At 39.6% G+C, this 68,000-nt stretch overlaps 2 protein-coding genes across 2 annotated transcripts; one reads left to right on the top strand and one right to left on the bottom strand.

Moving 5' to 3' along the window:
• Positions 1 to 22,801: 22,801 nt before the first annotated feature.
• LOC114308729 (uncharacterized) lies at positions 22,802 to 38,859 on the top strand. Its single transcript, XM_028254393.2, has 4 exons — positions 22,802 to 23,189; positions 25,131 to 25,262; positions 25,343 to 25,533; positions 38,591 to 38,859. The coding sequence occupies exons 1-3, from the start codon at positions 22,995 to 22,997 to the stop codon at positions 25,529 to 25,531; spliced, it is 516 nt and encodes a 171-aa protein (XP_028110194.2). The 5' UTR covers positions 22,802 to 22,994; the 3' UTR covers positions 25,532 to 25,533; positions 38,591 to 38,859.
• LOC145798940 (DNA replication licensing factor MCM4-like) lies at positions 27,731 to 29,364 on the bottom strand. Its single transcript, XM_082888351.1, has one exon. It carries the CDS (start codon positions 28,700 to 28,702, stop codon positions 27,884 to 27,886), a length of 819 nt encoding a protein of 272 aa, XP_082744477.1. The 5' UTR covers positions 28,703 to 29,364; the 3' UTR covers positions 27,731 to 27,883.
• Positions 38,860 to 68,000: the final 29,141 nt, after the last annotated feature.

Here is a 68,000-nt window from a genome sequence, read left to right as displayed (position 1 = left end):
TTTTTACTGGGCTGTGGCTCACTCTATATGGGAACATCATTTTCAGGTACAGGTAGCATGCCACCTCCAAGGACATAGCTTGGGAGGCTAGAGGCGGACATACTTTTGGTCGTTTCGTTTTTGATGTATTACATGTAAATTCAAGCCAATGGCTTAATGTGTAGATGAGTTAGTACTCTTTTGTTGTAACCAAGTGTTAACTTGGAAAGCTGTAAGCCCATAAGGCATTTGCTTTTGTTGTTAACATGTAATACTTTTGTAATGGAACTCTGATGAATGGAAGAATATGGTTATTTCACATATCAATGAATGTCTTATTGGATGGGTTTAATGTTATTATTTGAGGGCGTTACAGTGTGTTTAGTGCAATGTTATTAAAACCAGTCTGGACCAACCGGTTCAACCAATTGACGTGTCAATGGGTCTAGGTACACCTTTAAACCTGTTTCAATTGAAAAAATCGAACACACTTCATGCGTGAGGAGGCTGTGCATTTGTGCATTTCCACCAGACCAACATAATTCCTTTGATATAAATAGAGAATGCATATTTTTTATTGTATTCAACAAGTTTTCTCTCAAATACTATTATAATTAATATTTTTATAAATAATATTAATATAAAAATAAATCTATAAATATATATTTGGTAAATATATTTATATAAATTACATAATTTATTTGGTTAGATTACACTTTACTCTATTTAATTTTTATGATTCTTTTGCTTTTATTAATTTTAACATTTGATTTTTGTTCTAATTTACTCTGAAAACAAACTTTCTATAATATGATTGGATTTGATTTGTCAAATAGTATTTTGTTATTTGTGAATGTGGTTCCTTGATTTTGATTATTTTGATATTTTGCTGCTAAATTTGACAGCTAAGTTTGTGCTAATCCTTTGTACTCTCTCCCTCTAAAACTCATTAATGCTTTTATGTGGGTTTTTTTTTTTCCCTCTAAACTTTACTGTGAACCTTTGAGAGTTATCTTTGTTTGTTATAACATTATTTTCTAATTGCGATAATATAAGTTATTTTACTTGAAAGAGTAATTGGGTCTTTAATTCACTGAATATTAAAGGAGAAATTTAGTAAAAGCCCCCTCATAATAAAATTTTAATGCATTAAGGACTGATGATACAGTTATGGTATCACGGGTCCCAGGCGGGATGGGTCAGACTAATCCACGTTTCTCCAACCGGTAACTGAGTGTTCAAACCCACCAGAGAACCTGCACACAAGTTCAACAGGGAACAGGGAGTCCTCCAGCGAACCCTTCGACGAGCAAGTTAGAAAGAGAAGTAGAGTGTAGAGAGAGATTGGAGATAAAAAGCTTAACCTTCTTCTTGTCTTCAACGTGTGCTTATATCCTTTGGTAATCATTTTGTCGTCCCTTCCGACCTGCCACATTGGCCGAAAGTCTATGCTGTAGCTTACCTTGTTTAGGGTGAGGGGGTGCTGTTCCGACGGAGAGGTGTTGTCGTAATAAATGTTGTGATGGGCTGCATTAATGGCGATGTGCAGTGGCAATAACTTTGCAGATCTTTGTTTGCTGATGTGGCTTGTCCTTTATCTGCCACATGTCTGAATATCATTGGTTCTTCGTGCCATGTTGGCTTCCAGCTGTTCAAGATCTCATCAGTTGGGTTATGCATTGGGCTCTAAGTGATGGGTTTGGGTTGTTCATAGTGGGCTATGACCTTTGTGGGCCTAACCACGTCAGTAGTCCCCCATTCCCAAGTGCAGCTTTAGCCCAACGAAGGGAATACTAATGGAGAAGATGAGGAGGACCGATCGCGAAGGGTGGCCGAGTGGAAGGGCCGGCCATGAGGAGGGCTGACCGCAAAGGGTGGCCGAGTGGAAGGGCCGACCATGAGGAGGACCGACCGCGAAGGGTGGCCGAGTGAGGGGCAGACCATGAGGAGGACCGACCGCGACGGGTGGCCGAGTGGGAGGGTCGACCATGAGGAGGACCGATCGCGAAGGTTGAGGTGGGGGCGCGGGACTCAAGAGGCGGTGTGTCACGTGGTGACTTGAAATGGAAAAGACAGGGTAAGAGGAGGTGGTAGTGAATCGTGATTGTACACGTGGCAGCATCTCGTGGGGAGGGAGATTAGGCGTTGGGCCAGAAATGAAACGATAGGTCATGATGGGTGTTGAAAAGACAGTGTTGGCGGATGTTTTGAAAAGTTTTCAAACTGGCGAAAATTAAATGTGACCCTTGGAATACGGGCAAGCCTTGGGCTTTTGGTATTATTCGATTTACCTACTTCTTTGCAAGAAATCAAAACATTCCAACTGTTAACTCCTTTGTTGCTGACGATACACCTCTGCGACATTTTTTGAATTTCCTTGCACCCGCATTCGAAGCGATTCGCAGGCATACCACAGAGATGGCCCAAGAAGAAGCTAGAGCCGCTATGGTTGATCCGTTTGGGGATGATGACGTAGTGGAGCTGGCGGAGTAATACCGGACGGAGAGACAAGTGGGGATGGTAGAGGAGCCGGTGGTACAATCTCATTCTTCCACCATGATGGCGGCTCCGAAGCCAATCAGCCAGGTGGAACCAGATCACTGGCATACAAAGGCTGATAAATCAATGGTTACTGCGGCGGATTTGGAGGGTATGCGCGAAAAAAACTAGGTTCCCACTGAAATAGAGTTACTGTTGCCGTCGTCAACGGAGAGGCCATCCGACGCCCGGCCGGGGGAGTTTGCCCTTTACGAGGAGGCATTGAAGGGAGGACTGAAGCTGCCGTTTCCGCAAGTGGTGGTTGATGTCCTAAACCCGTTAGAGGTGGCACTGGGGCAACTAATGCCCAACGCGTGGAAGATTGTGGTGGCTTGTGCAAGCGCGTAGCCGAAGGCGACTAAAGGGGCGGCTATGACGGTGGATGAATTTTTCACGTGTTATAAGGCCTCAAGACAGCAAGAGACTTGGGTGACGTTGCAGGCGGCGGCAGGAAGGGGTCTGGTGACGGGGCTGCCGTCATCCATTAAGGGTTGGAGGCCGCGGTGGTTTTACGTGTCCGCGAATGGAGGGGTTGGGGTGCGCACGGTGTGGAGAGTGCCCACTAAATTTGTGGAGCCAAAACTGGGGGCGGCAGCAGAGGAGAGAATAAAGAAGGTGAAGGCATGGAAGGAGAATGAGGGAGTCAGGTGGGACGAACTCGTTCAACCTTCAGTCTTGTTTGCAACAGAATTGGGTCTTCAGTCGAGCGGTGGAGATCTGGGACGGGCTGAATTAGAGGCGAGGAGGAAAGCGCAATAGGCTGAGGATATGACCATCCTCGCCAAAGCCAATAAGTTCAAAGAGTTCCAGGCAGACCGACCGCCAAAACGATCGCGAGGGAGAGGATCCGACCTTGCCCCAAACCCTTGGGAGGAAAAGACTTAGGTGGATTTAAGCCATGACCGCCCCCAGTTGATCCCTTGAAAGAGAGGGCCTACAAGGAGATGGAGGTGGAGGGTGTGTTAAAGAAAAAGAGGAGAGTGAGGAGGAGTGAAGAAGAGCCTGCCTTGAAGAGGAGGAAGGAGATGACGGCAGAGGAGACCCCTATGGCCCAGGAGGCAGGGGAGGAGGGGGTGAGGGAGATCCTAGGAAGGGTGGTTGCCCCAGAAATGGTGGAGGTTGCCTCACAGGTCATGGAAGTCGTCCCAGTAGTGGCGGCGATCGCCAAAGAAATTCAAGTAGAAGGTGGGGCAACTGGCCCTGAGCCAAGGGGAGAGGAACAGCCCCAGGGGGGTCTTGCGCCCCAAGGAGAAGGGGGGTCAGGTTGACGACTGCGATTTACCACGCCCGCGCGGTGTTTGGGCGACTGGAAGGAGAAGAAGGCCCAGCCAGGGCAGCTGCAGATCGCCTTGTGGGGATAGTGGATGATGCAGCCGTCCGCTCGGTAGCCAGGTTCAATGAGGCTGAGCTGCTAAGGGGGTTGTGCTTACCCAAATGGAGGTAACCACCTTAGCTGGGGCTCTGCTGAGAAATGCGGCGGCTGCAAAGGTTAAGTCGGATGAGGCCAATGCTCAACTTGCAAACTTCAAAAGGGAGAGTGCATGGTGGAAGAAGGCTGCACGAAGCGCGTGCTCCAGGGGTTGGCAGAAAGCTGAAAAAGCTAAAAAGATGCAAGTGTTGGCCATTGTGCACCGCAATGTTGCCGACCGAGCCCAAGTTGAGCTGATCGCGGTCAAGTTGGAGCTAGAAGACGAACGCCGCTAGGTTGTGTCGCTCGAGTTCCAGCTGGCTGGCGAGTAGAAAAAGCTGGAGGATGCTCAAAGGGCTTGCGCGGTCGCCATTGAGCGGCATGAAGAGGCTATGACCAGCAATGAAGATCTGCGCGCCCAGCAGATCAAAGAAAAGGATGAAGCAGATGCGAAGATTACTGGGCTGCAGAAGGAGCTGGAAGACGAGCGTGCTAAGGCAGTGGAGGAGAGGGCGAGCCTGCAGAAGGAGTTGGAGGAAGAGAGGGCCAAGGCAGTCGCTGAAAGGGCGAGCCTGCAGAAGGAGTTGGAGGAAAAGAGGGCCAAAGTAGCCTCTGAAAGGGCAGCATACCCCGATCTGTGTGTTGCAGCGGTGGATCAGTTCAAGGGGTCTGCTGAATTTCAGATGGCGATCGATGCTGCAGTCGTCAGCAACTAGGCTAGGGAGGTGTCTGGTGGGGCGGGCCCGTCGGGAACGACCGCTGGGGGCAGGACTGAGGTAGAAGTTATTGAGAACTTTCAGCGGTCAGACTTCTATAAGCATGAAATGGCTGAGTTTCTGGGACAGTGGTTGGAAGATGTTCAAGCGTAAAGCTGAAGAGCTGTTCCCAGACTTAGACCTCAGTAGTGTAAATATTGACGAAGACGATGTGGCCCAGACCCTCCTGGATGAGGGGATTAAAGAAGAAGACCTCGTTTCCAGTGAGGAGGAATAATTGAAGAAGAAGAAGAAAATCGTGGACTTAGAGTTGTTTTTGTGTGTTTGTTTTTGCTGTTTTTTTATTTTTGAATTGCTGTAATGAACTCATGTACAAGTTTGTGAATAAATAAAATTTCAGTTGTGTTTTCATTCGATTATTTTTGCTTGTGCATCTGAAATGAATGAGAATGGTGGCTTGTGAGTGAAGCTTGTGTACAAATCGTTGTGAAAATCTCAGTGTAAATTGGAGTCGAACTTGTATTAAAAACTCAATGCGGAGTACTGTTGAAGTGAGACTTGACTTGTAAAAAAAAAGGCTGACTTGCACATGTGGATAAATAAGAAAATAATCTGACTTGTAAAGGAAACATATGAGAATGTTAAAGATTTGAAGTTTCAAATTATGCCCAAAAATGGAGTTGTAAATCGTGTGGCAAGAGTGTTGGTAAATGAAAGATTAGCTTGAAAGTTGACTAAGTAAAGAGTGGTGTAAAAACATCGACCTGGAATTTTGGCCAAGTGAGTCTACTAATGCCACAAGCATGAAGTTTGCTTAAATGGCTTTGACCGAGCTCTGCATGTGTGCTCAGTTGGGGTTAAGCTATGGTTCACTGGCTTTGCAAATATTTCAGTAGCTTGAAATAACTCAGTCTTGCTCTGATCGAGGTGTTTCATGCTCAGTCTGGACGAACCTTTCCTGGTTGGTCAGGCTGAGGCTGTAAGCTTTTCGTCGCTTGGTCTGGACGGGGCTTTTGGCGCTCAGTCTGGCTGAGGCTTTTTGTCGCTCGGTTTGGACGAGGCTTTTGGTGCTCAGTCTGGCTGAGGTTTTTTGTGCTCGGTCTGGCCGAGACTTTTGGTGCTCAGTTTGGCTGAGGATTTTTGTGCTCGGTCTGGCCGAGGCTTTTGGTGCTCAGTCTGGCTGAGGCTTTTTGTTGCTCGGTCTGGGCGAGGCTTTTTGGTGCTCAGTCTGGCTGAGGCTTTTGTCGCTCGGTTTGGGCGAGGCTTTTTTGTGCTTAGTCTGGCTGAGGCTTTTGTCGCTCGGTCTGGACGAGGCTTTTAGTGCTCAGTCTGGCTGAGGCTTTTTGTGCTCGGTCTGGCCGAGGCTTTTGGTGCTCAGTCTGGCTGAGGCTTTTTGTCGCTCGATCTGGCCGAGGCTTTTGGTGCTCAGTCTGGCTGAGGCTTTTTGTGCTCGGTCTGGCCGAGACTTTTGGTGCTCAGTCTAGCTGAGGCTTTTTGTGCTCGATCTGGCCGAGGCTTTTAGTGCTCAGTCTGGCTGAGGCTTTTTGTGCTCGGTCTGGCTGAGGCTTTTTGTGCTCGGTCTGGCCGAGGCTTTTGGTGCTCAGTCTGGCTGAGGCTTTTTGTGCTCGGTCTGGCCGAGGCTTTTGGTGCTCAGTCTGGCTGAGGCTTTTTGTCGCTCGGTCTGGCCGAGGCTTTTGGTGCTCAGTCTGGCTGAGGCTTTTTGTGCTCGGTCTGGCCGAGGCTTTTGGTGCTCAGTCTGGCTGAGGCTTTTTGTCGCTCGGTCTGGCCGAGGCTTTTGGTGCTTAGTCTGGCTGAGGCTTTTTGTGCTCAATCTGGCCGAGGCTTTTTATGGGTGCTGCAATCAAAATGTTATGGAGACACCATATAAATAACTGAGACATAAAATTATTGTCATGGAGAGTGTAGCCCAGTTGATCAAAGATTTACATGATGTGAGGGGAGAACAAGGATGTTCAAGTGTGTAAATTTGCCGAAAAGAAAATACAATAACTAAGCAATACAAAAGTAGAAATTTATTGAAAGTAACGTTTCAAGTGTTCGGCGTTCCACAGGTAGGGGAGATCTCGACCTTCCATGTCCTGAAGTCGGTAAGTGCCTGGTTGTGGTCGGGCTTTCACAACGTAAGGTCCCTCCCACTTGGCTGCTAGTTTGCCCTCAGTCGGATTTTTGGTGGCAAGGGTTACTTCGCGCAAGACAAGGTCCCCCACAGCGAACTCCCTTGATCGGACTTTGCGGTTGTAGTGTGTTCTCATTTTCTATTGGAATGAGGCCAGTCTAACAGCAGTGATTTCTCTGAGTTCTTCGATTAGGTCAAGGTCTGCCGATGAAGTTCTTCGGTTAGTTCTGGATTCGGATGTAAAACCCTTGGGGTGGGCAGACCGACATCCACTGGGATGACCGCCTCAGCGCCGTATGTTAAGCGAAGGGGGGTCTCCCCAATGGGAGTCCGAGCGGTAGTATGGTAAGCCCAGAGTACATTTGGCAATTCCTCAGCCCAAAGTCCCTTAGCAGCTTCTAGCTTAGTTTTGATGATCTTCAGTAGGGAACGGTTAGTAACCTCGACTTGGCCATTGGCTTGGAGATGACCTGGGGAGGAGAAACATGGTTGGATTTGGAGGTCTGCATAGAACTTCGTGTACTTGGCGTTGTCGAATTGTTTGCCGTTGTTGGAGACGATGGCTTGAGGGATGCCAAACCTGCATACGATCGATTGACAGATGAATTTGGTTGTGTTTCGCTCGGTAATGGTGGCAAGGGGTTCTGCCTCTACCCACTTGGTGAAGTAATCAATGGCGACAATTGCGAACTTGGTCTGGCCTCGGCCGGTGGGCAGTGGACCAACTAAGTCGATCTCCCATTTGGTGAATGGATGGGGTCTACAAAGTGTGATCAACTCTGTAGGAGGAGCATGGGGGATGTTGGCAAAACGCTGACACTTATTACATTTGAGCACGAAGTCAGATGCATCCTGATTGAGAGTAGGCCAGAAATATCTAGTGCGAAGTATTTTGTGGGCTAGGGATCTGCCGCCCGAATGATTACCACAAATACCCTCGTGGATGTCCCGCATCACATAGGTTGCTTGAGCTGGATTGAGACATCGCAGATACGGGCGTGAAAAACCACGTTTGTACAAGACGCCACTGACGAGGATGTAATTGGACGACCGGGCCCTGATTTTAGCGGCCTGTTGTTGGTCATCTGGAAGGTTTCCCGTTGTCAAAAATAGGAAGATGTCGGACGCCCAAGGGATAGGTTCGTTTTGGAGGAACTGCACTTCTTGCTGGTCGGGGGAGATGGCAGGGTGGGCTAGGTATTCGAGGCGGACACCATGGCTGAGGTCGGATTGGTCTGCAGAAGCTAGCTGAGCCATCTCATCTGCCGTAGAGTTTTCTGCCCGAGGGATGTGCTTGATGTGGAAGGTATTGAAGAGGCGAACGAGGGGGAGTGTAATATCCCTGTAAGCCCGCATTGTATCATCATTGGCATCGAATTCCCCTGTAATTTGTCCGATAATGAGCTGAGAGTCGCTGAACACTCGGATGTGGCTGACACCGATGTCCCGGGCTAAGCGGAGACCTGCTATCAATGCCTCATATTCGGCCTCATTGTTACTGGCCTCGAACAAGAAATAGAGAGCACATTTGAAATAACCACCCTCGGGGGCGGTGAGGATGAGACCAGCCCCACTACCTTCTCTGCGGGATGATCTGTCGACGTTGAGGGTCCAAGAGTGGGGGTCCTCTCGCTTGGCGGGGATTGGCGGGAGTGGAGGGGCTGTGGTTGGGGTAGGGTTAGTGAATTCCAGGATAAAATCGGCAACAGCCTGCCCCTTAATTGCTGTTCGATGTCAGTAGGAGATGTCAAACTGGCTGAGTTCTACTGACCACTGCATGAGTCTACCGAAAAGTTCTGGTTGCTGCATGACCTTCTTCAAAGGTTGGTCGGTGAGGACCACTATGGAATGGGCTTGGAAATAAGAACGGAGTCGTCTGGAGGCGGTGACCAGGGCCAATGACAGTTTTTCTAACAGTGGGTAATTCTGCTCCTCTCCCTTGAGATCCCGATGGATGTAGTAGACCGGCTGCTGGACAGAGCCGTCTTCCTTGATAAGAGCTGCACAGACTGCGGTGCTTGAAACAACTAAGTAGAGGAAGAGGGGTTCGCCCGTGATTGCCTGAGAAATGAGGGGGGGTTGGCCATACACTGCTTCAACTGCTGAAAGGCCTCTTCGGATTCAGTCGTCCATTAAAAAGTTTGTCGAAGAACTTTGAAGAAGGGAAGGCACTTATCCGTTGCGCGGGAAATGAAGCGGTTGAGGGTGGCTACTCGGCCAGTGAGTCTTTGAACCTCCTTAACTATTCTGGGTGACTGCATTTCAATCAAGGCCTTGATCTTTTCAGGGTTAGCTTCAATGCCGCGCTGACTGACCATGAAACCCAAAAACTTTCCAGATCCTATGCCGAAGGCACACTTCTCTGGGTTGAGCTTCATTTGGTACTTACGTAGGGTGACGAAGGTCTCTCGCAGGTCGGCCAGATGGTCCGTAGAGAGTTTGCTCTTGACGAGCATGTCATCGACATATACTTCCATATTCCGACCTATCTGATGATAGAAAACAGCATTGACCAACCGTTGGTAAGTGGCCCTAGCATTTTTCAGTCCAAATGGCATCACACGGTAGTGGTAGGTACCTCGGTCGGTAATGAAGGAGGTGTGTTCTCGATCAGACGGGTGCATCAGAATTTGGTTGTACCCAGAGAAAGCATCCATGCAGCTGAGCATTTGATGACCGGCCGTGGCGTCGACCAGCAGGTCTATGCGGGGAAGAGGATAGCTATCTTTGGGGCAGGCTCGGTTGAGATCGGAGTAGTCGACGCAGAGTCGCCATTTACCATTGTTCTTGCGGACTAGGACCACATTTGATAACCATCTAGGGTAGTCCACGTTTTTGATGAATTGGGCCTCTAGGAGCTTATCAACCTCTGCAGCAATAAGAGTATTGCGCTCTGGATGAAAGATGCGCTGCTTCTGGCGGTAAGGTCAGAAATGGGGTTCAATGCTGAGGCGATGGGTTATGAAGGAGGGGTCAATACTCGGCATGTTTGAATGGGTCCAGGCAAATACATCATTGTGCTTGGTCAGGAGGGCAGTAAGGTCGACCTTGGCTTGGGGGGATAGTTGGCTGCCGATTTTGGCAGTTTTGGTTGGGTTGGTGGGGTTGATGGGAACCTCAATGAGCTCCTCCACGGGTTCCCCTCTGACCAGCTCGTCCTCATCCCGGACGTCAAGTCCTTCAATGATCATGGTCTCCTTCAGCTTGACTTCTTTGAGTGAGGCGACATAGCATTCCCTGGCCACGGTCTACTCTCCCCTTACAGTCCCGACCCCCAGATCGGTGGGAAACTTAATGGCAAGGTGATAAGTTGATGTGATGGCTTGAAAGGCATTTAAGGCGGTGCGGCCAAGGATGATGTTGTAGGTGGACGGGTAGCCGACAACAAGGAAGGTGAGCAACTTTGTAGTCTGCCGTGGGTACTCGCCGATTGTAATGGGGAGATCGATGGAGCCGATGGAGGTCACCCGGTCGCCAGTGAAACTGACCAAAGGGGTTTGGAGAGGAGACATACTTTCCTCCCCAATTTTGAGCTGGCGAAAGCAGTTGAGAAAGATGATGTCTGAAGAACTGCCGTTGTCGATGAGAACTCGTCTGACCTTGTAGTTGGAGAGGAGGGCAGAAATGACGAGAGGGTTATCATGAGGATAACGGATGCCTGTACAGTCGGCGTCCGTGAAGGTGATAGGCTCGGTCCACTGCTTGGGTTGTTTGGAGGGTCGGTCGACCGTGGCAATTGCTTTGTCTGAGCCCTGCCTTATCTTTCTGAGTTCTGCCCTCTAAGCCGAGCGGGATGGTCCCCCACAAGCAAGGCCTCCTGAAATGACTTTGATTTCTCCAATAGGTGGAGGGGGATTGCCTGGCGGCCGAGGTTGCTGCGGAGGGTGATCATGGCCTTGGTTAGGTTGGGTTGGCTGCTGGGGGGGCTGCGCCGACGGTTATTTCTGGGAGGCTCAGTTCTTTGCCTCTACTGGGGAGGGTGTTCGTGAACCGGCTAAGACGACCCTGGCGTATTAGGGTCTCGACCTGATCTTTGAGGTTAACGCACTCATCAGTGTTATGGCCATGGTCCTGGTGAAAACGACAATATTTGGATTGGTCTTTTCGATTGGATGGGGTGCGTGAAGGTTGGGGCCATTTGAGGGGGTAGTCTCGCTGGATCTGATTGAGGACTTGTTCTATGGGGGAATTAAGGGGTGTGTACCACTCGAACCGACCAGACGGTCGGGTTGGTGCCGACCGGTCGGCTTGGGGGGGTCGGTCGGTATAGTGCGGTGTTTGGCTATTATACTGGGTATTTTCTGGGTTCTGAGTCTTTTCTCTTTTCTCTGGGGGTCGGGTTTTGGTTATTGGATCTTGTCGGGCGGCTAGGGAATCCTCAGCATTCATGTATTTTTGGGCTTTAGAGAGTAGGGCTACCATAGAGGTTGGGGGGTTTTTGGAAAGGGAGAACAGGAAGTCGGACGACCGCAGACCGGCCATAAAAGCAGTGAAGATGACCTTGTCATCATTTTTCGCTACTTGCAGGGCTTCGGTGTTGAAGCGGGTAACGAAACTACGCAGGGACTCCCCCTCGGTCTGGCGGATGTTGAGGAGTTGAGTTGCCGGACGGCGCTGGCGCTGGGCTCCAATGAAATGGCTGAGGAAGAAGTCACTGAGATGCTGAAAAGTGGAGACGGAGTCTGCTGGTAACTGGCTAAACCACAGCCGAGCTGACCCCTTCAGTGTCACGGGGAAGGCTCGACACATGATCTCATCAGGGAATGCATGGAGGATCATGAGGGTTCTGTAGGTCTTCAGATGGTCAACTGGGTCCGTCGTACCGTCAAAAGAGTTAATGGTAGGCATTTTGAACTTGGGGGGTAGGGGTTTGTCCCGGATGGAGGCAAAAAATGGTGAGTTGGCCGTGGTAGAGGGTTTATGCTGGATGTTCTGCATGACCCCTTGGAGCTGGAGCTTCATGGCTCGGAGTTCTGCATCCCAGAGAGGGATGTTGTCACCACCGGAGGGCAACGGGGGCTGGACACTACTGGCTTCCCCTTCAGGGGTTGGTGCCAGGATCGACGGATGTGGGGGTGGAGGTGGTGGATTTATATGTGGGGGTAGAGGTTACAAGCCTTCCAAGTTAGGTGGATAGGGCTAAGGGATAGTATGGCTCGGGGCTCGTTCTTGGTTGGGCGGAATATCTAGAGGTGGGAGAGGAGGCATAGGGAGGTTTCTTTGGAGTAGAGCATTTATCAGGGCTTGGTTTTGCTCGGCCATGCGGTTAATGCTATTGGTAAGCTCGATGAAATACTGTGGTGGGTTGTTTGGATTGAGGGGGTCGACCTGGTGGTCGGCAGCATTTTGGTGAGAAGCCATGGATCTGGTCGTGACCATACACTTTGATGGATAACAGGAAAGGGTTACTAGAACAGGGTCTCCGGCAACAGTGAGCACAACTGGCGCACGGAGTAATTCATTCCCACAGACGGCGTCGACTGATTATACAGTTATGGTATCACGGGTCCCAGGCGGGATGGGTCGGACTAATCCATGCTTCTCCAACCGGTAACTGAGTGTTCAAACCCACTAGAGAACCTGCACACAAGTTCAACAGGGAACGGGGAGTCCCCCACCGAACCCTCCGACGAGCAAGTTAAAAAGAGAAGTAGAGTGTAGAGAGAGATTAGAGATAAAAAAACTTAACCTTCTTCTTGTCTTCAACGTGTGCTTATATCCTTTGGTAATCATTTCGCCGTCCCTTCTGACCTGCCACCTTGGCCGAAAGTCTATGCTGTAGCTTACCTTGTTCAGGGTGAGGGGGTGCTGTTCCGACGGAGAGGTGTTGTCATAATAAATGCTGTGATGGGCTGCATTAATGGCGATATGCAATGGTAATAACTTTGCAGATCTTTGTCTGCTGATGTGGCTTGTCCTTTATCTGCCACATGTTTGAATATCATTGGTTCTTCGTGCCATGTTGGCTTCCAGCTGTTCAGGATCTCATCAGTTGGGTTATGCGTTGGGCTCTAAGTGATGGGCTTGGGTTGTGGTTCACTTAGAGCCCAACGCATAACTTAACTGATGAGATCCTGAACAGCTGGATGCCAACATGGCATGAAGAATCCATGATATTCAGACATGTGGCAAATAAAGGACAAGCCACATCAGTGGACAAAGATCTGCAAAGTTATTGCCATTGCACATCGCCATTAATGCAGCCCATCACAGCATTTATTACGACAACACCTCTCCGTCGGAACAACACCCCCTCACCCTGAACAAGGTAAGCTATAGCATAGACTTTCGGCCAAGGTGGCAGGTCGGAAGGGACGGCGAAATGATTACCAAAGGATATAAGCAGACTGTAGACGTCCCCGAACGCCCCGGGAGGGTGAGTCCCGGTCTGTTCATTTGGGGTTACTACAGCTCGGACTCTCAAATTGTCACGGTTCTTAATCTGAACCAAAGAATCCAAATCCAGCAAATCGTTTTGAGAAACAGATTTTTGAAAAGAAGTGTCAAACATGGACTGCTTTGCCAGATATAGAGTCGCCACCTAAATATTTTATTTTGGGAAATTTAGGAAACCCTGACTCGTTGCCTAAGGCCACGTGTCCGTCATCACCAAAGTTGCCTCGGCTCGGGAACTTGGGTACGATTGGGGAAGGTCATTTCGTGAGCACCCCCGCTCGCCCGATCAAAGATCAGCCTCTACTAACCATGATATCTAGTTTTGGAAACTTTATGCGTTCTTATTCTGGTTATTAGCCTAGATTTACTATGTGATGCGCACGGCATACAAGTATAGACTGGGTTGCCTGAATTGGAGCAAAACATTTCATGTTTGTTTATTTGAAAATGGTTTGATGGTGCTACTCGCAAGTAGGCTAAGACGTGGATTTGCCACCCTCGGGTGGGCTTAGAAAACATGATTTTGCCACTATCTAGTGGGCTTAAAACACATATTTGATGAATTATTTCAATCCAAGTAACCCAACCTTCACCCACAGGTATTCAGGCAGTTATATCACATAAGCAATTAGCCTCATGGTAAGCATGCTATCATGGCAGTCACTCACACACATGCAAGGATGCTAAAACATAAAACTTACCGAGTACTCCAAGCCAAAACAGAAGCTAATTAGAAATCCATGCATGATCCTAACTATACAAAAATGCCTAATGCAACACATGCAAAAATGCAACTATAGCAGGCTCGGCTATTCTAAACATGGCATATGAAATGCTACAGCTAACATGTATTCAATTTGGAATTGAAAATACAATGCAGTTAGTATGATGTGCCGAGCCCGGTGCATGCAAAACAGATGAATGAATGCAAACATGCTATCATACTGTATGCTAATTGAAATATGCCCTAATCTAACCATCATAAGCAGGTAAATAAAAGGGAGAAAGACGTGGGGTTGGAAGACATGCATCACACACACGCACACTTATTACAGTTGTGTCCTCGCACGGAGGGTCCGAATAAAATAATATACAGTCCCAAATGAATATTACAGTCCAAATATGTACAAAACCCTAGTTAATTACCAAATTAACTAAGAAAACAATAAAACTGGCATGCAAGCCAGGGACTGCCTTGACTCTTCTCCGGATGATGAATGATGCATGCTCGGGTTGCCTTTGCACGGAAATCCACTGCGATGCCCCAATTAGCCTCTGTTTTGCAATGATTTCTTGGAAAGCGCGCCAAGCCTCGGAAGACTGCTGATTCTTGATTTGCTGCAACAGAGAGCAGGAAAAGGGCATGGCAATGTATTTTCACAAATGTATGCATGCCTCGATCCTCGTGCCACCAATCACGCATCTCGATGCATGATGGCCGAGGAGTCGATTTGCACGACTTAATATGAAATGCATGCACATATGAACACAACAAAACCTAAACTCCATCATGGATGATCCGGAGTGTCGGTGACTGGGAATTGAGACACGTTCCGTCACTCGAAGTACGAAACGTTCCTCATTTCCCGTGCTCGGGCTAACTCCTATCCCAAGCACAATGCAATATGCATGACATGCATGAATACAACTAATATACAATCTAGCATGCACAATGCTATGAGATGGCATACACGATGCACGAGGTAACATGGCATACACAATGCGCTAACATACAACCTAGCATACACAATGCTATGAAATGAAATGGCATACACAATGCATAATGGACTTACACCAACATGAGTGGACCTCAGCCACACTCACATAAGAGGCCATTAGATGAAAATGAGACACTCGAGATGCGTGCACGCATGCACGCAAACCGAAGACCGATCCTAAGGCACCGAATGCCACTCTAACAAGACATGGCAAGGCATGGAATATGGCATACTAGCATGCAAATTTCAGTAGAAAAACATGATGCAAAACAACCCCAAAACATGGCAATATGGTACCCGATGCATGAAATGAGACCCGAAACTCGAAACTAGGCATGCGCAATGACCTATAGCTATACAAAACATGCATTATTTGAACATGAAGTGTGAAAACAGAATCGAGAAAGCCCCAAAAAAAGCATATTTACAGTTTTAAGCAAGGCCAAACAATGGACACAAATAGGAATAAGCTAGCATGCAAAAATGGCCCCGTAAGAGAGGTAATGAAGCAAGTAGCAGCTTCTGGCCCTAAATGGCCAAGATCCCTTCAACAAAGTTGAAGAGGGGCTCAAGATGAAGCACTTTACAGTTTTCAAGAAGCCACAGATCTAAACATAAACAGGCCTAAAACATTGTGCAAGAAATGGGCTAAAAGGGGGACAAAGAAGCAAGTGATGGTTGCTGGCCTCAAACAGGAGAGGGCCCTTCAACAAAGTTTAAGAGGGGCCCAAAACATGGTATTTTACAGTTTATGATCAAACCCAAAACAGTGCACATGCAAGCCTAAAGTACTATGCAAAATAAGGCCTAAAAAGAGGTTTAAACACAAAGAGCAAGAAGGGAACCTCAAACAGAAAAAGACCCTTGATCAAACATGAATAGGGAGTCAAAATAAGGCTATTTACAGTTCGGACCAGAGCCCAAAAATATAAGCACAAAGGGCTAACAAAACATGCAAATATGAGGCCAAAAGAGGGATAAAGAGGCAAGTGACAGATGGGGGCCTCAAAAAGTGAAGATCCCTTCAACAATGTTGAAGAAGGGATCAAAATAGGCTACTTTACAGTTTACAACATGCCTCAAAAAAGTTTAAAAATAGGCTTAAAAAAACATACAAGAAAGAGGCATACAAGAGGGGTAAAGAAGCAAGTGGTGGCTGGAGCCCTTAAAAAGGGAAGGACCCTTAATCAAACATGAAAAAGACCTGAAAACATGACTATTTTCAGTTAGAGTCGAAGCTCAAAAATGGAAGCAAGTATGGCTAATATATTGAGCAAAAATAGGCAAGAAAGAGGGAGAATGAGACTTACCCTTGTAGCCTATGTCTTTGACAACTCTTGGCTTGAGTTTGGTGGCCCCTTAGCTCTGGAAGACAGCTCCAAGTGGCTGGAATGGAGGTGGTGGTGTGGTGCTAGGTGGTGGTGTAGAAATGGTGTAGGAACTTAAGGGTTTTGAGGGTTAGGATGTAGAGAGGGAGAGATGCAACATATGAGGTTCAAAGCAAAAATTTCTAACTCCCCAAAACCAGCTGGGAGTGCTGGTTATATAGACAAAAAGGGTGGAAAAGAGGGGAAAAAATGGGGGAGAAAACAATTCAAGTTTCCCCTCAAAAGGCCAAACCCTCGGACATAAGGCCTAGAGGAAAACAAAATTCACTTCTAGGACACATTTGGGGAGGGGGTTATGGACGGCTAGCTAAAAAGGGCAAAAAAGTCATTTCACCAGCTAGGTGCCCGGCCTGCTAGATTTTCTGGCCAGCCTGCTACTTTCAGGACAAAAAAAATGGGCTGCCGGAAAGAAAAGTGGCCGGTGGGTGATTGGGAAGTCCAATGGTGTCCATTCAAGTGTCCAAATTGAAACCCCGGAAGTTATCTTTCCAATGGCACAAACCTTGCATTAAAATTCCTCCTGTGGAAAGAGTTATGCCTGTTTCCGTGAAGCCGCGCAGATTCGGACCCAACCGGAGTGATGCCCTACTTCAATCAACTATATCTCCCCCATCCGGAATTGGATTTAGAAGATTCTTGAGTGCAAAATGAAGCCCCGAAAGTATTATTTCCAACGGTGGTGGCCTCATAGCTTGATTCCAAGTGTGCAAATGAACAGGCCTGATTTGGCGAGGGCTGCTCGACTCTTTCTTAACGGTTCATGCCCATTTTCTCCCCCAACTGGATTTCTTCCCTCTTCTCCTCTTTTCTTCAACTTCAAACCCCTAAGCAAGGTGTTTTGAAAGATTTTTTTCAAAGATTTCATCTCTTTTTCATTCTTTTCCACTTTGTCCTTGCTCGGTTTACCGAAAAGCGCAACATTTGACAAAATGCGAGCCTCGGAATATCGTAAAAATTTTATTTCAAAAATGTTTTGAAAGAGAGGGTTTTACGGCTAAAATCTTTTGATCAAGATTGTTTTGGTCCAAAAAGGGGTATGAAGTTGAGCTTTGACTCTCTCATTGCTGAAGAAATTGAACCTTTGCCCTGCACATCTTCCAAAACCATCAGTCGCGTCCGAGTCTTAAAGGCGGTCAAAAATGGGGTGTCTACTCAGACGTTGAAGACAAGAAGAAGGTTAAGTTTTTTATCTCCAATCTCTCTTTACACTCTACTTCTCTTTCTAACTTGCTCGTCGGAGGGTTCGGTGGGGGACTCCCCGTTCCCTGTTGAACTTGTGTGCAGGTTCTCTGGTGGGTTTGAACACTCAGTTACCAGTTGGAGAAGCGTGGATTAGTCCGACCCATCCCGCCTGGGACCCGTGATACCATAACTGTATCATCAAGGACAATTACCAAAAAAAAAAAAAAAATTCTTGAAAAGTCCAGCACATGTCATTATTAAAAAATATTCTTAGTGAGTAATTTAATATTTTAAATTTTAAAATAATATGACTTTTGATCTAAATGTCGATTTTTAATAAAATTTGTATTTTTAGAATTCTCTTATTAAAAAATCTATCCAATAAGATCTATATTGCCTATGAATTTTTTTTAAAAAAAAATAGTTACTGACGAAATTGATGTAACAGTAAAATGTTACTCTGTTTTACAATAAAGTTTGTATAAGAGAAAAATAAGTCAAAAACATACTACCAGAGTAAAATTTTACTACCATTCTTGAACAGAGCATCAACAAATATTTAAATAGAATACATATTACAAGTGCAACCACAACAACCAAAAATGAAATTTTACTTTCATATTTATAAAAAATACTTACTTCCCCCCATTTGGCACCATCAATCCACCCAAGTCACCATCACTAAACCATCCATCTCCTTATACTCCTAAAATTAAGTACCAGAAAATTGATTGTATTATGTGTATAATTTTGTAATTGTGTGTTGGGCATTTGGATATAAATTGAAATGGAAATCTTTGTAGTTTCAAATCAACCATCAATGCTACTAACCTTCACTATGAACATCACCGGACCAACATCAAACTTGTTAGCGAAGAGAGGTTGTAAGGGAGGGGTTTCATGGTAGAAAGGTTGTAATGGGAGAAAGGAAAAAGACAGGAGATAGGAGGAAATAGAAGAGAGGTGATAAGGAGCGTGGTGGTGGTTGATAGGAAGAAAGAAAGGGAAAGGAGAGAAAAGAGTAGTTGTTGATGGTGGTGGCAGAGAAAAATATCGCTCATTAAGTCAGTTTATTTATCTCCTCACTCAAATCTTTCATGTATATATGGAAGGGCAAGATTGTCCAAAAAGAAATAGAAACATGTTTCTGCATCCTCCATCAAGTATGAACCTCCAGGTGAGGGGGTTTATGAAGAAAAAAAATTATGGACTATGTTTTTCACCAAAAAATGGCCCAATGGAGGAGTTTTGGTCAAATTTTCCACATAGAGTGAGATCAAAGAAAATTAGTTTAATATGGAGGGTTGATATTTATGGCATGTGCCCATTTAAAAGTATACTACAACCAATTTTTGCTTCTTTGTTGATAAGACAACAAGCTAAATTGTAAGTAATGAGTATATGGTTTCATTTGTTTTCCTGTTGTTATTTTTCTCTTTTACATTGTTTTGTCGGATTTCTATAATGAAACCCAATAGTAGTAGGTATGTAAATGGATAGTGATCAAACCCAAAACACGCATATTTGTAATCCAAAATTAGGAAATTACTCATTTCTCAATTTACATGTTTGTATATTTATGGGTCCACTTTCTTTGGGGTTTAATTTAATCACTGAGTTGATTGATTGATTTGGAATGGACAGTGAATGAAAATTAATCGATAAATCACACTTTGTATCCGGAAAATTCTATTTCCACACACCTACTTATTTTAGTGCACATTATTTCTCAGTGCACACACTTATTAATTTAGTTTTTGGTTATTCTTCTCACTTCACACACTTCATGTTCTAATTATATCCTAACTCATATCCTTGTACACACACCACTTAAACTCTTCTTCCACACACCTTTACTCCCCTCACCCATTTCAACACAATTATGAACGATGGTTTAAAATTAGAGATTACCCAGATGGGTTGTTTCAATTAAGAAGTAGATTTTCCCAGAAAAATGAGAAGAAAAATTGAAGGGTTTAACGATATTTACAGGATTTAACAAAACTCACATTGTTTTCACGAATCACATAGCTGCCCTTGAATATGAATATACCTCGTTACACTTGTTACATGTACAAAGTAATGTCGCTTTTTTTTTTTCATCACCTATTAAAAAACTACACAATTTATTCACTAACAAGTATTCTAAGAACTAGCTGTGTGAGTCAGGTTACATTGCTTATACCTATCAAAATTGGTGAACTTCCAAACAAGCCAAAGAGCAGCATTACTTCGCTAGCAAAGGATCTTCCAAAATCATGTTGGAATCAGAATGTTTAGATGGATTGGTGGCAAGGATTCCATACCCATGTTTATACATACTAACAGTGGTACCAGAAGAAATGACAAACAATGGAGAAAATAGGATTTAGTTTTTTTTTTTTTTTAATTTAAAAGATTTATATTGAGATTTTTTTTTGTTTTAAAAAGATGAGTACAAAAAAAAAAAAAAATTGATATAATATTATGAGTGTGTTTTGATGTTCATTATAGTAATTTTACTTTAGGTTATAATTATTATTAAAATAATATTTCATTACGTATTTGCACAGAGATAAGTTAGTGTGTGGAAATAGAATTTCCCTTTGTACCCCTACATTTTAACTAAATTCCACTTTAGCTCCTACGAATAAAATCATGATAGTAGGCACTTCTTTTTAATCATACCATGTTCTCTTAGCAACTTTGTGATGTTTATTAGTTGATTGGAATCATATAGGTGGAGGGAAAGATATCTATCTGATCTTGGTTATGAGTTTATGAATTTTTTTCCCTTTTTTAAATTGATCATATCCTTTGAATAATATTTTTTTATGGGCTACAGTAAATGATCATCTCTAAACCAATTTTCTTCTTTGTTTTTTGTCTTGATATTTCATATAGGATTTCATTTGATTTATATGCATGATATAGGTCAAACATAGTTGAAAAATCAAGGCTTTCAGCATCGCAGATAATTTTGAAAAACAGAGTTGGAAGGGTCTATGGACCGCTCGAGCGGTGAAACTTGCGCTTGAGTGAACTATGCACAGAACATAGATTCCCAAATTTCAAACGGGTACAACTCTCTCGTCCGAACTCCGTTTAGGGTCGTTTTTGTATTCAAATTGAAGCCCTGAAAGTAAGCTTTCCAATGGTTCTAGCCTCATATCAAGATTCAAAGTATGGAGAGAGAAAATGATAAAAGAGTGAAGATTACCCAATAACAACTATTCGAATTTGAAATTTTTAATCCAATCTCGCCAACTACTATGGTAGCACCTCAACCAAGACTCAAATATCGACTAAGAAGGTTCTCAATCATGATTAGCAAGGAGTCAAATGTAATTCCATTATACCAGGAAGTATGGAGTGCTACAATTAGGGTATATGTGAGGGCTTTATCAAGAACTAGAGAGAGAAAGTGAAGAAATTAGGTTTAGGCAAGTTTTAGAGAGAGAAAGGGATGAAAAAGAGATAGAAAATAGCTTCCTCCTGACTTATTATATGCACAGACCACTCGAGCGACCAAAACTTCGCTCGATTGTAAGACACAAAATCGGATGACTGCTCAAGCGACCAAAGCTCCGCTCGAGTGCACAATGACCTTCTTCTAGAAGTTTTACAAATAGAAGAAGACCGCTCGAGCAACCAAAGCTTCTATCGAACGAAGCTCGATCCACTCCCAGAAGTTTTACAGACCTGAAAAAGTACTGAAGGGATGCAAAGACTACTCGAGCGATCAAAGCGTCACTTGGATGACCAAGAAAAGACAAGGACAACAATTCTTTTGAAAAACTTATTCCCAATTTATTTCAAACACAAAGAACCACTCTAAACAACCAAACTCAACCAACAACAAGGTGAAAAAGGTATAAGCAATAGCTAAAGTTATAAAATCCCAGATCTAAGAACATAAAATGGGTCAGGCTAAAACCAGAACCATTATAGACTATTTCAATCACATAAAAAAAGAGTAGAAATTATATTAAGAGATTATCTGTATCTATTATACTATTATTTATAACTATAGCGATAACAGATTAACTGCTATAATATATATGAAATGTTGTGCTAATATTTCATTTTTAATTAATTGAATTACAATTAACAAACTAACAAATACGTACTATGATAAGGCTTTTTGTTATAGATAGATAAAAATACAATTGAAACTATTATAATTTTAAAAAAAATATTTTATTATTTTTAATTTTGGGTGTAGTACAAGATTTTTACAATTTGTAAGGAATTTTTTTTTTTTTTGGTTATGGGTGAGAGAGAGAGAGAGAGAGAGAGAGAATAAGATATTTGAAAATTTATTCTAAAGAAAAATTGAATTTTAAATATTTAAAATTTCACATCTTTGTTTTTCTATTATGGTGAATTACTTCCTATATTTAGTAGCAACATAAATATGCATTTTGAAAAGAATTAGTATATTTTCTTTTTAAAATCCATAAATTATGGAGTAATTAGAGTTTAATTTTTTTATATGAGTAAATAAAAGTTAACAAATGGAAAATTTTAAAATTATTTAAAATTTAAAAAATTAAGAAATTTGGCATGACACGTTGGAGCTCTCATAAGGATTGTGGTTAAAGATTTCTTTTTACTTATATAATATATAGATGTGAAAGATTTTTAATTTTTATTTCAATCTTAAATTTTGTAAGAGAAGATTCAAAAAAAAAAAAAAATGAAAGATTCAAAAATAACTTACCTTGGTCTCATCTCACTCCATGAGGGAATTTTTATTTTATTTTATTTTTTTATCTTTTTTCTCAACCTCCGCTATCAACTCGTTTAGCAATTAACTAGCCAGTGTATTTGATTTTAATTTTCTGAATTTATTTTTTTTAAAATTGATTTTTTTTTATTTTTCATATTTTTGTATTTGTAGTGAATATTTTTAAAATTTAAAGTTTTTTTTTATTTTAAATTTTTGTAGATGTACCTTACTTAGATATATTTAAAAATTAAAATATTTGTAAAAAAATATTTTAAAAAATTAGTAAATACAAGAAATGTACTGAATTTTTAAATTTTTTCTTGTATTTTTAATATTTAGTGAAATTTTTTAAATTTTATTCATAAATATTATACTTTTTAAGTATATTTATGTTAGATATATATAAAAATTAAAAAATTACTTAAAATATTAAAAAAACTCACAAAAAAAATGAAAAACAAAAAAAAATTTAAGAAGTAAATTCTCAAAAATCAAAATCAAAATTTATTTTTTAAAAAGTAAATTCTCAAAAATCAAAATCAAATTTTAATTTGACATAAAAAGTAATATAATTAAATATTTTATTTTAGTGACTATTTTAGGTCAAATATAACTACAGAGGAAAATATTTGATGATCCCAATTTTTGTGACTTGAATAACTCAAATATGTCAAATTGACAACATTTTACATCCAAAATAACATGATTTTAAATATTTCGAGCCATTCAATCCATAATTTTTCGTGTCATCCAACTACAAATAGCCGTCCCCAAAACTCAAATTTCTCAAATACCTCGTACCCTTCGAAAATCTGTCAAAGATGTCTGCTATTCGTACCCCTGGATCCGAAACCTCTCCGGAACAAAAACAACCATCGCTGAAAACGCAGAAATTGGGTGATGATGATGACAACAAGGTTAAATTGTTTCCCTACAAGGGTTTTGAGATAGAACAGCAATTTCAGATGACGCATGAGGATAGTTTGAGGTACAGCAAACAGGTCGAGGAGAGCGGGGTACGTGTGTGTATATATATATATATATATTACAACATTTATAAATTAAATTTTTTGCAATTTTTCTTCTTAATCTCTTGATTTTATTTTGATAACTTGCTAATAAGAGTTAAGAACTTGGAATTTGAAGAAATTAATGATAAAAGTTGGAGATTCTTATTGATTGTGTTGCTTTTGTGATTGAGAGTTGGAACTGTGTGGCTACGTCGTGTAAAGACGGGAAAAAAAGAAGTAAAAACAAATGAAAAGAGAGGGTATTATTATTTATTTGTTTGTTAGTGACAATTAATTAATTAAATGCATTACCATTTCTAGTCTAATTAAATTACTATATTCTTTGGTTTTGAACGTGTGTAATTAAATTAGAATAAGGACATACAACCAGAAATTTGTGCAGAATTTCTATGGAGAAAGAAGTGGCTTCTTGTAGTCCTCTCATTACCCATCAAAACACCAATAATGCTACGCCCATAGAGGATCAAACATAGGACCAAGTACAAAAACTGTAGGGCCGGACGTCCGTCCAGGTGACTGGGTGGTCGACCGGATGACAAGATGATAGCCGCAATCGACAAGATGAGAGCCACGGTCAATAAGCTCTGGCCGATCGACCACCTAGTCATCTGGCCGGTCGTCCGGCTCTATAGTTTCTGTGTTTGGTCCTTTGTGTGCGTAGCATTACTGATCGAAACACCCACTATTGCCCCTCATTATTTCACAAATGCTATTGGTACATCATTTTGAATGTTTTATTCTATGAATTCTACTTTTGTAAATCACTTTCCATTAAATTAAAATTGATTGTGTTGGAGACTTTAATCCCCAAACCTGGTGGCTCGACAAGGCCATGTGACCTTCATTTTAATTTTAATTTTTTGTTGTGAGATACACCTTATTTATGCATCATTGTAGCAAGATATTTCATGTCTCCTCTCTCCTTAGCCAGTGGGCTTTTGACAAGTGTTTAGGTTGAATAGTTGGTGGCCAAGCCTTACACCTTGTGGTCTTACTTTTGTATCTAATTTCTGTATGAGTAATGCAACATCTCATTAATTTTGGACCTTTAATACCAACTCCTAATGACATGACAATCATTCATTGAATAATTTTCATGTTTTAGTGGGATTTTCAAATGATGTAACTTATAATACTTCACTAGGTGTTGATTTGGTGGTCCAAAATTAGGGGTGGAAAACATTTTCCTTTCTGTACACAAAACAGGAGGCAGCAACCTCTCTGTCAGCCGAGAGGCTTTCCCTCTCTCATTTTCAGCTTCAGCTTTTTCTCTTCCTTGACTGATCTCCCTCCCATGGGATTTACTTGGAGTTCCTCTCAACATACAAGAGAAGGAAAGAGAGGACAACCCTCAACCCCCTCCAAACAACTCGAAACTAGTGAAGATCGGTTTCAGACACCATTTATATACTTAATTCATGATTTTAGTGCTTTCACTTGAGTTATTTAAATGGGTTGTTTTGTGAGACAAATTGGAATTTTTTTTTTGTCTAAGTCAGGAAATGAATACATTTTGGCACTAATGATGGACATTGAACCTTTTTTTTGATAAAACAATTACGCTAAGGTTTAATTAGTTTCCATCAAATTAGCTTCTTAAAATCTGAGGCGTAACAGTTTTCTTTAAAAGTTGGTTTTGATTTGATATTACATTTTTACCCCTTTATGTTAAAGAAAACAAAAGTAAGAATGAGTCATCTTGGCATGACTTTTTTTTTTTTTTTTTTTTTTTGGGGGGGGGGGATTATTAGCATGATGGAGCCACACCAAGTCAGGTTTTCATATATGATAGTATTATGTATATACATTATATTATATTTTATATATAATTATCATTTATTTTATTTTATTTTTTCTTAATTAACTGTCTCTCTCATCTCCTGTATCATATTTCAATTTTCTGCTATATCTTGTATATTTGTACAGGGGTTTGATGTTGAAGCTTTCCACCCTTGTTCCTATTGTGTTATACGACCTTTGAAGAAATTAAACAAGAGCCTTCGTAAGAAGCTTGAACGCTATTCAAAGAGGGCAATTGCCGAATTCAACTTGAAAAATGTATGTGGAGTTGTGTTTGTGTTTTTTTAATTGTTATCACTCTTATTTACTCCTATTGAACTTTTCTTCTTAAAATGCAGAGTACAAATTTCCAGTTTGTGAAGGTCCACAAGGCAAATGCACGGGTGGTCAGTGGCCTGGTGTATTATATTACGTTTGCTGCTAAGGATCCTGCTGCTACTGAATTTGAGATCTTCCAAGTTTCTTTGTATGCTCCAATAGCTGCAGACATAAGGATCTACCTTTGTCGGATTAAACCAAAGGCTTAGAGGTTTGATAATTTGTTTCTTCATTGCCTTGTAGTTTTAACGCTTAGTTATAGATTGTTATTGGATAGTTCTGTATTGTTGTTTTGCACTACTATTCATTTTTGTTCTGAGAATGTCTTTGATCTTTGGAATTGCATGCTGTGGTTTATTTGGTTGGATAGAGATTCAAGATTTTCGATGATAAATATGAACTTTAGGAGTTGTATGGGATAAGATTTGTTGTTTATCTTCTTTTTTCTTTTTTTTTTTTGATAATATTGTGCTCGTAAGATATTTCAACTCTCGAAGAAATCATAAGAACTTTATATCATTGGTCATCTAGGAAGTTTTTTTTTCTTATATATATTTGTTGTGTTTGATGGTACTTGCATGCAACACTATGGTGGTTGTTTGTTTGGTTGAGTAGTTGAGCTTTCTTTGTCCGTCATGTAGGTTTTGATTTGTTTAAGTTCTTTTGCTATATATATAGTGCAATAGTAATGAAAATTCCAATGTTTGAGCTACATCTAATTCTGTATGGATGAATCTTTTTTTGGGACATGAATGTGTTAGCTTATTTGAATTTGAAGGTTCATTGGATGTTGAGTTTTAGAGAATAGAGAGAACTGGCTGGGGCAGATGTGTTAAGTTAGGGTTGTGGCCAAGATGACAATAAGTTATGGAATGATAGTAATTATCAATGTTGATGGTTTTGAAGTTAATAAAAAAAATAGGCTTAATGCTAGGGGTGTAAAATGGCTTGCCGGCCTGAAGCTTGTCCGAGGCCGAACCCAGCCCGAACCTCGGGCATATGATTGGCTTGTGTGTTTTTCTGACCCGGCCCAGAAAATCGGCCCGCTCAAGACCCGGCCTTCCTGACGTCATTTTCAAGCTATTTTGGTGGAAAAAATGTCAGGCTCGGCTTGGGCCTGGGCTGAGATTTTGCACGAGTGGGCTGTCCCGAGCCGTTTTTACACCCCTACTTATTGCAAAGATGAATCTGGAGATGATATTGGGATGGTGATTGGAAAAGAGTTGCTTAATTTTTATATTTGATGGTGGTGTTTGAAGCTGCTGGTATGCAGCCATTGAGATGGGCATTGTTTGGGGTTTTGATGGGTGTTTTGGTTGATTGACACTTGATAGGATATATTTGATATGTTTGTTTTTTAATTGTTATGGTAATGGTCTGTACAAGGTGCCATTGAGGATTTTGTGTATAATAATATGAGATTATGCATATTTCTATGGTAAACTCAAATTACTAAATAGTTTTCTAGGTGATTGTCCAACTAAACATGTCTAACTCATATCCCATACTCTTATGCACCGAAGAGTCGAGTGTCTGGTACGAATACATTATGCATTACAGAGTCCTTGTAAGTAACATAGATCGACTTCATATTATACAGTAGATAACACTATGCTTTTGGGATTTTTTTATGCATTAAAATTTGACATCAAATGTGTAGCTAACAAACTAAAGGACTTGAGCAGGAACTAACACCATAGTAACACCAAGGTGTTGGAAGAAAGAGTGGATTGGTGAGAACTTAGAGCGAGTGGTATAGGGACAATTTAGTAGCAGTAATTTCAAAGAAGTAAAATAGTAGCTTTGTGTATGAGAATTTTGCTGTTTGGGTTCTACCACTGTTTATATGCAAGGCGACTTTGCAGTCTGGGGCAGTTGCCGTGCATGAGACAGTTGCCCAACACTATTTTCTCCTTAGCGTAGAAGCCTAGAATTCCCACACATCATTGACTTGGCTATATCAGAAGATGCCCAAATTGTACGCGCTATCTTTTTCTCTAGTGGAATGAAGGTGATCATAATTACATTAGTGTGAGCATACTAGTAGAGCATTTAGCAAAGTCTCTAGTTCTAGCCACCAATCCATGTAGCTCTATATATTTTGAGAAGGTTAAGTTACCTTGGAAGGACAGTAGTTTGGATTTTATTCAACACGCTTATAGCCTATCGGATCATGAGCCCATTTAAATCTCATTGGAATTGTTAAAATCCACCTACTCTCCACCTACTTCGCCCACTTAAACCTACTCCACTAAACCTAACCCACTACACCATTACCACCTCACCTACTCCACTAAACCTAACCCACTACACCACTACCACCTCCACTTCACCTACTCCTTACCTACTACACACTCACCCTCTTCTATATATAGGAATCATGAATCATTGTAATTGATATCAATATAAATCAATCAATAATACAATTATCTATTTCTCTTTATATATTAAATTTTACATGGTATCAGAGCAAGGTTAAGAAGCTAGTAATTTTGCTTCACCGGCGGGCGGCAGTCTCGCCTTGGCCGCCCGCCGGACCTCAACACATACCTCCTCTCCAATCACCGCCAATAACCACTGCAGCAACTCAAACCACTGCTAGCTCGAATTGACGCCAACTCTTCCAGTAACTCCAAGAACCGAGTAGAGGCCCCTCCAATTTGCATCTTCTCCATAATTATGTTGCGAGTTGCGGATAACAGATTTTCCCTTCTCATCCTTTCACTTGCAGAGACCCCAGTTGTAATGAGATCCATACCAATGGTTCCAGTGGAGTGATCTGTTGCAGACTGTTGCAATGCAACTTCCAGAAGACGAAAAGCCTCCATCACATCTTTCTTCTCCACCAATTCTGAGAAGCGAATCCGAGCCAATGCTTCACTGAGACGTATCAGACTCTCAATTTGCCTAAGTGTTGCTGTTATCACCTTTTTGCTGCTGCCTGGGAAGTTTCTTCTTCTTCTCATCTCAACATAACCTCGTGTCAACTGTTCTGCAGCTTCATCAGATAACTGTGGGTGTATATGATTTCTGGCATAGCTCACATATGCAGTTAATGTCGGAAGGTCTAAGGCATCCTCTTGTGAGGTCTCAGGATTCTCAAAGTGTAATGCAACAATATGTTTTGCAAGGCGCCTGTCTGTCTGTTCATCAGCCTTGTCGAGAATTAAGTAAATCAAATCAAACCTGGACAACAATGTAGGAGGAAGGTGTATATTGTCAATTACTGACAAGCGGGGATTGTATCGTGAGCCACTTGGATTTGCACAAGCCAATACTGATGTTCTAGCATTAAGTGAAGCAATTATACCTGCTTTTGCTATTGAAACAGTTTGTTGTTCCATCACCTCATGTAACATGCTCCTTGCACTGTCAGACATTTTGTCAAATTCGTCAATACAGCAAATGCCTCTATCACTCAGAACCAGGGCTCCACTCTCCAAAACAGTCTCTCCACTCTCGGGATCTTTAGTAACATCAGCAGTCAACCCAACAGCAGAGCTTCCTCTCTCATCTTTCCACTTTCAAACCCACAATCCTTTTTTTAATCAACCCACTCAACTTTCTTTTATTTTAATATATATCTATATATATCTATGTTTATTCTAATAGATTGCACCAACTCTGTCTACTTTTGCACAAACCCATTTTCTTTTCTTCTTTTCTTTCTTTTTTATTTCTTTCTTTTCATTCCTTTATTACATCTATACCCATATCCATCATCACACTCTTTCTTTATTTATTTCTTTTAATCACATTTTGCACCTCCCTCACCGACTCCCTCACCACAAAATAGAATTTTTATTTATTTCTCTTATCTTTTTTATGTTCCCTTTTTCACAATACACAAAAAAAAAAACAAAAAAAACAAAAAAAAAAAAAGAACAAAAACAAAAACAAAAACAAAAACAAAAACAACAAAAACAAAAATATAAAAAATATATATAGCTTTGCACACCAAACCATATTTTATTTATTTCAGGGATCAACCCCGATCACCATTTTACACACACAAAAAAAAAAAAAAAAAAAAAAAAAAAAAAAAAAAAAAAAAACAAAACACAACACCCACAGATTTGTTTTCTTTTCTGCAGACGGCCACCCACAGACCTCACTTCCACTACTCTGCCGCCGGTCTCTTCTTTTTGCCTCCGTCCTGGGCGGCCCTTGCCGGTGCTGCCTCTGTGTTTCCCGCGCCGCCGAGCACATTCATTACTCCCTGCTCCTCTACTGCACCATAAGGCGGACCTCCAAATCGGAACATAACGGTGGCCTTCCGCTTCAGCTCCTTGTTTTCTGCCTTTAGCACACTTATCTCTGCTCGCGCATCCTTATACATGCGTTGGAGCAGAGCCAGCTGGGAATTTAACTGTTGCACCTCATTTGTCCTGCTCTGCAGCCGGTGCGACAAGTTTGTGACCGCAGTCATGGTTTCCACACATGACTTCAGAGTATACTGATTGGCCTCAATATCAGTTTGCACCGCCATTTTTTGCTCCACCGACCGCATCGGAAAGTTCAACGGAGCAAACACAGATGTGTTTGGTTGAGGTTCACTGGCCACCGCACCAGTTCTCTCTCTTGTTGACTCATTGAGGTCGGGAAAGAGAGTGAGCAGCCCACGGGAAGACGAAGCCATTTTCTGGGCAACAGAGTGTTACAGCGTATTACAGAGTTTCTCTCTCAGCAACGGAAGAATTTTTCAGAGGTTTCTCTCAGTTTTTCTATCTCAGCTTCTGCCTCAGCCTCAGCCTCCGTCTTGGTTAAATAGCCGAGGCAGCCACGCGTATCGCGCGCCACTTGACGCCAGACGACAAACGGGCACGCCAGCCAAGGCACTCACGTGCTTCGCCATCATATTTGGCACGCCTTTTTATGGATTGGGCACGCCTTTTGATGGCACGCCTTTTGATAGATTGGGCACACCTTTTGAGGGTGCGACTTTTTAAGGGTCCGACAAGACTCTGTAAACTGTCCCGACATTGATTCCGGTTAGCTCCTTCATGGGTCCGACAAGACTCTGTAAATTGTCCCGACATTGATTCCGGTTAGCTCCTTCATGGGTCCGACAAGACTCTATAAACTGTCCCGACATTACTTCCGGTTAGCTCCTTTATGGGTCCGACAAGACTCTGTAAACTGTCCCGACATTAATTTCGGTTAGTTCCTTTATGGGTCCGACAAGACTCTGTAAACTGTCCCGACATTGATTCCGGTTAGTTTCTACAAGGGTCCAGCAAGACTCTGTAAACTGTCACAACAACTGTCACAACATTGTCTGCTACAACGGTCCGACATGACCCCATAAACTGTCTTCTACATCGGTCTGACACCGCCATCCAGTGTCCTCTACACCGTTATGACACCACCATACAGTGTCCTCTACAACGTTATGACACCACCATCCAGTGTCTTCACCAATGGTCTGACACGACCATACAGTGTCTCCTATCCTCTTTTATTTTTATGTATTTTCTTGTTTTGTTACTCTCTCCAAACTCAAGTTGGTTAGTTCCTATCCCCCTTGAGTTTGCGGGGGGCTGTTAAAATCCACCTACTCTCCACCTACTTCGCCTACTTAAACCTACTCCACTAAACCTAACCCACTACACCATTACCACCTCACCTACTCCACTAAACCTAACCCACTACACCACTACCACCTCCACTTCACCTACTCCTTACCTACTACACACTCACCCTCTTCTATATATAGGAATCATGAATCATTGTAATTGATATCAATATAAATCAATCAATAATACAATTCTCTATTTCTCTTTATATATTAAATTTTACAGGAATGTACCCAATGCCGAAGTCAGTCTTTTCTTATCACTCAATACTATTACATTTGAGGGTTCTCGAGTGTACCTCTAAGTGCTTGAGGCTATGGCCACCATTTGGAAGAGGTAATACCTCGTCTTGTCGAATGTAGCTCTCCAATACATATGTCCACTGATGATTATTTCATGTCACGTGATCGCTTTTCCATTTGTGCGGGTGTTCTAGATATTTTAGTGGTGGTCCACAGAATGAAACTAGATCTGTACCTTTTTTCTTTTTGCTTAGGAGGATGAATGGGGCTGAACATTGTGATTCTGCAATTCTTTCATTTAGCCTGCTGCCTGCACAATATTTTAGCAAAATGATATTGTAAATATGACCTGGGGACAAGTTTTTTTAGTTTGAAAGGAGTTGACATGATATATCAAAAGAAAGGTGAGTGATTGCTTCATGTGGTTAACAACTTCTAGATATGAGCAGGTTACATAAAGTAGAAGACCTATCAGAAAAATTCCTCAAAAGTAGTTTTCCAGAAATTGTTCAGCGAACAAGCTTTTTTGTTTTCGGAAAATATACCCTTATGGTTTTCATGTTAGGTAAAGGGACCAATTAGATGTTTTCGCTTAGGATGAACCACATACAGAGCATGGATGAAAGGGAAAAGCGATTCAATAAGCTTTCTGTTGAAGAGGGGTAAATTTTGATTAGGAGGCGCTCAACAATGCTCCGAATATCAGTTATCTTGTATTTGTCCTTCAGTAAAAATAGTCCCAAGAGTAATAGGTGGTCGATTGAATTTTTGAATGGCAACTATTTTGCCCAATGACTTTTTATTTTTGGATTCTTCGTGTACTCACCTTCGTGGGCAATTTAGTCTACTACACTTCTTGGGCAGTGTGGTAAACTATATTGTATGCCATTCAATAGGGTTTCATATAGTTATTCTTTTGGATCCATATAGTTATTTTTTTGGATAATTACACTGACTATCTATCACGACCCAAACCCGTCCCTATAGGTTTAGTGTCGTAACCGGCCAGTAATTCGAGATTACCAAAGACCTGCTTAACAGTAATATAGTAAGACAGTAAAAAGGGGCTGGCGGAAGCCAATAATTTATAAACAATTATGTCCAATGAGCTATGAGGACTTAGATGAAAAATAAACTTTCATATATATAAGTCCATAACACACTTTTATACAAAACAAAAGCATAAGTTAGGGAATTAAATCCCAATACCAAAAGAAACTGTATTAATAAAAGTCACAAAACATTCTTAATATCATAATGACAATTTCAAACGGGTGAATTTGAAGCACCCAAAAAGCCTTGACACATGACGGTTTGGAACCCTGCAGTGAGGCATAGTAGTTGGCTTGACAAAATAGGGTTTGGATTGACGCTGCTAAGTCCGATCCGGTGCTTGTTCACCTATATATATATAATAAATAGCGAGCTGGAGCCCAGTGAATAACAAATGTGTATAGAGGTTATGAACGATGTCCTTACACAGTAATTGAAACAGTCAATTCAGTAGTTCACTTTCTCAATTAGTATCTCATAATATTAGTCATTGGAAATCATAGCAGTCATACGTGGTACATCCAATAACAGAACAGTACAGTAGGTCTTAAAGACCAAACAGTCATTTGATGGCTATCAATACAATAAACAGTAGTTCTAACAATTGAAACTAACAAAGATCTCAGTAACAGTAGCAGTAGCAGTAGCAGTAGCAGTAGCAGTAGACAATAGCAGTAGGTAGTAACAGTATGCTATGGATGCCACAAACACATTTCATAAAATAGAACAATCATTCATTCAGTAAACAGTATCATTTTAGGAAACTGTATAGTTTATCGATCAGAAAATAATTATAATTGAACATATCTTTACAACATTGTTACTCATAGTGGGCTTCGTGAAATATGCGTTAAAGATGTGGTGTTCGACATAAACAAACAAATTTAAGCACAACAACGCAATACACAGTTCATTCAGTCAGTCGGTTCGTTATTTACTTATTCGGTTCTATTTGTTGTCCACTCGTTCGGTTTTAATTTTCGTTCTTTACTTCTTTCATGCCTATAATATGATTATGAATGCAAATACATGTGAAAATCATGTAAACGGAGGCACGGAAGGTAGAAAAGTGGAGTGAAAATAGAGCTAGGACCAACCTGACTTCGCACGTGCGGCGGGGTCACTGGCCGCATGTGCGGAAAGGTCACCAACAGTATGCACACTCAAGTCTGTCTTTATTTTCCGCACGTGTGGAATTGGGTTTCATCCAGTCTGAAAATCAGTCTAAGTTTGAAGCTCCAATTTTGCAAATTCTAACTTCAATTTCATGCATTTCACTCCCAAAATTAGCTTGAAAAACAACCAAAACTTTAATTTACAATATCAAATGTAACTCACAACTTTGAATTAAACTTTAATTTCCATGCAAGAGTTTCAATTATTGAATTAATATGTCAATTCATAACACTTGAATTCTTGAGCTTCAAATCTTCAAATCCCATGAAATTTCCCTTCAATTTTGAAAGCCCATGCAAGAAAATGAATGTATGATCATGAAGTTCAAGAAATTATGCCATGCATGGTGAATTTAGGAGCTAACTTAGCCAATTCTTTCATACTAAGACATGCATGTCCTAATCTCCTAAGAACATGAGCAAAACTTCTAATTAAGCATCAATTCATCCCAATTTAAGCTTTAATCTTTGAAGATGATGAACGTACAAGTCTCAATTTCAAGAATGTGGAGAGAAATGCCTACCTTGCTTGATGATTTGAGAGAATTCAAGACAAATCTTCTATCTTCCTCCTAAGCCCTTCTCTTCTTCTTTGAGCTCAAACTCTTCTCTCTGGTCTCTCTCAAATGTTGTCTCTAACATCCTCCACTATCTCTCTCTCCTCTTCTTATGTTGATGACTAGCTTAGGAAGTGTAATTAAGCTCTAATCTTGCCTTAATTAATTAGTATGAGGTTAAACTAAATTAAGACAATTTTATCCAAATCTACACTAGACTACACTTAAGACAGGTTCAATTATCACTTGTTCTTATCTGTTCACAATAACAATACGATGCATATCACACATGGCACAATAAATCAATTCAAATAATCACATGGCACTTTATAACACATAAATCACATAATTAATTTAGTTAATCAAGGAGGTGGCTGTCACACTATCCTTGAGGTTTAGAAAAATACAATAAGCCCTTAAGTTTAGCATAATTACACGGACCTTCTTTTAGTAAGTCTAAAACAACTAGAACTAATGTAGTGGAGTGTAGCTATACGACGAAATAAGGCAAAATATTCAAATTTTTTTTGTTAAATGGTAAAATATACATTTCAATGTAAAAGAAATGATAACATTATTTTTTCATTTATACAACTATTGAATTACTGATGAAAATGGGCTAAGTGTTATTTGAATTAAAACATTAAACGAGCCTAAGGTAATTATGCAAACTTTTGGGGCCAGTGTTTTTAAAGGCTCAAGGCGCTAAAGGTCTCTTGGGCCTGGACGCAAGGTGCAAGGCGAGGCGCGGGCTTTATTGAAGCAAGGCGCACAATCTTAGTAAAAAATAGATAAATTAACATAGACTAATCATTTATAGTACTAAGACATTTTTTTTAAAAATAAAAAGTAATCAAGACAAACTATTGGGCTTTACCAAATGGGCATGTTGCCATGCTGGATCTTTTCTATTACTTTCAGATGTCATTTTCTACACAACAAATTTAATAAATGGAAAATAATTTCAGTGTAATGTAATGTGATTAATTAATTATTTGTAATTTTTTTTTCCTAATAGAGACTAGGAAAAAAAATAGACCGCAGCAAGAAAAAAATAAAAGCAGAGAGACGAGACGGCAACACAGGAAAGAAGAAGAGGAGGAGAAGGAGAAGAAGGAAAAAAAAAAGAACTAGCAGCAGCGATGGATAATCAGCAAAAAAAAGAAAAAAAAAAAAGAAAAACAGAGAGACGAGACAACACCTGAAGAAGAAGAAGAAGAAGAAGAAGACTCACCTGAGCAAAGACGAAGACGACGTCGTGATGAGTTGCAGACTGTGCAAAGAGGAGACGACACCTTTCTTCGATAGCGTTTAGGGCTTTGACTCTCAACTGTTGGGTATTGAGTAGTATGAGTTGCAATCGTATGTGGTTGGTCCCTTTCAAACTCAGATCAGAGCCTAAAAAAAAAAATACAAAAGGCACGCTTATGCGTCGCCTTGCGCCTGTTCACGCCTGACCCAAGGCTCGGCAAAGGCGCGCGACTTATCTACCTCGCCTCGCCTCACCTCGCCTCGGGTCCCTTCAGTCGCAGAGCCTGCACCTCGATGCACCTTGCGCCTAGGCGCGCCTTTCACAACACTGTTTGGGGCTCAATGTATTTTTTCTAAACTTCAAGGATCAATGTATTGGGTAATTCTACTTACACGATACTTCTAACTCTTTTCACCCTTTTGTTTTATTTGGGTAAATTATAGTTACCTCTCCTAAGATTTAGCATAATTGCAGGAATCTCCCCTGTAGTTTGAAAAATTACTTTGACCTTCCCTACTTTTGAAACTAATACCAAGATTCCCCCTTCTGTTGGATAGACATTAAAAAGGAAACAAAATATAGTGACATCATCAAATGTGAACACTTAAATGGCCAAAATGCCTTTCCTTCCCCTTTTCTTCCCTTCGCTTCCCCTTTTTGTCGCTTCCCTCCTACCGCCACCCTCTGTAACCTCGTCAACCTCCACCCTTTACAAATTTTGTCACCCCACTCCCTTCTTTTTGTTCTTTGCATCACAAACCCTAGCCCAGACTCCTTCCCTCGCCTCGACCTCCTCCCTGTTGCTGCTAAACCCTAGATCTAAAACCAAAGATCTAGGGTTTTTAGATCTGGGGTTTATGGAAGGAGGATGAAGAGAATGAGAGAAAGAGGAGAAGGAGAAGAAGAAGAAGAAGAAGAAATGGGCGGCTACAATGGGTGGTAACTAGGGCTGTTCATGGGTCGAGTCAGTTTGAGTTTGTTGTTGAACTGTCAACCGAGCCAATCGCTTCAGGTGGAAAGAAATGGCATCTGATTTCGACTGAGTATTGTTCTAAACTGCAAAGTATCGGGTCACGGTTTTCATAGTCGAAATCGGTCGGTGCACATACAAAAAACACAGACATGAGAGTGAGAGAGAGAGGGTTGATTGGTTAAATGGTTGGTGGTGTTGTGAATAACCCTTGTCCATAGACTTAAAAGAGCTTTGAGAATGGTATGGGTCCATAGACTCAAAGGAGATTTCAGAGGGGTATGGGAGGTTGGGAGATCTGAGAGGTGAGGGGAGGTGAGGGAGAGATCTGAGGAGGGAGGGGAGGGTGAGAGGAAAAACTAGAAAGAAAGAGGAATATGGAAACAATGAAGCAATCTTGCAGCAACGATGACGTGGATCTCGTAGCAGCGGCGAAGCAGTGATCAAAATGTATTCAATGAAGATTGATAAAGAGAAGAAAATAAAATGAAAGAGATGAGAGGATATACTTGCATCTCACAAAAGAGGGTTAGAAAGATGAAAATGAATCAAATGAGGTCAGAGTAAGGAGAGAGAACATTATACAAAAATAATTAAAAAATGAAAAGACTAGTCTCTAATTAAGAAGAACTAGCTCTCTTGTCAAGAAAACATAAATCCTATACAAAATTAAATAAAAGTGAGAATAGGGAAAAAAAAATATAAAATAAAATTGAAATGAAAGGACTGGGTAGCTAGCTTTCTGACTAAGAAGAACTAGCTCTCTTACCAACAAACACAAGTTCCATACAAAATAAAATAATAGTTCTTTAGTTCCATAAAAAATTAAATAAAAGTAAACTTGCCCTTTCACCAAGGAAACACAAAGTCCTATATGAAAAGAATAAAAAATAATAATGATAAAAAAAGAACAGTGCATCTACCTATGGCATCTATAATGTTCTTATTAATAAAATTCGGTCGGATGGTTTCAATGAATAAAATTACTTTTGGCCCAACAGTCGATCGAGAATCTTAACTTTTGTTATTCTTATACCCGCTCCCGATTGAATCAATGTTTGAAATCAACTGTAGGTGGGAGGGTTGGACTGGGTTGGGCAGGTTTTCCGGGGTGGACAAAATTCTGATCAACGAGGGGCAAAACTGGGTTGCGACGGTGGAGATGGGTGACGGGATTGCAATGGCGGTTAGGTTGGGTTGCCGGTTGGGGGGTTGCAGAAGAGGTGGTCATGGCCGCAGCGAGGCTGTGGAGGTTGTTGCTGGTGATGATTGCGGCGACGATTGCGGTCACAGTGAGAGCTTTTAGGGTCTTTGTTGTGGCGGCGGTAGCAATCGTGTCAGTTGGAGGTGAAGAAACTAGGGTTTGAAAGGTTTGGGAAGAGTGGATGGTAGGGATGAGGGTAGTAATGGAATTATAGAAATTGTAAAAAAATAAAATGAAACTTTTTGAGGGTGCAAGGAGTTAGTTTTGTGGTGTAAATAGATAGAATTACCCCAATGTATGTTCTCTAAACTTTAAGGGTGGTTAGTATAATTTACCCTTGTTTATGCAAAAATCAGATTCTTGGACTGATGCATGCAAAAATCAAATTACATTATTGTATTACGTATCTATTATGTAACCATGGCAAACACTCCATACCTGTGTAATTGTACGTGTCGGACTTGTCCGATTAGATACACCTCACCCAGCATATCTAGAAATTCAAATTTGTTGCCTAAAATATTCTTGATGATTGTCGGGTTGTGTAGGTTCGGCGTCTGACATGACATGCCCCACCTTCTTAGAAGTGTCTATGCTTTTTAAGTTCGGAACACCATTTTGCAGTAGGAAATAATTGAGGAATATTTGTGAAGTTTTGAATATATAACTGTGTTTTCTTGTCCTAGAATTTGGAGATTACATGAATTCAAAGGTTAGACACACTTGGAGATTATGACTGTGTTTTCTTGTCCTTTGTCTCCATGAAATGTGCTATATGGATACAAAAGAGAATTCAATTATTCTGTTGTTTATATGGTTTCTACCTGTTCTTGATAATAAAAATTAGCAACCAAATTAAGCTATATTGAAAGGGATTAAGAAACAAGCATCTTCATTCTTGCGGTTGGGTTCTTGTGTTTGATGATAAGTTGCTGATAGGAATGGTTTTGATGTGATTTGCTTGACAAATGTCAAATAAGAATGTGTCCTTTATTGATTTGAGCACATGATGGGAATAAATTTAGATTGGATAATATGCAACGATATGTAAATCAATGACTGCATTTAGTTAAAATATTAGAGAGCTTAAATAAAATTGGAATTGCATAAAAGATGGATAATATATGAAATTGAAAGGCTGGAAGATCTTATAACTGTAGCAGCCTTTATGGATGAGATGTAATTATAGTAGAATTCAGTCTGTGCATGTAATTGACACTCTCTTGTGCTTATTTGCAGGTTATGGAAGATGTCATGAGAGCAATATGTTTAGGGAAGGTTTAATGCAGCAATATTTGGGTGAAAGGGACCGCACTATGTTTACTGATGGATTTATAAGCTTTTGTTTCTTGTGAGTTTAGGATTGTTGGTGCCTACAAACTAAAGCTTAACTATGCATATTGATAGTTACAAAAGATGGTTGATTTTTATCTTGTGAGATCTTCTATTTCCCCCTCCTGGTTGGGTTGTTATCCAATTTCTCAATGCTATACTTGCTGATGTTCTTATGCTGTGTTTCTGCTTCTGTTGTGTTTCGTTGTGCTTTATAGTGCTCCTGATGGTGTTCCTGCTCTTGCTTTTGTTAAGTTGGATGTAGTGATCTTTGCTGAAGTTTGGTCCTTTTGTCGCTCTGCTCTAGTCTCATGTTTTTCGTTGTGTTGCTTTTATGTCCTAGGTTATTATGCTCTCTGTATCATGTGTGTTTGGGTTATGGATTTTAGATTGGTCCATATGTCCAAATATCAACTCTATACGGTTTCTCTTATAGTCCAATAAAGTTGTTATTCTAGCAGGAAAAAAAAGGGAGGTGCAGCAGCAAAACACGATTTAAGCAACAATTAATTTGATCCAGGGGGGTCCTGAGATTTATCGGGCCTTAGGCAGACTTTGAAAGTGGGACCCTCTTATATATATTTTTTTATAAAAGAAAAATTATGGATAAAATAATGAGTTACCAATAAGTTTTTTTATTATTTAGTAACTACAAAAAGTTTCTGTACACATAATCATTAAAATTTATTTTCATACATTAAGATACGAAAAAATCATTACAAAGACTCAAAAAAGATAAAATAGGATTTTGTTTTATAATTTAGTAATAATCGATACAAACAACATAATTTGTTGATATTTGATAACGAAGTGATTATGTTATTGTAATATGATATATGATAATACAATTATTATCCATGCAAATCACAATACATTAATTATTTGATAAACAAAATACAAATTACTGGGGACAAAATTGAGAAAAAATTAAGACAATTATTCAATTAAATTATGATACGGAGAGGGCAAACAAAATTAAGGAAAATAAATTAGGGTAAAATTATAATAAAGAGGGGAAAAAAAATAAAGAAAAACTATTTATTTTATTAAAATCTTGACATTAGAATCTATTTGGACTCATTATATCATATATATATATATATATATATTTATTTGGACTAATTATATAAACTTTTAATTAGGCCTAACTATGATGATATATATATTTTTAATTTGGCCCAACATATTTTTTTGAGGGGCCTTTTAGACTAGGTCTCAAACAATAAAAAAGATTAGGTTTTGAACTTTTAATATAATATGAAACTAATAAATTTGGAGTCTTATTTTGAGCCAAAATTTGAAGGCCCTAGGCATAGGCCTTAGTGGTCTTTGCCCAGAGCCGACAGTGATTCGATCTTTTAATGAGATATATAGTGCACTTGTTCGCGCATAGCAAGGGTTTTATATTAATAATGTAGATATTTTGTTTTAAATCAATCATGTTTACACATTCTTGGACTACACGTAACATTTCTATCTATACTGCTGGTAACAATAATTAGTAGCCAGATATGGTGTGTTTAGTGCAATGCTATTAAAACCAGTCTGGACCAACCGGTTCAACCAATTGACCTGTCAATTGGTCCACGTACACCTTTAAACCCGTTTCAATTGAAAAAATCGAACACACTTCATGCGTGAGGAGGCTGTGCATTTCCACTAGACCAACATAATTCCTTTGATATAAATAGAGAATGTATATTATTTATTGTATTCAACAAGTTCTCTCAAATACTATTATAATTAATATTTTTATAAATAATATTAATATAAAAATAAATCTATAAATATATATTTGGTAAATATATTTATATAAATTACATACATCTTAAATACAAAAATATTTTGAATGAATGTATCTTGATTTTTATTTTTTAATTTAAAAATAATTATTAATATATTTATTACGGTTCAATTTTGGTTCATCCGACGTTTAAACCAGTGACCCGTGAGCCGGTCACTTTCTTGGTTTGACCAACGTCCAGGTTTCAGAACATTGGTTTAGTGTCTCTAGATTAGGTATTACACGTTGCCAAATCACCAAAATATACAAATATATATATATATATATATATAAACAGAAATAATGATATTTCAGAGCCAGGTTGTTGACTTGGGCTTTGCTTTGGGCTTGGACTTGGATGACTTGGATTTGGAAGGCTCAGAACTTGCTGCTGGGCTTCCAAGTCTGACTATGGTGAGAGGAAGTAGGCTTCCTTGAGTGACTGAAGTAGTTGGGTTTTGCTGAGAGACTTGATCATTGTTGGAGTAGGTGCATAAATATTGATTGGAAATTCTTGTTGGACTTGATCAAGAATTCGATGGGTTTTGAATGCATCCCACCATTTGACAAAATGCTGTCGAATGAGTATGTTGTCGGAAATATTGTATTGCCATTTGAATATCCAAGGGACTTTGTATTTGGACATAAAATGGAGTAATATGGGGAACTGACTTTTGTGGTAACTCAATTTATAAACTGAAGAGAAATAAGTTGTCATGCCCCAAATTTTATTACTCGGGTAACATTACCAATATTCATTAATTAAGTTCATTTACAAATGACAATTCATTCTTTGATGAAATGATAAATAATTAAATATACATGTTCCCTCTCGTGATACAATAAAGACCTTTACATACGAATAAAAGGAATGCCCTGAGACTTACAATAAAAGAGAGGTCACTACTCTTTAGAAAAAATAGCACTCAGCCAAACAAACAAATGAAGTAGTATAATCCATCACTACATTACACTTATGAAATGGTAAAATCCATTGTTTGATCTTCAAATCCGAAAAGTATTCCCTGTACACATATACAGGCAGGGGGTGAGCAACCACTAGCTCACCAAACAATCTCATATTAAAACATTAGAAGATATGCGGGTACAAAGATACTCATACATCTATGTGAAATCATATCATGTCAAAACCATGTGATTCTATTACATAAACTCTTAAATCCAATTTATTTAATTAACCACAACTAGTTAACTTAAATAAATAAGCATGCCTCAAATGCAACATGACATCCTTTTCAATTCATTCAATTACCCATTTGTCAATTGAATCAAATAATTAAACAATTCATAATGACATCTAACAAAGCATTAAATACATTTTATACAGTCTTATGAGATGAATGCATATGCTATGTCATGCTCAAAATATTTTCTCATCTTTTGAAAATCTACCAATTTGAAAACACATTAATCCAACAATTTCAATAAAATTCCAAGGTGGTAAATACGACTCTAGTAATCCTTAGGTTGGTGTCTGCAAGTAGGCATATCAAGCACTACCAAATCCCCACTTTACCGGTCTCTCACCGGAAGGGCAGTGGTGCCTCCTCCGCGCGTGTTTTCGGTCTTTCACCATGGAAACTCAGGCCAACTTAAACCAACATCAAACTACACCCCATATCTGGACTTACCAACGTATTTACCCAAAACAAATCCAAATGATCTTGTTTCCCAAAAACAATTGCTTTCTTAAAACAATAGTTTTCAATTACAATTCAAAATCCATGATAACAATGAAATGGAATGGCAATACAATATGTAACAATGCATTAAGATATTTTCAATTTCAATTCCACCACACAATGTTCCATTGTGATCAAATCCCATATTTTTATCAATGTAATATCATGATACAATTCCAAGAGATAATATAATAATGTCAATGTTCATGTACGTACCACATATAAATCAACAAATTCCAACTTAGTCTTTTCAAGACAATTCAACAATATTCTTTATATAAAACAAACTTTCAAAATCAAACATTTTCTTACTTTTCCAATGATCTCTTCATTTAAATACCAACATGGTAATCTTCTACCGGTTACCAAGACCAAAACTTTTAAACAATAAGTTCATCAATAGCAATAATATTTGACACCAAAACGAGTTCAAGATTTCATCAATTTCTAACTCACATACATTATCAATGAAATGTAATTACAATCTTTCCAAAAAAACTCCTCCCCTTCCCAAATATTAAATAGAATCAAATTTTCATTTTTCTCATGTAAGTAAAATCTTGGAACCTTCAAGTTCAATCATAATTCTCATAAGCATAAGTGGATATTCCAACACTTAATCAATTTTATCAAAATCTTCTCTTGACTATAATTATAAAATATAACACGGTGTTCACTTTCCAATTATCAACATCAACCCCATTGATTTAAACCAAGGAAAATAAATAAATAATTAAAGTTTTGATAACTCATTCTCATTTTAACCAATTCATCTATTTGCGCCAAACGAGCTAAAATCACATTATTTTCTTTTCTTGTCAAAGATCACCAAAACCATTCAAATATCTCATAAAAATTTTGAAGTACGAAATTATTATTATAACATTACTTAACTAGTAAAACTAGGAGTGCAATACTAAATCACCTAAACTTAACTAAAAATCTTAGTTCAACTTTGTGACGTCCCAAATTTTTTTTTTGGAACATCATAAAATTTAAATAACAATAACTTGCTAGATAAAATTTTAACTACTAATTAGGGAATTTTAAACTCTTACATAGTCAAAGTCCAACAACAAAATAAAATTACAAGTTCACATATAACGTCACAACATTGTTAAATACTAATACAAGAGATAATAGAATTTTATTTGGATAAAATCTTGACTCTAAGTTAGCCAAGGTTCGATATTAGCAGCAGCTCTAAATTCAACTTCAGTCCATTCTTCGACATAATCTGGCATGAAACGCCAGGGCAACAAAATATATGCCATGAGTTTTGCAACACAATAAGAAAACATAACCAACCTACCATTCTTTTTGAGGGAAAATAATGAGATTATAAACACGAGATAATAATATAATCGTAAACATAAATTACAACTATTAAAATAATTCAAATAATTTTAATAAATTAGGTGACCCTTGAAATCTCACCAAAGAGGTTTAACTTACCAACCACTAAGTCATGGCCACAGTTAATTTGGAAACCCCCCCTTGGTCAAATATTCAAGAACTACCAAAGATGCCCACGCCCGGAGTTATATATCCAAGCCGTGACATCCGTGGTCTGCCCCAAGGAAACGGTCTGCCAGGGGTACGTAACTTCCCTGCGTGCCACCCGCACATCCACCCTTATTCCAAAACCAAACACCGATAAGGGTTCAAATAATCCCCGTGCCATCTTAGGGTTTCGCGACACAATTTACCTAAAAATTATTAAAAACTAGGGCTCACCCTGAATACCTGGTATTAACCCTCTATCAGTAACTTTATATATACCATTAATCATTTCGGTGAATTTATATATTAAACACAAATTATTCAAATCTCAATCACCAATAATATTATACCAATTCAAAAAAAAAAAAAAAAAAAACTCCCAACATAAAACATTATACATGTCACACAATAATAATTCAATGTATAAAATTTAATAGACAATTAATTTAAACCATGGTATGAACATAATAACTTAGATACAAGAAATAAACCATAATCACACACATGCACACATTTTTGATTTACAAAATTAGACTATCACAATATTAAATAAATCACAGCACACCCATACATGGATTACTAATTTATAATAGATGATGGATTAGACCAACCCAATATTGAAGTGATGATTTTATCCTGTCCAGAAAATTTCAGATTGTAACTTAGGTATTAAAATTTTATAAATAAATTATTTACACAATCCTAAAATTCGTGAAATTGAACAGAATACTCAATAGGGATGTTTAGGTCATTTTTCAGAAAGAATTTCAAAAAAAGATGTAAATAATCCTGTAAAATTTTCAGTAATTTTTATGACACAGATTTGTCACATTTCCTTACATTAATTCCATGCTTAAATTTATAGATCAAATCCATAATCTAAAAATTTATTATGAAACTAGACTTCTCAAATTTCATCTTTTAGTTAGAAATTACCAGATTTGGCTTAGTGTAGTGTGGGGATATATTTTTTGAGTACCAACACGTGGCAAGGTGACGCCGATGTGTCAGCCGGGGTGCCACGTGTCCTGGTAGTTGTGCCGAGGTTATCTCAAAAGATATCGGAATCCGAGATAAACGGATAAGGGACAAGAGTCCTAGAGTAAAGAAAGACTTCAAGATGGATAAGGATAGCACTCTTAGGGAGTTTATCCTTAACTCTTGAGGAGTCCTGAGTAAGCATTGAATGGGAATCCATAGAAGTTAGGCTTCTAGTAGGATTAGGATTAAGATGACTATAAAAGAAAGGCACCCCCGTGGGTCTAAGGTACGCAATTTATGCTTTGAATAGTGAATTTAGCATTGGACTATCTTTGAGAGATATACTGACTTGATCATCGGAGTGCCCCCAGGTGGAAGAACCACCGCCGAAATCTCTTCTTTCTATTGCAGGTTAGCTAAAGCCATCTATTCTGCCAGTGTTCTACAGCTAAGTACTAAGGTGGGCAGTGTGGTCAGATTTTCACCTACACAATTTGGTAACAATTTGGCGCCGTCTGTGGGAATCAAAGAAGAATAGATGGACAGTAACGGACAGAAGGAAAAGATTGGGGACGGCACTCCTGCTGGGAGTGACAGACCTATCGACCTTGATATCGAAGGAGACAACCACAATGCAGAAACTTGTGACCAGGGCCACGGAGAGAAGGACGTCGGCCAAACTAGCGACGTACCAAAGAAACCAGATCAAAGCGGGTACTATAATGAAGATAACCTCCAGGTATGTAGGGATAGATGCCTACGGAGGGATGAAGAGGTAAAAGAGATGGCAAACAAGTTGGCAGACCTGCAATCGGTCGTCAACTTCATGATGCAAAACAATGTCATGCAGCCACCGTTCCCACTGCAGGACACGCCGATTCCAGCGGCCAATACCCAGAAGGGAGGGCAAAAAAACAATCCCCGTAGCCCTTCAGCACACCAGGAGCGGAAGACACTCTCACCAACCCAACAGGGAGGTCGGACGAGGAGAGTCCAGAAGGGAAGAATCACAGAGGACGCATTACACAAGGGAGGCAGAGCCCAAAGAACATCGACATGTTCAGGGGCAAGCACTATGCTTCGACACACCTCATGAAGAAAGATCGAAAAGGGCTCACCACGAAGCCGAGAGCAGTATGCCGAAAAGACTGAAGTCAAAAGATAGCTGAGCTCCTGGGCGAAGCAAAGAAGACTTGAGAGATTACCTCAAGAGGAGGCAGCAGAATGCCTATGCCGAGGTAACTTCACTTGCCAAGCCGAGAACACCATTCTCAGTGGAATTAGACAGATTTGAGGCACCAAAGAGATTCAGTATGCCGAGGTTCCAAATCTATGATGGTAGTCAGATCCCAATTTCTACGTTGGATTATACTTGAATTCAATGGCGTTATACAGTGGGAACGAGCCGTTGCTCTGCAAAGTATTCCCCTCATGCTTTGGGGAGATTGTATTAGATTGGTTCCATAAACTACCAAAAGGAAGCGTAAAGACTTGGGAAAGCCTGGCCGAGATGTTTGTGGCTAGGTTTGTGATGAACAAACTACAGCCCTTGAAGGTCGACGCATTGATGGCTCTAAAAATCACCAAGGATGAGGGCCTTAGGGCCTATGCAAAAAGGTACTATGAGGTGTTCAATCGAATACTCGAATGCAACCAGGAGGTGGCGGTCGTCTCTTTCAAGAACGGACTGAAAGATGACTATCCATTACGGAAGTCATTGGCAAAAACATTGTCAAAAAGCATGGAAGAGCTCATGGCTAGAATCGAGAAGTATGCCAGAGCCGAGGAAGATACGTCGGGAAACAAGGAGACGAGGCAAGAGAAAACAAACGGCTCGCCGAAGCGAGGCCGATGTAACAATGGACCGAACAAGTAAGAGGCAGAACTAAGGTCTGCACAAGCAGTGACGACCGTGTTCTGAATCCCGCTCAACAAAGTCCTGGATCAAATACGGAACCAACCCTATTTCAGAGCGCCAGCAAGGGCACCAGGGGAATTTATGGGAAGGAACGTTGGCAGACGTTGTACTTACCACAATGAAGAGGGGCACGTAACTTAGGGTTGTAGAGCCCTGAAGGCACACTTGGAAGATTTGGTAAGGCAGGGCCATCTGAGAGATCTGGTCGATGAGGCCAGAACAAGAGAGGAACAGGCAAGGTTGCCCCAAGCACCAGCAGCACCGCCTCCCCCAGCATAGCAACCACAGGCAGGAGGACCTCGGGTGGTTAATGTAATCCACTCGAAGGAAAACAAAAATGACATACGGGGGGAGACCCAGAGGGTGAAACACCTGCAGCACGTGAACTAGGTCGAACAGAAACGACATCGGCCTGAAGAATGCCAGGGACCAATGATAGCCTTTACTGAAGCCGACCTAGAGATGGTCCAGCATCCGCATAATGATGCCTTGGTAGTATCCCTCTAGGTTGGGGAGTGCCAAGTAAAATGCATCCTGATTGACCAAGGCAGCTCTTGCGACATCATGTATGTTAGATGTTACAAGGAGCTGGGCCTTCACCCAAATGACATGGAGCAATCCAACAGCCCGATGGTCGAGTTCAATGGAACCCCGACATGGCCACTAGGAGCAACAAGCTTGGAAGTGCAAGCTGGCACTATGAAGATCAAGACAGAATTTACCGTAATCGACACACCCTCCCCTTATAACATCATCTTGGGAAGGCCATGGTTGCATGTAATGGGGGCAGTTCCCTCAACATTGCATCAACTATTGCGGTTCCCAACAGAACATGGGATCGAAGAAATCAGAGGAGATCAACTGCAGGCAAAAAATTGCTCCATGGCAGCAATGAAAGCCATTTGCAGCATTCGAGAACCAGAGAAGGCAGAGATCGAAGACGAGGACATGGAGGTCCTAGATGATGTCGGTAAGGAGCCAGCCGGGAAGAGTGAAGAGGCTCTGAAGAAAATACTCGTCCAGGAGGGGGATGAAGAACGCTTCTTTCTTCTCGGCTCGGGATTAGTCGAAGAAGAAGAAAGAGAATTAGAGGCTTTTTTGAGGACAAACATTGAGGTGTTTGCTTGGACACCTTATGAAATGCCTGGCATTGACCCCGAGGTCACATGCCACAAACTGAACGTTGACAAGTCGGCCAAACCTGTAATACAACGAGCCAGAAGACCGACGTTGATGCACGTCGAAGTAGTGGAGGAGGAAGTAGGCAGACTTCTGGAGGCCAGGGCCATCAGAGAGGTTAATTATCCGACATGGCTATCAAACACAGTGGTAGTAAAGAAAAAGAACGGTAAGTGAAGGGTCTGTGTAGACTTTACAAGCCTGAACAAAGCTTGTCCCAAAGACAGTTTTCCTCTACCCAAGATTGACCAGCTGGTGGACGCCACATCTGGACAAGGAAGGATGAGCTTCTTGGATGCTTATAGAGGGTACCACCAGATAGCCATATACCCCCAGATGAGGAGAAGACAGCGTTTATCACCCCGAAAGGCCTGTACTGTTACAGAGTAATGCCTTTCGGATTGAAAAACGCAGGAGCAACTTACCAAAGGTTGGTAACCAAGATGTTCAAACACCTGATCGGCCAAATAGTAGAAGTCTACATTGATGACATGGTCGTGAAGACCAAGGAACCTAAGGGTCATCTTGCCGACCTGTCAGAGGTCTTTGAAATCCTCAAAACATATCGGCTCTAACTCAACGCGTCGAAGTGCGTATTTGGAGTTGGATTCGGTAAGTTCTTGGGGTACCTGGTGACCAGAAGGGGCATTGAGGCCAGCCCAGATCAGATCAAGGTCATCCTAGAGTTACAGAGCCCAACATCGGCAAAACAGGTACAAATGCTTACTGGAAGGGCCGCAGCCCTAAACAGGTTCATAAGCCGAAGCTCAGACAAATGTAAACCTTTTTTCAACCTAGTGAAGAAGGCCACGGACTTCCTTTGGATGGAGGAGTGTGAAGAGGCTTTGGCCAACCTAAAGAAATATCTGACCACGACTCCGGTCCTCTCAACACCTGAACCTGGGGAAGAGCTGTTTTTGTACTTAGCGGTTTCAGAACACGCAGTAAGTGCAGTGGTAATCTGAGAGGAAAAAGGGGAGCAAAAGGCTGTCTACTATGTAAGCAAGACCTTGGCCGATGCAGAAACAAGGTATCTACCCTTAGAAAAATTGATGCTGGCCTTAGTAATGGTTTCAAAGAAACTGAACCATTACTTCCAGGCCTACAAGATTGTGGTGTTGACAGAACACCCACTGAAGTCCTTATTGCAACAAGGAGACTTAACAGGAAGAATAGCCAGATGGGCAGTAGCGTTGGGCCAGTATGACCTGGAGTTCAGGCCAAGAACAACAATCAAAGGACAAGTTTTGGCCGACTTCGTGGCCGATTTCACACCAGATTCCATCATACACCGGGCTCCGTTGAGCCGAGGAGAGCAATACCCAAGCAAGGAGAAAGAGCCACAGCCGAATGCAACACAACAAAGGAAAGAAAGACCCTGCAGCATTTACGCCGGCGACTCCTTTCGACTGTTCGTTGATGGGAGTTCAAACCGGCAGGGAGCGGGGGCAGGAGTAGTACTGATATCGCCAGATGGGGAGATATTGGAACAGTCCATTCAATTGGGGTTCAAGGCCTCAAACAATGAGGCAGAATATAAAGCATTGATTGTAGGACTAAAGCTGGCAGCAGCAGCAGAGGCAGATGAGGTAATAGTCTTTTGTGACTCACAACTTATAGTCAACCAAACAACGGGCGAGTTTGTAGCAAGAGATGAAAGGATGTCGGCCTACGTAAAATAGGTCATCAGATTGGCGGCCTTATTTCAGAACTGCCGACTTCTTCAGGTCAGCCGAGATGATAACAGCCACGCTGACGCGTTGGCCAACCTGGCAAATTCAATACAAACTGGAAAAACAAGAACAATAATGATTGACTATTTATCGGGCCCGAGCATAGAACCGCCGACCACAGAGCAAGAAGTGATGTGTGTGGACATGGGACCAAGCTGGATGGATGCAATCGTTGCATTCCTGAAAGAAGGAAAGCTGCCAGAAGACCACAAAGAGGCACACAAGGTCAGATTGAAGTCGGCAAGATTCAGTCTGACAGTAGAAGGACATCTCTACAGAATGTCCTTCATTGGACCCCTTTTAATGTGCGTACACCCTTTGCAAGTTGAAGATTTCTTATATGAAATTCATGAAGGAATTTGTGGAAGCCACGCTGGGGGCAAATCGCTAGCTCACACGGCCATTACCCAGGGGTATTGGTGGCCCTACATGCAAAAAGATACAGAAGCCTACGTGAAGAAGTGTGAACAATGCCAAAGGTTTGCACCTTTGATACACCAGCCAGCTGTTGACCTGAACCCTATGTCCAGTCCTTGGCCATTTGCCCAATGGGGCATGGATCTCGTTGGGCAATTGTCCCAAGCAACTGGTCAAAGGAAGTACCTGCTGGTAGCAACAGATTACTTCACGAAGTGGATAGAAGCAGAACCTCTTGCCAAGATTCGAGATGTGGATGTCAAGAACTTCATATGGAGAAACATCATCACTAGATTTGGGATTCCAAGAGCAATAGTTGCCGGCAATGGAACACAGTTTGACAATAGGCTGATTAAGAGCTTCTGTACTAAGTTCAAGATCAAAAACTACTTTTCAACACCAAGTTTTCCCCAAAGCAATGGGCAAGCAGAAACATCCAACAAAGTAATCTTAGATGGGATAAAGAAAAGGCTGCAGGCAGTAAAAGGAAAGTGGGTAGACGAATTACCCAATGTACTCTGGGCATATCAGACTATGCCGAGAAGATCAACATGGGAATCCCCCTTTGCCATGGCTTATGGCACAGAAGTAGTCATTCCACTGGAGGTCGCCATCCCAGGGATCAGAACCCAGGGAGTTGAAAACGGGACTAATGATGTACTCTTAGCCTGAGATCTGGATCTTATAGAAGAAAGAAGAGAGAAAGCTGCAACACAGCTTGCAGCATACCAGCAACAACTTGCCAGAGCTTATAACAAGAAGGTTAATCCAAGGGAGTTTCAAGTTGGCGACCTAGTTCTGAGAAAAGTCGTCGGCAACAAGAAGGATCCCAGGGAGGGCAAGCTTGGCCCAAACTGGGAAGGACCCTACAAAATCACTTCGGTATTGGGCAACGGGGCATATCGGCTTGAAGATAATGAGGGCAAAGCATTGCCAAGACCCTAGAACACTTGTAATTTGAAATTTTTCTACCATTAGATGTTACTTGTTTTTTACCGATGTGATCAATAAAATCTTAGCAGAATTCTTCAAACACCTACGACCGATAAAAATGCATAATGTGGTTTCTAGAAGACATGAATAATGAGAACCCAAGTGGAACTTAGGTTCACATTAGAGGGCAGAGAGACGACAAAGTTGTTTAACACTTGTTGAAATTTGTAGCAATTTACAAGTTGAAGTTAAGCCGAATAATTGTTTATCTTCACTTGTTGAAATTTGTAGCAATTTACAAGTTGAAGATAAACCGAGATCATTGTTTAAGACTTGTTGAAATTTGTAGCAATTTACAAGTTGAAGTTAAACCGAGATAATTGTTTATCTTCACTTGTTGAAATTTGTAGCAATTTACAAGTTGAAGTTAAGCCGAAATAATTGTTTATCTTCACTTGTTGAAATTTGTAGTAATTTACAAGTTGAAGTTAAACCGAGATAATTGTTTATCTTCACTTGTTGAAATTTGTAGTAATTTACAAGTAGTTAAACCGGAATAATTGTTTATCTTCAGTTGTTGAAATTTGTAGCAATTTACAAGTTGAAGTTAAGCCGAAATAATTGTTTATCTTCACTTGTTGAAATTTGTAGCAATTTACAAGTTGAAATTAAACCAAGATCGTCATTCAAACACTTGGTGAAATTTGAGAAAAATTTACATAGGTTATGGTAAGCTGAAAACCATCTTGTACTTGCCGAACTAAATCATCGGTTTGTATAACCGAGGTGTATCACCCCGAGAAGGTTGCACAAAGAGTATATTAAAGACATGACGAGCATTCTAAGTATAGAATCATGCACAAGCAGTAAAGAGAAGATAAAGATTCAAGCATTCAAGGAAAGCAGATGTATTTTTACACAAGAGAGGGCACTACGGCCTAACTAAAAGCAATTGTTCAGAAATCACAAAAAAGACACGTCGGCCATGTGAAAAGTTGACAAAAACAAAAGTACAGAAAAGAGAAATAAAAGACACAAAGAAAGATTCTTCACACATCTTCTGAAAGCGGGGTGGACTGCTGCGTAGACACCTCGGCAGCCTTTTCTGCCGCGATCTCGGCATCAATCTGGGCAAGAGTTTCATCAATACTTTGGTCGGCTAGAGGAACATCGGATGAAGCTTGCTCAGGGGTAGCCTGCTTTGCAACCTCATCACCCTCCTCATCTTGAGTTAAGTCTAGGACTTTCTCATTTTGAGAAAGGGACTTGGCCCCAGCAGCATCTTTTGATTTCCTTACCAAAGCCTCATCCACTTCCTCGTCCTCAGACTCAGAATCATTGTCAGATTGAGCTGGAGCTGGAGGTGGCGGCGGAGGGAATGGAAAAGGGATAGCGTCGGCGCTTCTTAAAGGCGAGTCCTCGGGGACATTGAGCTTTTTCAGAAGGGACATCCAACCAAGGGAGAAACCCCTGTTGCATGCCTGCTTCACTTGCTGCTCATAGGCCTCCGTGACATCGGCCATTCCCTGTGCATAGGCCTTCTCATCGGTGTCTTTGATTTCGGCCTCCTTGGTGGCCAAAGCTTCTTGAAGCTCTTTTTGTGCCTGGGATGTTTTATCCTCGGCCTCTCTTTTCTCAGCCTCGAGCACCTTCCGAAGGGCCTCAGTAGAATCCGCCTTCTCTTCAGCATCATTCTGAGCCTTAATGGCAGCCTCGGCCTGCTCCTCCAGAGTTTGCATCTTTGACTGCAAACTTTTGTTGGATTTTTTAAGACTGGAGATCTCCCTCCTCGCCTCGGCCAACTTTTCCCTGTTCTCAAAAGATTGAATAGAGAAGGAATGGGCATGCTGAACAGCCTGAAAAAAAAACAAGACAAAGGTTATTTGCAAAATTTTTCCAAGTACAAGAAAGGAAGAAGAAATTACCAAGTAGAAGACACTTACTTGAACAGAACGTTGAAACATCAGGGCGTAGTTCTCATACTCGCTCATCTCGGCATTCCATTCAAGATCGCCGGGGAGGAGCAGAGCAGTACTGAGGGCTACGCCGATGTTAATATCTTCGGCGCTATCGGAAGCGAATACTGGCTTATCCTCCAGAGTAATTTTTGGAGCCCAGGGGACACCATTCTTCTTTGACCCTGAGGTGGTCGCAGAAGATGACCTCAGCTTCTTGGACTTTGGGGATTCAGATGGTTGAGACTCAGAATGCCTCTTCCCAGTGGAAGGCTGAGGATTGTCACTCTCTCTTATCCTTGCCCTCTAAAACTAATCGAGGAAGAGGGTACAGATGGAGATCCTTATCTGGAGCAAACTCCCAATTCCCCGAAGTGATGAAATAATCATCTCCAGCCCCCTTGTTGGAGTCTGGGAGGTCAGCTACGATTTTGAACTCGGTGGACCTCGGCTTAAGGTAATAAATATAGCCTTTTTCTTTCAAGTTAAGGCTGCACATGGTATAACAGTATTGGATATCGGCTAGGGTGATCCTAGCATTTTCCTGCTTAGCTAAAGCTATGATACCGTTGATCACGCGATAAGAATTAATGGCCAGTTGCATGGGGTTCAACTTGTAATAGTGAAGAATCTCGCGAAAAAGGATGTTGAGTGGAAGCCGGAGTCCGCACTCAGTGAAAGCTACAATGGGAAAGGGCATTGAATCATTTGTGGGCATGATGGAGTCATTATCTCCAGCTAGCCTCAGATGGACATCGGTAGGAATGGAGAACTCTTGCCTAAAGTACTCAAGTTTGGTCGAGGTATCTACCCTATGTCTCCACATACCCATGATATTGGCCTGAATTAGAGGGGTTGGATGTCAGAAAGAAGATATTTTCGGAAGATTAATGTGACCTCGGCAAAAACCTAGGTATATGTTGGTGCAAGAATTTGTAAAGAATGGGGATGTTTTTCCTAAGAATTGGTAGGTTCTACAGACAAATCCCAAACCTAAGTCTATGAACACAAAGATTGAAGGCACAGATCTAGAAAAGACACAAAAAACAGAAGACAAGAACGGAGTTTCAGAATCAAGAACAGAGATAGGCTATCAAGAGCATAAAGAATACAAGAGTTGTAGGGTCAAGAATAGTGGCTAAAAAATTAGTGAAGCAGTGCAAGTGTTCAGAACATGGGCAAGGGCAAAATCATGGAATAAACACATTCAGATGAATGATTCAACAAATCGAAAGTTTGAACAAAGCAATAATGGCAGCGAGTAAAATAGAGAATAGTAGAGAATTAAAAACGAAAGGAACGGTGGCTTACCAGAAAAAAATGAAGCCGGTATGAAGATTGCCGAAGTCAGGTGATAGTTGCAGGCGCAATGAAATGATGGAAGCTTCACCGGAAAGGAGGAACGAAGGCAGTTGAAGAGCTTGAAGTCTGGAACAATGGCGGATTCAAAAGAGAAAAAGCAAGAGAGTCGAATACAAAGTGAAGAGACGAAAGAAGAGAAACCAAGTTTTGTCAAAAAATATTTTTGAAACGGCGGCAAAAAAAGGCAATAAATGCGCCTGGAGCAACGCATACGTCAGACGGCGCACACAGAGAAGACGGTTTACGAGCGCGTCACATGCACGATCCAATGAGGATCAAACGCGTGCATGAAACGGTTGAAAAATGATGCTTGACAGCTCACACGCATGAAGAAGTTTGTGGGGAATCTTGTTCACATGAAGACATGTCGGCCTGGAATAAATGATCTCGGTAGAAAAAGTTTTTTCTGCCGACGGGGGATATATTTTCTGAGTACCAACACGTGGCAAGGTGACGCCGATGTGTTAGCCGAGGTGCCACGTGTCCTGGTAGTTGTGTCGAGGTTATCTCAGCATTGCCGAGGTTATCTCAAAAGATATCGGAATTCGAGATAAACGGATAAGGGACAAGAGTCCTAGAGTAAAGAAAGACTTCAGGATGGATAAGGATAACACTCTTAGGGAGTTTATCCTTAACTCTTGAGGAGTCCTGAGTAAACATTGAATGGGAATCTATAGAAGTCAGGCTTCTAGTAGGATTAGGATTAAGATGACTATAAAAGAAAGGCACCCCCGTGGGTCTAAGGTATGCAATTTATGCTTTGAATAGTGAATTTAGCACTGGACTATCTTTGAGAGATATACTGACTTGATCATCGGAGTGCCCCCGGGTGGAAGAACCACCGCCGGAATCTCTTCTTTCTATTGCAGGTTAGCTAAAGCCATCTATTCTGCCAGTGTTCTACAGCTAAGTACTAAGGTGGGCAGTGTGGTTAGATTTTCACCCACACATGTAGAATTTTAAATAAATTTTCAAATACATAGTAAAATCTGTCTCACAGTTTTAGATTTAGTTAAAAATTTGTATAAATTCGTAGAAAGCTCAAAAATTGTTGCCAAAATTTCTGGATGAACTAGACATCATTATCAACAACTTTGTAGAATAAATCATCTTGAAATTTTGAGTATAAAATAGTCTAAAAATTCGTGCAAACATTTTGGCAGATTCAAGAACAAACAGATTATTTTCAATCTTCTCTTTAAAGGTATAAACTACACATGCAAGCTTATTTTTACAATAATAAGATGATTTTAAGACTATCAATATTTTCAAACATTTGATATACACATCACAAAATTCCTACACATATATATACAATTTCAATTTATGAGTAGTCATTTTAATCATAAGAACATAATCTGAAAACTTCATTAATAAAAAGAAATGAGAGGGTTGAAAGGGTTTTCTTACTTAATAGTAGGATTCAAATGGGTGATGAAATGGTAGAAAAATTTTGCTTCCTTAACCTTCCTCTTTTCTTCTCCTTCTACTGTTAGCTGAGATTTTATTTATTTATTTATTTATTTTTTTTAGTATGTTGTTAAAATAATTTATAGCAATAAATATTGAACATCTACAAAATTATTATTCATAATAAGGTCTTTGTTAGTGATTGAATTTTGTTAATTTAAAACTAATTTTCACACTATTATATATTTTAGGTAGATTCTGAATAAAATTAATTAATTAATTAATTTTCTTTAAAGAATAATTAAATATGGGTTTTCACAATCTACCCTCTTAAAAAACATTTCGTCCTCGAAATTAATCCGTACCTTTAGACTCGAAAAGTTGAGGGTAATTGGCACGTATCATATCTTCTCGCTCCTATGTTGACTCTTCCGTCCCACGATGTCTCCAGTGAACTCGAACCAACGGTATAGTTTTACCTCGTAATTTCTTCTCGCGACGATCTAAAATTTTGATAGGCTTTTCTTCAAATGTCACATCTTCATCAAGATTAATTTTTTCCCAATTGATGATGTGAAAAGAGTGTGGCTCGTATTTTCGTAGCATAGAGACGTGGAAAACATTATGCACTCCAGCCAGTTGAGGCGGTAGAGCCAAACGGTACGCCACTTCTCCTATTTTGTCCAAAATTTTGAAAGGCCCAATGAAGCGAGGTGACAACTTTCCCTTCTTTTCGAAACGAACAACTCCTCGACGAGGCTGTATTTTAAAAAACACATGATCTCCAACTTTAAATGCTAAAGGTCTTCTTCTTTGATCTGCATAGCTTTTCTGCCTACTTTAAGTGGTCTCAAGTCTTTGCCTAATTAATTGCACCTTCTCAGTAGTTTTTTGAACTAACTCTGGCCCTAAAAGAGGTGCTTCTCCGACTTCCGTCCAACATATTGGTGACTGGCAAGGCCGTCCGTACAAAGCTTCATACGGTGCCATACCAATACTTGCTTGAAAACTGTTATTGTAAGAGAATTCAACTAGTGGTAAGTGTTTCTCCCAACTACCTTTAAAGTCCATCGCACAAGCTCGAAGCATGTCTTCTAAAGTCTGAATTGTTCTTTCTGATTGACCGTCAGTTTGAGGGTGAAAAGCTGTACTAAAACACAACTTTGTACCCAAGGCTTTTTGCAGACTTTGCCAGAATTGTGACGTAAAACGAGAATCACGATCTGACACTATTGAGACTGGTATTCCATGCAATCTAATGATTTCTTGAATAAATAATCGACTTAAAGATTCGAGTGTGCCTGCTGGTCCTATTGGTAGGAAATGTGCCGTCTTAGTTAACCGATCAACCACCACCCAAATGGCATCATGGCCTTGCGGCGACCGGGGTAATCCCATTACAAAATCCATTGTTATGTGTTCCCATTTCCACTTAGGTATTGGTAAAGGTTGGAGTTTCCCTGCCGGCTTTTGATGTTCTGCCTTCATTTGTTGACACGTCAAGCACTTAGATACGAATTGAGCAACGTCCTTCTTCATTCCACTCCACCAATACTGTCACTTAAGATCCTGATACATCTTGTTTCCTCCCGGATGAACCGCAAAAACCGAATGGTGAAATTCTTTAAGTACTTCGTCTCTTAATTGTTCGATGTTTGGCACAAAAATTCTACCTAAATACCTTAAACTACCATCTCGATGGAGCGTCCAATCCGGTGAAGATTCCCTGGACACTAATCAGGCCTTGATAAAGTTGGTCTCCTGATCAAATCTTTGGGCTTCCAACACTTTGGTAAGAAGTTGGGGTGTTGTAACTATCGTAAACAACCTACCCTTCCCATTCTGAGTCTCTGGTTGTAACTTAAACTCATTCACGGTGCTTACCATTTCCCATTCTTTAATTAATGTGTTGGCTACAATCTCTCTTGTCTTTCGACTTAGTGCATCTGCTACAACATTAGCCTTCCCGGGATGATAAGACAAGGTGAATTTGGTAATCTTCAAGGTACTCCATCCAGCGTCTCTGCCTCATGTTCAAATCTCTTTGTGTGAACAAGTACTTCAAGCTTTTGTGATCGGTAAATATCTCAAATTTTTTGCCATAAAGGTAGTGTCGCCCAAGTCTTAAGTGCGTAGACCACAGCCGCTAACTCCAGATTGTGAGTAGGTTAATTGTTCTCATGATTTTTCAATTGTCTTGATTCGTAAGCTACTACCTTCCCGTTTTGCATTAACACACTACCTAACCCTTCTTTAGAGGCATCACAATAAATAGTGTACCCAACGTCACGTTCGGGTATGATTAATATAGGAGCGCTTGTCAGTCTCTTCTTGAGTCCTTGAAATGACTGCTCACACGTTTCGTTCCATTCAAATTTTACTCCTTTTTGTGTTAGGCGTGTCATTGGCTTGGCTAATTTAGAGAAATCTTGAATGAATCTCCTATAATAACCTGCTAGTCCCAAGAAACTACGAATCTCAAACGTATTCTTAGGTTGTTTCCACCCCATTACTGTTTCTACTTTAGCAGGATCCACTGATATTCCTGATTCAGACACAACATGACCTAAGAATTTTACTTCCTTCAACCAAAATTCACATTTGCTAGCTTTAGCATACAATTGGTTCTCTCTTAGAATTTGCAAGATGGTTCTCAGATGTTGCTCGTGGTCTTCCTTCGATCGTGAGTATATCAAAATATCGTCAATGAATACTACCACAAATTGGTCCAAATAAGGTGTAAAAATTTTGTTCATTAAACTCATGAATACCCCAGGCGCATTCATCAAACCAAATGGCATTACCACAAACTCATAGTGGCCATAACGGGTTCGAAACGCAGTTTTAGGTATATCTTCTCCTTTGACACAAAGTTGGTGATATCTCGACCTAAGGTTAATTTTGGAAAAACATTTTGAACCTCTTAATTGATCGAACAAGTCATTAATTCTGGGTAAGGGATATCGATTTTTAATGGTGACTCGATTTAGTTGTCGATAATCGATGCACAATCTTAAGGTTCCATTCTTCTTCTTCGCGAATAATGCTGGCGCTCCCCAAGGAGACGTTGGTCTGATGAACTTTTTATTCAACAGTTCTTGCAACTGCTCCTTCAATTCTTGAAGTTCAGCTGGCGCCATACAATGTGGTGCTATTGAAATCGGTGAAGTCCCAGGTTGAAGCTCAATCATGAAATCTACGTCTCGTTTTGGGGGTAATCCCGGTAATTCATCAGGGAAAACGTCAGTGTACTCGCATGCCACATGGGGTAACCCTGGATCCCTTCAATTTTTGTTTTCCAAAATTAAGCTTGCTAACCATCCAGTTAGTTGATCATGCCACCGCGACTTGCGACACGTTGGAGTTAGAGAATCTTGTCTATCTCCTTTAAATTAAACTTTCGTGCCGTTAAGGGAGGATGCTGTCACTGTCTTACGGTAACAATCAATAATGGCTCGATGAACTGACAACCAGTCCATCCTAGGATGACGTCAAAATCAAACATATCCATAACTCTTAGATCACAAATCAAATATGAACCGGAGATTTCTAGCTCACAAGATTTACATACTAGATTTACTCGGGTTTGGCCCCCTAAGGGTAAAGCAACACTCACAGCTATCTCTAACGATTCTGGTTCTAAACCCAAACTTGACACACATGCAGATGATATAAAAGAATGTGAGGCTCCGGAATCAAACAATACTTTAACCCAAGAATTCATAAGGATTAACATACCTTCAATTACTGATGGGTTATCAACATCTTCTTCTTCTTGGAGAGCATACATTCTGTCACGCCCCAAAATTTGGACAATTAAATATTAAATTAGGACTAAACCCCAATCAATATTCCATCATCCAAATCCTAGGGGTGAAACAAAAAAAACTAAAACGCCAACTAAACCATCCACCATAATCTCATTATTAACAAATACCTTAACATTAAGTGCCAACAACTAGTCCAAACAACTTAAATAAAGTACGGTTACAAACCAATCTAAATTATTCCAATACTAAAGTCATAAAGAGAATAATAAATACATAGACTAATATCAATCCTTAACTCAATAAAACAAAAGAAGTCCAAACGGGAGGTCCAACACTATCGTAAATCCAAGTCACCACCGTAGCCCCAACTAATCCTGCAAATGAAGCTCAGCTGCGCTCAAACAGAACGCACCCGAGTTTCCAAGAGACAAAACGGGTCAGTATACAGGTATACTGGTATGAGTACAAGAATTGACACCCACGTGTCCACCAGACACAAACAAAAAGTATATTATTTCTTGTTACGGAACAAGACAAGTAGTTCCAACCGTACCGAGACGAATGAGTAGTTTCTCGAGATACGGTGGCATTTAGTTTCTTGTCCGTATACAACGAAATATAAATTGATTATATAATAGACAATATAGAAATAAAAATATGGTGGGTCAGCCCTGCATAAAAAGTTAGTAAGACCTACCATCCTGCAAAACAAATAAAATTAGTATAATTTAATCATAAGTAACTTGTTGAAACAAATATAAAATTACATCGTTTCATACTTAAATAATTCGAATTGATCAAAACTCAAAGAACAAAAGTTGTACAGAATCAAATTTCCTATAAGACATCGCGTACGAATTTAACAGAAACTGAATAGGTTAAGAGAAAAACTTGATATAAAAATCTAGATAGAATTCAATCGAAAAATCTGAAACTGAAAACGAACTAAAACTGCCCTAAGATGATTTTTTTCGAAAAATTTCAAAACACGAAAAGTGTGCAGAATAATGTTTTACTTCAGTTTACGCGAAACCAATAAAAATGAGCTCGTTTCATGGGTTAAAACAGCATATAAAATCTGCATTACCAAAGAGAATCAAACCGACAATAACCAAGGTCATCCGATTATAAGTTCTAATCGATCTTTTTAATAAAAAGCTACAACACAAGAGTTGTCCAAAATTACATATACATGCCTGTTCTCAAATTTCATAATTTATCAAGATCTTTTACTTTTTTTTTTATCAAGTACATAACAGTACCATACACACTACACTGATAAATTCATAATTAAATTCTTTGTTCCTTAACTCCACCACTTCGGCCCTCCCCTTCCGGCCTACACATATATCCCATGTGCCTCCCGTATACCTAACACCGCTCCGAAGCCAAACTTGCACGGGGATATCGTCCCGAGTTTGACTCACACTCCCCGGATGGTTAGCATATACGTATGCGCGCAAATCAAAGCACTCGTCTACTCATGAGAACGAGTCAACAATATAAATAACATCTCATCAACATCATGAGACAAATATAACAATGCCGGGCATAAGGCATTAAACAACTCTCATAATCCTTACTTTTTTATACACTCTTTCTCCCCATCACTCAAATAAAACAACAATCCAAGGAGTCATGGTGGAGTATAAGGAATTTATCTAAAGGTTCATAATTAATTTTAATTTCATATGACCATGAGTGTAATTACAACCATAAAATAAATCCCTATAAAAATCATAAACATGGCATACACAATTAATCCAAATAAGTAAAATCAATCCTTCATTTACATGCAAATACAAAATCAATACAACATCAAAATAAAAATAAATAAATAAAAACAACGAATCAATCCATCCTCTAACCAATATCAATGGATTCTAAGTTTATTTTAATTTTATATAATCATGAGTGTGATTACTATCATAAAATCAATCCATATAAAAAAAACCCGAAACCTTGCATGCAACTAATCAAAATAATTAAAATCAAACAATCATCTAAAAACCCTAAACCTTACACAAACAACCAATCAAAATAATTAAAAATCAATCAATCATCTATAAACCCTAAACCTTACTTACACAACTAAACACAATAATTAAAATTAATCAATCATCTAAAAAACTAAACTTTACCTACACAACTAATCAAAGTAATTAAAATCAATCAATTATCTAAGAACCCAAAACTTTACGTACACCACTAGTCAAAATAATTAAAATCAATCTATCATCTTTGTGTGAATACAAAATCAAACTAATATCAAATAAATAAATAAAAACAAAGAATTAAATATAAATCAAGGGAAGTGGATTTTGTACTCACAATAATTTTTGAAGATCAAAGAATCACTCAAAGAATTAATAAAGTCACCCAAAATAAAACCCTAAACCTTGCATACCCAACTAATGCAAATAATTAAAATCAATCAATCATCCAAAAAAAAAACTCTAAACCTTACATACACGTCTAATCAAAATAATTAAAAATTAGCCAATCATTTAAAAATTCTAAACCTTACATATCCAACTAATTAAAATAATTACAATCAATTAATTATCTAAAATCTTAGACCTTATATATACATCTAATCAACATAATTAAAATTAATCAATCATCTAAAAATCCTAAACCTTACATACTCAATTAATTAAAATTATTACAATCAATTAATCATCTAAAACCTTAAACCTTACATATACATCTAATCAACATAATTAAAATTAATCAATCACCTTAAAAAAAACCCAAACCTTACATACCCAACTAATTAAAACTATTACAATCAATTAATCATCTAAAAATCCTAAACCTTACATATGCGTCTAATCAACATAATTAAAATTAATCAATCATCTAAAACAATCCCAAACCTTACATACCCAACTAATTAAAATTATTACAATCTATTAATCATCTAAAAATTCTAAACCTTACATATACGTCTAATCAACATAATTAAAATTAATCAATCATCTAAAACAATCCCAAACCTTACATACCCAACTAATTAAAATTATTACAATCTATTAATCATCTAAAAATCCTAAACCTTACATATACGTCTAATCAACATAATTAAAATTAATCAATCGACTAAAACAATCCCAAACCTTTCATACCCAACTAATTAAAATTATTACAATCTATTAATCATCTAAAAATCCTAAATCTTACATATACGTCTAATCAACATAATTAAAATTAATCAATCGTCTAAAAAAATCCCAAACCTTACATACCCAACTAATTAAAATTATTACAATCTATTAATCATCTAAAAATCCCAAACCTTACATATACGTCTAATCAACATAATTAAAATTAATCAATCGACTAAAACAATCCCAAACCTTTCATACCCAACTAATTAAAATTATTACAATCTATTAATCATCTAAAAATCCTAAATCTTACATGTACGTCTAATCAACATAATTAAAATTAATCAATCGTCTAAAAAAATCCCAAACCTTACATACCCAACTAATTAAAATTATTACAATCAACTAATCATCTAAAAATCCTAAAGTTTACCTACACAACTAATCGAAGTAATTAAAATCAATCACTCATCTAAGAACCCTAAACTTTACATATACTACTAGTCGAAATACTTAAAATCAATCTATCATCTATAAACCCTAAATCTTATATCCACAACTAATCAAAATAATTAAAATTAATCTATCGTCTTTATGTAAAACAAAATCAAACTAACATCAAACAAATAAAAATAAATAAATAAATAAAACAGCGAATTCAACATAAATCAAGGAAAGTGGGTTTTATACTCACAATATTATTTTGAAGGTCAATAAAATATTTGGAGAACTAAAAGAGCCACCAAAACAAAACCCTAATCTTTCTTTTTCTTTCCTCTCCTCCTTTTTCCGCCGTTCTCCTCTCTCTCGGGTGCTTCTCTATTTTGTGAATAATCTCTCTCTCTCTCTCTCTCTCTCCCGTAGCCCTGCTGCCTCTGCTTCTCTTTTTTTCCTTAATTTGTTTATAACCTAAACACTTCTTATAAATCCTATATTACTTATAATATTATATAACCTCATAGTTATTATACTATATAATATAAATACAACATAATTATAATATATATAAATATAAATATAAGATAATATATATATATATATATATATAACACCTCTTTTCTTTATATAACAAATATAAATATTTAAATATTTAGATTAATTATATATAATTAAATAACACATTAAATTAATTAATCACCACATTAAATTCATTAAACTTACATTAAATTCTCATGTGACCACACAATTAATAAAACCAAAAATAAAATAAGATAATAATAATCATAATAATAATAATAATAAATAATGACTTAAGAAAATTAGGGTCGCTACACATTCTCCCTACTGCCTGTTGGTTAGTCCCTCCTGGTTTCTTTCCATTTCCAGCTCCTTGTGGTTGTGTTCTTGGTCGGCCTGCATTCCTAGAGGCTTGTGGCTGCCCCTTGTTGGTCTGAGTATTTTGAGTAGGCTTTGAACCTTGCCCTGGTTGGCATTTGTTGTATTGTTGTGCCCCTCGCTGATCCATAAAATACTCCTCACCTTGAGGACACTCACTTCGACGATGCCCCTGTTGACCACATCTGAAACACCTTCATTTCCACTCATTTACAACGTTTCTTCCTTGCTGGTTTCCTCGATCCTGCCTTTGTTGCTGTTGCATCCCTCCAGCACAAGGTGCTGGTGTAGGATGGTTTCTGGTGTTGCGGATTGGACCTCCTCCGTGTAGTTGGTTGTTGTTCCTTGATCGTTGATTTCGAGTGCGTTCGGAATCTACTAATTCTCGCTCCACAATTAAAGCTCGATCCACCATTTAAGCATAGGTGGACAGTTGCACTGCGATCAATCTTCCCCTAATGTCTGTGTCCAAACCCCATTCAAATCGCCTAACCTTATCCTCTTCATTTGCTACTATGGCTGAAGCGTACTGTGAGAGAGCTTCAAAACGGTTCGCATATTGAGCGACTGACATTTTTCCTTGTTTCAGTTGGAGGAACTCTTAGATCATTTCTTGTCTTAGCGAGTTAGGAAAATACTTTTCCATGAACAGATCTTCTAACTGTCTCCAAGTTAATGTCTCTACTTGTCGAGTACTTTTGATCATTTCCCACCAATGATCTGCTTCCCCTTCCATTTGAAATGCCGCCATGGTCACTCTATCTTGTTCATTTCGGATGTCGGAAGTATCTAGCAACTTCTTAATTTGTCTTAACCAAGCTTCAGCTTCATGGGGGTTTGATCCACCAAGGAATTTGTGGGGATGTAGCTTTTCAAATTTTGCTATCATTTCCGATTTGCTTTGTTCTCAGTTTCGGGGTGGTATATTGCCTACCCTATCAGCAATCGCGCGTATAATTCGAGCGACATCACCATCAGACACCCCATCACCATTACCGTTGTTATTATTTCTTGTTCGTCTAGCCATTCTGCATGATGGGATTTATTTTATTATATATATATACATTTTTTTTTTGTAATTAGTGATTTATTCAATTATTTATTTATTATTATTATATATTATTATATTGATATGCAAGGATAGTAAAAAAAAAAAGAAGGAACTTCATTAATTAGATTAGATAAGCTACAATTAGCAAAATACAAGTAAAACAAAGGAAACGATTAAATAACATACTATGGGCAAAAGATAGCCCCTACAATCCAAGTTAACTCCTACACTCACAATTCTAAACTAGGTAATTTTACATGTAAGCATACAAAACAATCGGTTAGCTTAGTTTATAATTCCCTTAAGGCCTCTTAAAATAGCCAAAGAAAGTTTCTCCTCACAAGGGCTTCCGGCTCTCATGTGGCTTGGAAAAGCCCCATGAATCGCCACAACACCCTCACGAAGACAGCAGTTTCGCACACACAATGCCCTAGCAGCTGCACCGGCTCCTCCCGATAGGTCCTCCAGTCCTTGAAGTCCATTGACCCATTTCTCCTCACAATTCTGCTTGGGTCGGGCATGATATACTGAAGGCTCCAAATGTCAAAAATATTGCCCACCCTATCGGTGAAATCATCCGGGAAGGGGCCTAGTTGATATAACCAAGGAGTCTCTTGTCTTAGAATCTGGACAGGTTCGACATAGGTACCCACCCAACTCTCAACTTTCCAAGCACAAACTCCTAGGGGATAAATTCTAACATATACAAAAGAACCAATCTGCAACCCATTTCGCGCATCCCAACCCTCAAACACGGCTCCTACATCTCTAGTGCTCTCCTCGGTATTGCCTTCTATAGACTTCTCTTCAGTGTCTGACTCAATCACAATAACCTCCAGGGGGTTGTATATTAGTACAACCTCTTCAGCCTCAGGTTCAGGCTCAAGCTCAGAATCAGGTTCAGGGTCAAACTCAGACTCAGATTCATAGTCTTCTATAGGCATCTCCACTTCGTCGCATGGGTCAGATTCTATGTCATAGTTTCCCACCAAATTTTCCTTGTTAGAGTTAATGTCTGATGACCCTGGCATCTTACAATTAAAAGGTTCTAACTTAGTTAAGTCACCGAAAATTACAAATTAACGTAAGGTTTTCTTAAACGTAAAAATAATAAATTACTACCTATGGCCCAAAGGTTCAAACCTACGCTCTGATACCAAATTGTGATGCCCCAATTTTTTTTTTTGGAACATCATAAAATTTAAACAATAACTTGCTAGATAAAATTTTAACTACTAATTAGGGAATTTTAAACTCTTACATAGTCAAAGTCCAACAACAAAATAAAATTACAAGTTCACATATAACGTCACAACATTGTTAAATACTAATACAAGAGATAATAGAATTTTGTTTGGATAAAATCTTGACTCTAAGTTAGCTAAGGTTCGATATTAGCAGCAGCTCCAAATTAAGCTTCAGTCCCTTCTTCGACATAATCTGGCATGAAACGCCAGAGCAACAAAATATATGCCATGAGTTTTGCAACACAATAAGAAAATATAACCAACCTACCATTCTTTTTGAGGGAAAATAATGAGATTATAAACACGAGATAATAATATAATCGCAAACATAAATTAGAACTATTAAAATAATTCAAATAATTTTAATAAATTAGGTGACCCTTGAAATCTCACCAAAGAGGTTTAACTTACCAACCATTAAGTCATGGCCACAGTTAATTTGGAAACCCCCCTTGTTCAAATATTCAAGAACTATCAAAGATACCCACACCCGGAGTTATATATCCAAACCGTGACATCCGTGGTCTGTCCCAAGGGAACAGTCTGCCAGGGGTATGTAACTTCCTTGCGTGCCACCTGCACATCCACCCTTATTCCAAAACCAAACACCGATAAGGGTTCAAATAATCCCCGTGCCATCTTAGGGTTTTGCGACACAATTTACTTTAAAATTATTAAAAATCAGCGCTCACCTTGAATACCCGGTATTAACCCTCTATCAGTAACTTTATATATACCATTAATCATTTCGGTGAATTTATATATTAAACACAAATTATTCAAATATCAATCACCAATAATGTCATACCAATTAAAAAAAAAAAAAACTCCCAACATAAAACATTATACATGTCACACAATAATAATTCAATATATAAAATTTAATAGACAATTAATTTAAACCATGGTATGAACATAATAACTTAGATACAAGAAATAAACCATAATCACACACATGCACACATTTTTGATTTACAAAATTAGACTATCACAATATTAAATAAATCACAGCACACCCATACATGGATTACTAATTTATAATAGATGATGGATTAGACCAACCCAATATTGAAGTGATGATTTTATCCTGTCCAGAAAATTTCAGATTGTAACTTAGGTATTAAAATTTTATAAATAAATTATTTACACAATCCTAAAATTCGTGCAATTGAACAAAATACTCAATAGGGATGTTTAGGTCATTTTTCAGAAAGAATTTCAAAAAAAGAAGATGTAAATAATCCTGTAAAATTTCCAATAATTTTTATGACACAGATTTGTCACATTTCCTTACATTAATTCCATGCTTAAATTTATAGATCAAATCCATAATCTAAAAATTTATTATGAAACTAGACTTCTCAAATTTCATCTTTTAGTTAGAAATTACCTGATTTGGCTTAGTGTAGAATTTTAAATAAATTTTCAAATACATAGTAAAATCTGTCTCACAGTTTCAGATTTAGTTAAAAATTTGTATAAATTCGTAGAAAGCTCAAATATTGTTGCCAAATTCCTGGATGAACTAGACATCATTATCAACAACTTTGTAGAATAAATCATTTCGAAATTTTGAGTATAAAATAGTCTAAAAATTCGTGCAAACATTCTGGAAGATTCAAGGACAAACCGATTATTTTCAATCTTCTCTTTAAAGGTATAAACTATACATGCAAACTTATTTTTACAATAATAAGCTGATTTTGAGTCTATCAATATTTTCAAACATTTGATATACACATCACAAAATTCCTACACATATATATAAAATTTCAATTTATGAGTAGTCATTTTAATCACAAGAACATAATCTGAAAACTTCATTAATAAAAAGAAATGAGAGGGTTGAGAGGGTTTTCTTACTTAATAGTAGGATTCAAATGGGTGATGAAATGGTAGAAAAATTTTGCTTCCTTAACCTTCCTCT

This window comes from Camellia sinensis, chromosome 9, assembly GCF_055761805.1.
Source record: "Camellia sinensis isolate YWXY chromosome 9, ASM5576180v1, whole genome shotgun sequence".
Classification (NCBI taxonomy): domain Eukaryota; kingdom Viridiplantae; phylum Streptophyta; class Magnoliopsida; order Ericales; family Theaceae; genus Camellia; species Camellia sinensis.
This window is presented reverse-complemented; position numbering and strand designations above follow the sequence as displayed.

What these genes read in the sequence shown, in the direction of transcription:
- LOC114308729 (XM_028254393.2), top strand. Translation starts at nt 22,995, where the DNA reads ATGTCTGCTATTCGTACCCCTGGATCCGAAACCTCTCCGGAACAAAAA. An exon ending in AACAGGTCGAGGAGAGCGGG is followed by an intron (nt 23,190 to 25,130) that starts GTACGTGTGTGT and finishes ATATTTGTACAG; the next exon opens with GGGTTTGATGTTGAAGCTTT. An exon ending in CCGAATTCAACTTGAAAAAT is followed by an intron (nt 25,263 to 25,342) that starts GTATGTGGAGTT and finishes CTTAAAATGCAG; the next exon opens with AGTACAAATTTCCAGTTTGT.
- LOC145798940 (XM_082888351.1), bottom strand. Translation starts at nt 28,702, where the DNA reads ATGTCTGACAGTGCAAGGAGCATGTTACATGAGGTGATGGAACAACAA.